The sequence below is a fragment of the Macaca fascicularis genome, chromosome 14 (assembly GCF_037993035.2).
Source record: "Macaca fascicularis isolate 582-1 chromosome 14, T2T-MFA8v1.1".
Lineage (NCBI taxonomy): Eukaryota > Metazoa > Chordata > Mammalia > Primates > Cercopithecidae > Macaca > Macaca fascicularis.
In genome coordinates, this window is record NC_088388.1 from 5,622,700 (window position 1) to 5,687,588 (window position 64,889).

A 64,889-nucleotide genomic window follows, 5' to 3' on the forward strand; every position below is an offset into this window, starting at 1 on the left:
CCCTCCCCACACTCCCCACACACCCAGCACCCGCGGTTTGAGGCTGCAGTGAGCTGTGGGCATGGCAGCTCCAGCCACGCGGCAGAGCGAGACTGTCTCTAAAAAAAGGTTTTTAGAGACAAAGGCAGTTAGGACTTTCACTCATCTTCTTTTCTGTTTATTTATTTATTTCCTTTGAGGCAAGGTCTAGCTCTGTCGCCCAGGCTGGGGTGCAGTGGCACAATCACAGCTCACTGCAGTCCTGACCTCCCCAGCTTAAGCCATCCTCCCACCTCAGTCCCAAGTAGCTGGGCCACAGGCGTGTGCCACCACATCCAGCTATTCTGTTTCTTGGTTGTAGAGACGGGGTCTTGCTATGTCGCCAAGGCTAGTCTTGAACTCCTGGGCTCAGTGATTCTCCCTCCTTGGCCTCCCAAAGTTTTGGGATTATAGGCATGAGCCACTGCACACGGCGAATTTTTTATATTATTATTAAAACAAAAATAAAAACAAGCACACAGATAAATAAAAAGTACAGGCCAGGCGCAGTGGCTCACACCTGTAATCCCAGCAATCTGGGAGGCCAAGACAGACGGATCACCTGACCTCAGGAGTTTGAGACCAGCCTGGCCAGCGTGGTGAAACCCCGTCTCTACTAAAAATACAAAAATTAGCCAGATGTGGTGGTGCTCACCTGTAATCCCAGCTACTAAGGAGGCTGAGGCAGGAGAGTTGCTTGAACCCAGGAGGCAGAGCTCGCAGTGAGTCAAGATCGTGCCACTGCACTCCAGCCTGGGAGACAGAGCGAGACTCCATCTCAAAAATAAAATAATATAAAATAAAATAAAAATAAAAGGTACAAACTGGACCTGTGCTACAAAGGGACTGATGAAAGGAACCAACGTAACCCACCCCCCAGACTGTGTGTTATTCGCCCACAGAAAGCAGTGAGGCACCAACACCGGCTTCAATGGGAGTGGATCTTGGAAACATGACATTGAGTGAAGGAAGCTCGAAAGGCCACATATTACGTGATTCCATTTATACAAAATGTCCAGAATAGGCAGGTCCCGAGAGGGAAAGCAGCTTTACGGTTGCCAGGGCCTGGGGGGAGGGAGGAAGAGGGAGAGACTGCTAACAGGGAAGGGGTTTCCTTTTGGGGTGATGAGAACATTCTGAAATTGGAAAGTGGTCATGGTTTTTCAACCTTGTGAATATACTAAAAACCATTGAAGGGTATCCTTTCAAAAGAGCCCATTTTATAGTAAGTGAATGATGGTGCAATTTTCAAAAGCGCACACGCAGCAGGGCCATCTTTAAATGAGATAAACGGGGAGAGCCTCTGGGGGGAGGCGCTGCTCCAGCTGAAGTCCAAAGGTTGATGAGGGTCCGCCACGCCTTGGGTACAGACAGGGAGGCAGGAGGAGCTTCAGTGGGCAGGGGAAGTGCTGGGAGCCGTGAGCTTGAGAGGAGACGACCCAGAGGAAGTGAGGGGCAGCTGCAGACCCCGTGGGGCCTGGTGTCCGTGTTGAGAGGTTTAGACCTCACTCCGTGAGCAAGGAGAAGGCCACCAGAGGGTCTTGAGCAAGGGAGAGAAACATGTGGGATTTGTGCTTTTAAGAGGCCCCTGGGGGAGGCCTGGGGAGATTAGAGAGGAAGGAGGCCGATGCTCCAGGGGGACCAGGTGCCTCTGGGACGCGATGGCTTGAGACTGGGCTGCGGTTACCTGGTGCAAGCAGCCATTCCCCGCTGGGCCTGAAGAGGAGCCACGGTGGGGGCAGCTTGCTCTGAGGTGGCCGAACCTCACGATGTCTTAAAGGTGGTAACCCTGCCCTCAGACAATGAGCCCCAGGCTGCGAGAGAAAAGTCTGGGGGGGTTCCGGCACAGGAAGGGGCTCCACAGGAGACCCACCTCAGGGCTTTGTGGTGAGCTGAGGGTGAGTGAGACCCGGTGGGGCGGGGCCAAGGCCAACGCCACAGCTGCCCTGGGACCAGACTCGGAGCCGGCCTTGCGGGCGTTTTACAGCAGGGGACCCAGAGCCCGGAGGTGGGAGAGGAGGCTCCGGGATAGACTTGAGGTCGGGCGGGGCTGGGGGTCACGCACTCAGGGAGGGCTCGTCCTTCCACGGCCTGCCAGGGGCGGATCTCATCTCGGCTAGGGGGCCCTGGCAGTTCATGGGCAAGGCCTACTCTGTCACTGCAGCTTGCCCTTGTGGAGCTGAGAAGCCCTCACCCATCTCCCGTGGCTAGTAATGTACGTGAGCAGCTTGGAGAGTGGGCAATGTCCCCCAGCCCAGCGGCCGGGACCAGGAAGCTACTCAGGGACTGATGCCAGAGACAGCCTCTGTTCCCCTGCTGCGCTGGCTGAGTCCTCCACGCCGAGGACATTCACCACGCACCAAACCCCCACTGAGCATCTCCTGCGTTCCAGCTCCTTGCTGGGCACTGGGGTCAGCAGCATATCTGCCATGGTGCCCATCCCTGGGGAGAGGCAAACAAGCTCACCACAGGGACAATCTCACCGCACACCCCCCGAGGCCAGGAGCCAGGTCAGTCTCATTTACCCCAGGGTAACACACAGAGACTCAAAACATAGTAGCTGCTCAGCAAACGTTGGTTGGCTGCACGATTGAACCCATGCGTGTTGAATGGAGTCAGGAGCAGCAGCGCTTACGGAAGCGACAAACTGAGCTTGGGGTAAGGAGCAAGGCTTCATGAGGAGGCTTCCTGGAGGAGGTGACATCTGAGCTGGGCCCTGAAGGATGCATGGAAGTTTTCCAAGAGACAGTGGTAAGGAAAATAGTGTGATCACAAACTAAGAGGCGGAAAAGGGCCTGCACCAACCAGGGACCCCAGCAGTCCATGGCGGGGCAGGGGCTGGAAAGTTGGGGAAAGTTCTCCAGGAGGACTGTGGCTCTCCGGTCCCTCTCTACCTGGAGCCCCTTTGGGCTGGGCCAAGCCAGCATAATTCATCCAGCTCCTGGCTTGGCTGAGGGTCCCCCTGCTCCTGTTCCCGGAAGCCTCTTTCCCAGATGAGGCTGAAGATCGCACGGGTCAGGACGGAGGTGAGGGAGCTCTGCATTTCTACCAGAAGCGACTTTGGTAAAGCTCAGACCTGGGAGGACACGCATGGAACGTGGCGGTGGCTCTCCCCATCTCAGGGAGAGAACTCGGGCTTTGCAGACCTCCCTGCAGGGACCGTCCCCACCGCCCACCTGCAGAAGGAAGCCTCAAAACCACGCAGCCACACCCTGCCCTATAGTCAGGAAAGCTGCTAGGGCCTTCGTGCATTATCAAGGTGGGAGGGGTGCATGCCAGGACCAGACCCAGGACTCAGCATGGTGGAGCACGGGCTGGCATTCAGCCCCACTTACCCTCTCAGCCAAGGGCACTTGAGGAGTACACAACCCAGCAACAGGACAGGGCAGCCCTGCCTACAGCTCTATCCGTAGGGTCTCTGCAGTCTCAAGACAGAGGCCAGGCCCTGAGACATGTCATGCTCTGCTCTTTGGAGCTCCTCATTTCCCCTGAAAAACACTGGGAGCTGCCATCCACACTGCGGCTTTTATAATGAATGTTTCTGCTACTTTTCGGTAAGTGGGTTTAAAAGCAATTTTGGGAAGATGGGACAGTGATGCCGTAGTTTTTTTACCTCCCCCAATTCCCCAACGATTGACAGAGCACCTAGGATAGCAAAACCAAAAACCTCTGGATAACAGCCACAGTGAGACTAGGTGGCAAGGTGTCCACAGCACACAAGCAGGTGGGTACAAGTCACTGACAGCCACAAGCCTTGCATGGTATCAGCAACCGCAGGAGAGGGAGAGGAGAGAAGTCAATGCAGAGGGGGATTCTGATGATCCTGAGATCTGGAGAGACCCCCAAATCACAAGCAGGTACTCCCTGGAAAGCCCATGGTCCAGTCAGAGAACAAGAGTCAAAGCAGGGAGACTCACAGCCTTCCTTCCACTCACAGGCGCCTGCAAGGAGAAAGCAGCAAGGCAGATGGTGCGGGAGCGACTGGGCCACGGACTCTTGAAATTAACCAAGTGCAACTCACTTGCAAGACAAAGCCCGGCGCCGAGAAGATGTTGCTGGGGGTAGTAGAATCCAAATTGACCAGGGCAGAAGCAGAAAGGAAAACAGGTCCCAATAAAAGGGAGAGAAGAGAGCAGAGGCAGCAGGTTGCAGAAAGCAAGGGGCTGTATTTACCATCTCTTCTCAGAACTATTAGGTTGGTGCATAAGTAATTGCAGTTTATTACTTTTGCACCAACCTAATAATAACAGAGGGCGCTCTCGAGGGAGCTATCCTGGCCCATCTTTCCCCCAGAGATATCAGAAAGAGGCGTCTCACTGTGGGGGACGAATGATCAACAGGAAGTGTTGTCCAAACCCATACAGAGGCGTTATACAAAAAGAGAGACAGGCCGGGCGCGGTGGCTCACGCCTGTCATCCCAGCACTTTGGGAGGCTGAAGCAGGCGGATCACCTGAGGTCAGGAGTTCAAGACCAGCTTGGCCAACATGGTGAAACCCCGTTTCTACTAAAAAAAAAAAATTCACAAGGCATGGTGGTGTGTGACTGTAATTCCAGCTACTCAGGAGGCTGAGGCAGGAGAATCACCTGAACCCAGGAGGTGGAGGTTGCAAGTGAGCCGAGATCGCACCACTGCACTCCAGCCTAGGAGACAGAGCAAGATCCGTCTCAAAAAGAAAGAGACAGGCTGGGCACAGTGGCTCACACCTGTAATCCCAGCACTTTGGGAGGCTGAGGCAGGCGGATCACCTGAGGTCAGACGTTCGAGACCAGCCTGACCAACGTGGTGATACCCTGCCTTTACTAAAAATACAAAAATTAGCCGAGCATGGTGGCACAGGCCTATAATCCCAGCTACTCAGAGGCTGAGGCAGAAGAATCGCTTGAACCCGGGAGGCGGAGGTTGCTGTGAGCCAATATCTTGCCATTGTACTCCAGCTTGGGCAAAAAGAGTGAAACTCCATCTCAAAAATAAAAATAAAAATAAAAGAGAGAGACTAAGGAGCAGAATGACAGCTCTACCCAGCCAACAATGGTGTGCCCAAAGGACACGTCCTCAAAACAGAGAGAAGCAGTCACTTTAACACAGATAATCATAGTATCTATGATTTTAGATATTAAGAAACTAATAGAAGTTATGGAAAATAGCATAAATCAGAACTAGAAAAACTCAGAAATGAAGCAATTGGTGAAAAGGAAAAGTTGTAAAGAGATGATGAAAGCAGAAAGACATCTAAATAAAAGAGAAAACTAATTAAGAAATGAATATTGAAACTGAAAGGAGTAGAAGGGCAAATGAGTACCACAAGTAAAGCCTTAAGAGAAACAGACTAGGAAAAGCAGGCTGCAGGGACTCCTGCCTGCGGTCACAACTACTCGGGCACTAAGGAGGGAGGATCGCTTGAGCCCAGGAGTTCAAGTCCAACCTGGGCAAAACAAGACTCTCATCTAGAAAGGAAGGAAGGAGGGAAGGAAGGAAGGGAGGGAGGTAGCTCATACCTGTAATCCCAGCACTTTGAAAGGCTGAAGCAGGCAGATCGCTTGAACCCAGCAGTTTGTGACCAACCTGGCCAACACTGCGAAACCCCATCTCTACAAAAAATACAACAAATTAGCCAGGTGTCGTGCGTGCCTGTAGTCCCAGCTACTTGGGAGGCTGAGACGGGAGGATCGCTTGAGCCCAGAGGTTGAGGCTGCAGAGAGCTGTGATCGTGCCACTGCACTGCACTCCAGCCTCGGTGACAGGGCGAAATCCTATCTCAAAAAGAAATTTTTTTAAAACTAAAAAATTAAACACCATATCCATCTGAGTTGGGAAAGGAAAGCAGGGCCACTCCATGCATTCCAGAGAAAAAGGGGCTTACTGTAGAAATCAGGGCTTCCACAAATGCAGGAGGAGCTGGAGGCGGGGGCTGGGGAAGGTGTGGGAAGCTTGCTGCAGTCTTCACCAGCGATCACATGGAGTCAAGGGCCTGCAGAAGGCAAATGGACGACGGTAGCTGTTGCAACAGAACGTGCTGGTAAAATAAAGAGTTTGCATCCTGTGAAGTTGGCGGCCACTTCCTATCGCACTGGAGAATTTGCTGGGGAAAAAAATAAGAGCTCAGGGCTTTAAATATCCAGTTCAAGACCTAAAGTACCAGAAAACCTCCACTGGTGCCTGAAAGGAAGCCCGTATCTCTTGTAGCCACTGAGTTGAGAGATCAAAAAAACCAACCCCAAACTCTGATCCCCTGGGTGGCAAAATAGAATCAAGTTCGACTACTCTGTGCTTGAACTCAGGGCCGCAAGCTTCTCTTCCGTGAAAGTCAGGGCACTGATGGGGAACGGATTCCATCTGGGAAGATTCTAATCCTAGGGCAGACTCTTCCTCAAAAGCCCCTACCACCTCCGGCTTCTAGATCTGTAACTAAACCGCAATCCCAGCAAGCTCCAGGAATGTGGCCACAAAATCTGACCCAGGAAGATGTGCTATACGTAACAAAATAATTAGGAGTCATTTCCACTTCATATTGGCAGAAACCTAGGAAATCTGTATGAGAACAAACCCTAAGGGTGTCAGACTGGGGGAAAGAAAGTAATGTCGGGTTGGGCTTAATTATTTTGATATGGTGCACTCGCCAGAGATTCTGAGCTCCATGTGTCCGCTCGGCAGCTGGGAGTGGCTGTCAGAGTTGGCCCATTCCAGCAACTGAAACCTGGAGCGGTGGTGACCCATGATTTTATTTATTTATTTATTTATGGAGACGGAGTTTCACTCTGTCACCCAGGCTGGAGTGCAATGGCGTGATCTCGGCTCACTGCAACCTCTGACTCCTGGGTTCAAGCGATTCTCCTGCCTCAGCCTCCCGAGTAGCTGGGACCTCGTGGTCCACCCGCCTTGGCCTCCCAAAGTGCTGGGATTACAGGTGCGAGCTACTGTGCCCAGCTGTTTCACCATTTTCAACAAGAAACACTACAATTTAACATCGTTCGGCCTAATATCTGGGCAATGTACTAAGATCTTACTTGACCTGATCAAGGGGATCTGTGAACAGGCAGCTGACTCAAGTCACTGTGGTGGAGGCTCGGCGCCCCGACCCAGTTCCCAGATTTTACCCAGAGCTCCTTGAATAAAGTGGGGCTGGGTCTCACTGAGGAAGGACGCTGCTCCAAGCATTTACAAGGTACACACATTTTCCTTGCTGTTCCCAAAGGGACCTGTGCCATTTATCTGGGAAGGGTGACTGTGGAAAGGCAAATACCCAGAGGGGAGGGGGGTCACAGGGCACTGAGTCTTAGCGGTACCCGTTCTGCCTGACACACACAGCCACTGCGGTCCCACAGTCACAGCACGGGCTTTTGGAGATCAAGCAATGAATGGGGTTTGTTCTGATCCGTCTCACGGGAGGCTCCGCAGGCCCTGAGACCCACCCTATAGTTATTTTCTGGCTCTGGAAAGTACAGTGGAAAAGGCACTCAGTCGTGCAGAAGCTATGGAGTGGCTCCTTGACTGGTAGGGTGAGGGCTACTATGGTAGAAAGGGCCACATGGACGCCACCAGCCCTGCCTCTCTCTCTCAACATGGAAAACCAAAAGTCATACTGTGAACTTAGTCAGGCAGTAACTGCAACTTCCTGTGCTCTTCTGGATGTAATGTTTTTATGGAGCAAGTCAACACAGCTCCCAACACTTAATACCAATTCTTTTATCTCTATACTCATTACTTAACAGAAACAGGCCAGGCGTGGTGGCTCATGCCTGTAATCCCGGCACTTTGGGAGGCCTAGGCGGAGGACCACTTGAGGTCAGGAGTTCAAGACCAGCCTGGCCAACATACCAAAACCCCATCTCTACTAAAAATACAAAAATTAGCTGGGCATGGTGGTGCATGCCTGGAATCCCAGCTACTCGGGAGGCTGAGACACAAGAATTGCTTGAACCTGGGAGGCAGAGGTTGCAATGAGACAAGATTGCACCTCTGCACTCCAGGCTGGGCGACAGGGCGAGACTGTCTCAGAACACACACACAAAAAGAAAAAGAAAAAGAAAAAAATAGAAACAAACAAGCAGCTTGTTCCATTGGGCAGTGACAGCAAAATACCTTTGCCCCATTACCTCAGGCCTACCAACTCCCCAGCCCTCTGTCCCAGCTAGTTCTGGAGTACTTCCGTTACCTCACCATTCCACAGGCTGACACACTGGTCCACCGTAGTGATAGCATGCATGCGTTGGACCTGACAAGAATCAGGAAATACCTGAGCCATCTTGGCAAGACACATGCATGTCAGCGAGTGGGAAATGAGCCCCACAAAATGCCTAACATCTCAGTGACGTTTCTAGGGGTACGATGGTGTGGGGCGTGTTGAGATAGCCCCTTGAAGAGGAAGACCAGGCACCTCCTCCTGTTAAAAAAGTGGTGTGACCTTTGGCGGGGCTCTGGGTTTTGGCGCAGCTTACGCCTCATCCAGGTGTGCTCTTCCGGCGGACTCACTGGTAACCTGCAAGGCTGCTGCCAGTTTCAGGACCCAGGATGAGAGGAGGCTCTGCAGTACATCCAGGCTGCTTTCAAGCTGTCGTGCTATTGAGGCCAAGTGACCCAACAGATCCAGTGGATCTGGAGGTGTCCGGGGCAGGTAGGGACTCTGTATGAGGCCTCTGGCAGGCTCCAACAGGTGTCACAGAAGAGACCATTGGGATTTTAGAGCAAAGACATGTCCTCTTCTGAAGATAACTATTCTCCTTTTGAAAAACAGCTTCTGGGCCGGGTGCCGTGGCTCACGCCTGTAATCCTAACACTTTGGGAGGCTAAGGCCAAGGCGGATCACCTGAGGTCACGTGTTCAAGACCAGCCTGGCCAACATAGTGAAACCCCGTCTCTACTAAAATACAAAAATTAGCCGGGCATGATGGCAGGTGCCTGTAATCCCAGCTACTCAGGAGGCTGTGGCAGGAGAATTGCTGGAACCCGGGAGGCGGAGGTTGCAGTGAGCCAAGATGGCGCCATTGCGCTCCAGCCTGGGTGACAAGAGTGAAACTCTGTCTCAAAAACAAAAAAGAGAAAAGGCCGGGTGTGGTGGCTCACGCATATAATCCCAGCACTTTGGGAGGCCAAGGAGGGCAGATCACAAGGTCAGAAGTTCAAGACCAGCCTGGCCAATATGGTAAAACCCTATCTCTACTAAAAATACAAAAATTAACCAGGCGTGGTAGCAGGCGCCTGTAGTCCCAGCTACTTGGAGGGCTGAGGCAGGAGAATAACTTGAACCCAGGAGGCGGGGGTTGCAGTGAGCCGAGATCAGGCCACTGCATTCCAGCCTGGATGACAGAGCAAGGCTCTGTCAAAAAAAAAAAAAAGAAAGAAAGGAAGAAAGGAAGAAGGAAGGAAGGAAGAAAGAAAGAAAAAGAAAGAGGGAGAGAAAGAAAGAAAGAAGGAAAGAAAGAGAGAGAGAAAGAAAGAAGGAAGGAAGGAAGGAAGGAAAGAAAGAAAAAGAAAGAAAGAGGAAAGAAAGAAAGAGAAAAAGAAAGAAAGAAAGAAAGAGAAAAAGAAAGAAAGAAAGAGAAAGAAAGAAAGAAAAAGAAAGAAAGAAAGAAAAAAAGAAAGAAAGAAAGAGAAAGAAAGGCAGGAAGAGAGAGAGAAAAAAAAAAAGGAAAACAGCCTCTGGCTTGCTGTTGGACCCTAGAAAAGACTAAATGTGTCACATTTTCCCACAGGATGTGAGTTGCCCATCTGAAACTAGACGGTAACCAACCCAACACAGGATACACGTGATGTGTGCCACAGCACCGTGATCAGGTGGAAGGGGGCCACATGAGCTCAGACTTGAGTGGCTCCTGAAGTCAGTTGCATAAGCAGATGGCCCAGACTCCTGTGGCACCCCCTTCGCTGCAGAGCTCCTCCCCCTCCATCCACACGAATGATCTCATAGGAGTCCCTTATGACCAGCTGACCAAGGAAGAAAAAACTCCAGGCCTGTTTTACGTATGGCTCTGCTGGCATCGCCTGAAAGTGGGCAGCCAGAGCTGTAGCCCCAGGAAGGGTGGCCTTGAAGTGTCTGGGGACAGACCTGCAAACAGTGTACCTGGTTGTTCACTTTATATAGAAGGAGAGATGGTGAGAGATGTGGCTCTACACTGACTCATTGGCAGGACCCAATGACCCGTCCGGAGCTTGGAAGGAACACTACCGGACGATTAATCCAAGGTCTTGGGAAGAGGCATGAAGGCGAATCCCTTTTAATGGGCACAAGGGAGGAGATAGTTCTCTGTATCCCATGTAAATACTGGCCGCCGGTCAGCCTCACAGAGAAGGCTCTCACTAAACAGGTGGACCGGATGACCTATTCCGTGGATGACGCTCAGCCTGTTTCTCTGGCCACCTGGTTTCCCGTGAGCTCAGCCATGTGAGCTTCCCCCGGCCAAGGCAGATCCATCTACAATCACTGTTGAGATCCTACAGGCCCATGATGGGACATCATTCCCCAGGGGACCGCCAGCCACCTCGTGCGTGGCAGGTTGATTTCCTTGGACTAATTCCACTGTGGAAGGGGCAGAAATTTGTTTTTTCTGGAATAATCACTTGTTTTGTTTTGTGTTTTTGAGATGAAGTCTCGCTGTGTCGCCCAGGCTGGTAGTTGGGATTACAGGAGCGCCCCACCACGCCCGGCTAATTTTTTTTTTGTATTTTTAGTAGAGACGGGGTTTCATCATGTTGGTCAGGCTGGTCTCGAACTCCTGACGTCGTGATCCGCCTGCCTTGGCCTCCCAAAGTGCTGGGATGACAGACGTGAGTGCTGGGATGACAGACATGAGCCACCGCACCCGGCCAATCACTCGTTTTGAATATGGATTTGTCTTCCTTGCCTGCAACGCTTCCTCCAGAACCCCCATCCGTGGGCGTATGGGACCTTACAGGTCATTACTGTGCTCCCCGCGCGTTGCTGCTGATCAAGAAACTTAGTTTTCCACAAATGCGATGGACCCATAGGTTTGTACCCACTGAATTCTGTCTTGCCAAGTTCCCCATCATCCTAAGCAAGGAACAATTTTTGGACACATCGCCGCCTTTCCGTGGCAGGCGATGACACGTTGTGGGACTACAGGATGAAGTGTAGGCTCTGAACCATCAAGCCCTGAGCCCACTGGCACAGAGGGGATCACGGCACTGGCTGAGGTGGCTGGCCCTGACTCCAGGAGAAAGTGGGTTGCTATGATGCAATGGGAGACCCGTGCCTAGAATCCAGGAGATTCTCTGACTCATCCCTTAGCACTCCGGTGTCCCATGGTAAAAATTCATAAGAAACTACAGCAATGCAAAAGAGGCAGCCCCACCCAGGGCACAGATCCTTCGAGAATGAAGGCCTACATCCTGGTTAGTAGTAACCCCATCTCTACTAAAAATACAAAAAATCAGCCTGGCGTGGTGGCACATGCCTGTAGTCCCAGCTACTCGGGAGGCTGAGGCAGGAGAATCACTTGAACCAGGGAGGCGGAGGTTACAGTGAGCTGAGATTGCCCCACTGCACTCCAGCCAGGGTGACAGAGCCAGACTCCGTCTCAAAAACAACAACAACAACAACAACAACAAAGAAGGCCTGGATCACCTCACCAGACCAAGAACAGTGACAAGCTGAGATGGCAGGAGGGCAAAGGCAATGGGAACGTGCCGGGGAAAGGAGGCCTTATCTGCCCAGCTGGAATCATAGGAACAAGGCTCGCGGCGGTTACGTGTGCTTTCACCCCTGCTTTGGTGTGAATACATGGTACATATTACTGAGTTATTTTTCCTTCCCTCTTCCCATTCCTAGTCTATCTGATGTGTGTTCGTAGCTGTCAGCCCTATACCTAGCATTTAAGGTACAGAATGTGCAAGGCAGGTGTGGCTTAGGAAGGAGAGAGATGGACATGACCCAGATGTGGATAAAGGGACAAATGGGAACGGGTGCAGTGGCTCATGCCTGTAATCCCAGCACTTTGGGAGGCCGAGGCGGGTGTATCACTTGAGGTCAGGAGTTTCAGACCAGCCTGGCCAATATGGTGAAATCCCCTGTCTCTACTAAAAATACAAAATTAGCTGGGTTCGGTGGGCGCCTGTAATCCCAGCTCCACAGGAGACTGAGGCAGGAGAAACACTTGAAACCGGGAGGCAGAAGTTGCAGTGAGCTGAGATCGTGCCACTGCACTCCAGCCTAGATGACAGAACTAGACTCCATCTAAAGAAAAAAATATATATAAACGGCTAAAGATAAATTTTATATTATGCACGTTTTATCACAATTTAAAAAATGATCCTGGAATTAAATATTTTTTAAAAAGCAAAAGTGACTTGAAATATACACACCAACACACCTACACCCACCCCCCAGCCAGTGTCATCTGTTCAGCCATCCCGTGGAATCAAGCGTTGGGGAAATTCCAGATTCAAGAGATGCATTCAAGGCTGAACAATAGGAAGTTTTGTCTGGAAGTAGCTGCTTCTGATAAAAAGTTTCGGAAACATGGTCTCCCCCAAACAGAAGACCCCAGATCTCTCAGACTTGAGAAAGCAAAGAGTTTTGTACCAGTTTTGCACCAGTCCCAGGGGAAACTGTGACGAAGTTGGATTGGATCTGAAGACATATTTGAGTTTGGTTTGCACAGGCGTGCCAGTGGCAGGCCCAGAGGAAAAGCCCGCACGTGACCTCAGTGTTCAGCGTGACTTCAACTCTGGTCTCCCTCTCTGGATGCCCCAGAGCAGGAGTGAGCTTCCCGCCAGGCCCCTGAGGGTCCGACAGTCATCCTGGCAGCTGTTCTCAGGCTGTCTCTGGCTGCCCAAGCCACCCTCGCTGAGGACCGACCTAGGGTTTGCAGGTGTCTGTTGCCACAATAATCCACAAAGAAGGCAAGGGCAGTGGTGAGCTGAAGACAAGACCCCTCAAAGCAAGGTGGGAGGGAATTCTCAAAATTCTTTCTCTTCCCTGTAATGTTTCTTGGGGTCACCCCCCAAATAAACTCCTTGCACCTCTCCACTAAAAGATTAAGTCTTGTTAAAAGAGCATCCGCATGGCAAACTGACAATTGCGTGAGCGGCCACCTCCTTCTCCTTCTCCTTCAGGTCTCAGTGCAAGCATCATCTCTGTAGAGGAGCCTCCAGCCCCACGCCAGCTAATCAGGCCTGGCCATCCCCCTGGATTAGTTTCTTGTGGCTGCTATGACAAATGACACACACTTAGTGGCTTAAACAACACAAGTAACTCTAGTAAGAGTTCCAGAAATCAGAGGCCTAAAGTCAAGGTGTTGGCAGGGCTGGTTCTTTCTGGAGGCTCTGTTCTGGAGGCTCTGTTTCTGGTTCTTTCTGGAGCTTGTTCCCTTGTCCTCTCCAGTTTCTAGAGGCAGCCTGCATTCTTTGGCTAGTGGCCCCTTCCTCACATCAACACATGGCCCACTACTCATTCTGATCTCCTGTCTCCTTCTTACAAGGACCCTTGTGATGACATGGGACCCACATGGATAATCCACGATGATGCTCTCATCTCAAGACTCTTCATCCCATTTGCAAAGTCCCTTTGGCCAGGGTAAAGTCACATGTTCTCAGGATCTGGAGATTAGGACATCAACATCTTTAGGGGCCACTATTCAGCCCACCTCCCATTCCTCCCTGCCTACCACCTAAGTTTTTGCCACTAAGCCTGTTTGGTTTTCTCAATGCACTAATCACAGGTTGGAGTTCTTGTGTTCAGTTGTTTCTATTTATCACCTGCTCCCCATGCCCTGTGTCTGGTTCTTCCACAATTCTTTTCCTAGCACCAACATTGCTGGTGTTCAGTAAAAATGTGTTGAATTAAGGTAAGAATGAATGGATGGGTGGATGGGTGAGTGGGTGGGTGGAAGGCTAGATGGATGAATGGATGGATTGATAGATACATGGATGGATTGATGATAGATAAATGGATGGATTGATGAGTGGATTGATGGGTGGATAGATGGATGGTTTGCTGGGTGGATGGATGGATGGGTCGATGGATGGATGGATGGATGCATGGATGGATGGATGGATGGATGGATGGATGGATGGATGGATGCATGGATGGATGGATGGATGGATGGATGGATGGATGGATGGATGGATAGATGGATGGTCTGGTGGATGGATGGATGGATGGATGGTCTGGTGGATGGATGGATGGATGGATGGATGGATGCATGGATGGATGAGTAGGTAGATGGGTAGTCGGGTGGGTAGATGAGTGGGTGGATAGATGGACAGATGGACAAATTAACAAATGAATGGTCTACCATATGCAGGACAGAGGATAATGTGGACTTTTCCTGAGATTCCCAAGATGCACCTTCCAGCACAGAAAGGCCCAGCCTAGTGGAGGAGGGGAACAGAGCGGAAGGAGAGGGATCCCTTTCACTATTAGGAAAGACAGCTAGGCCTTGGTTCAACCTTTATTTTTTAGACAAAGTCTCACTCTCTCACCCAGCCTGGAGTGCTGTAGTGGCGAGATCTCGGCTCACTGCAACCTCTACCTCCTAGGTTCAAGTGATTCTTATGCCTCAGTCTCCCAAGTAGCTGGGACTACAGGTGTGTGCAACCATGCCCGGCTCATTTTTTGTATTTTTAGTATAAAAAGGGTTTCATGATGTTGGCCAGGCTGGTCTTGAACTCCTGAATTCAGTCAATCCAACCGCCTCAGCCTCCCAAAGTGCTAGGATTACAGGTGTGAGCCACCACGCCAGCCAAATGGCCCTGCACACCTTCTTCATTGCAGGTGCGTTTTACTGTGTTTCCTTTGACCTGGTCTGCCTCTCTGTTGGACATCAGCTCCCGGAGGGCAGGGACCTCGCCTGTCCTGTTCATCAGCACGGACCACAGTGCCTGGCACCCAGCAGTGCTCAGGAAATAGCTGCAGTCTTTACTGAGGATGGTGCTGGCTGCAGAGGGCCACAAGGACTGGTTCACACCCGCCCCCTTGTCCAGGGAGCAGCAGGGCAACCGTAGGCAACAGAAGCACCTGGTAGGGAGACATCTCTGCGGTCTCCTTCCCCCAAGGACCCCCCAACAGAGGAGGGTCCAGGCCTGCAACCTCAGGAGGGGACATGGGGAGAGGCATAGGACCATGAGGCCCTTGGCAGAGGATGATTAAAAACAACGTTCTACTGGGAGGGCAGGGGAGGACTCCTGACGGCAAGTGGTGGCTGTTTAGAAAGTGAAGGCTGGACGAGCAGGGGCCATACCCCATTCTCAGCGTCAGCCAGAGCCCTGAGCCTCGCTGGGAGGGAATGGCACCAGCAGGACGCCTGGAGCAGGGAGCGGCGTTGCTGAGGTGCACGAAGAGCTCTTCCTCCAGGCGTCCGATCCCTCCTTGCTGTAACCCTGTGGGTCATTACCGTTTCCCATCTGACAGCTGAGGAAACCAAGGTCCCCGGTGGAAAGAAAACTGTCCAAGGTCACCCAAGCCTGGAGGCAGCACGGGAACTCCTTGCACTGGACCTCCGGGTACCCCCCCACACACCCCACCACTCCCCCGGAGGGCGGGGAGAGACCCCCAGGGTGGCTGCTGCAGACTGCACGTTTGTGGCCCCACCCCCTGCCCCTGCCCCGCTGCCCCACTGCCCTGAATTCATATGTTGACATCTAATCTCCGGTGTGAGGTGGGGCGTTTGGGAGAAGAGCAGGTTATGAGGGTGGGGCCTCATAATGGCATTAATGCCCCACTAAAAGAGACCCCATCGAGCTTCCTCGCCTGCCTGAAAGGGGTCACCACATGGGGACGCAGTGAGAGGCTGGGTCCTCACCAGACGCTGAATTTGTGGGTGCCTTGATCTTGGCCTTCCAGCCCCCGCAGCCATGGGAAGAAACGCCTGCACCGATAAGCCCCCAGTCTGCGGTACTGCGTCAGAGCAGCCGGACACACCAAGCCCACGGTAAGGGGACTCCACAAACCCAGGCCAGGACGACCTTCCCGTTTACAAGCGCCTCTCGCTTATTTTGAGAGAAACAAATTTCCATACCAAATAAGGTGGTGGACTTAAGAGCCTCTGCCCACTTCACACAATTCCTTTTAAGTGTCCAAATGCAATTACACTTGGAACTTGCCGGGATTCAGCCTCCCCCGGCCACCCCATGTAAACAAACGTTCCAGCTGGGCCCCAGCTGGCTGCCCTGGAGAAGAGGGGACGGGTCACCACCCTGCCTGCTGCCTCCAGCCTCTCTCTCAGCCTCAGGCATGGCCCGTGAGCCTCCAGGATCCCAGAGTCCCTCCTCAGCCCATCCCTGAAAAACAGACCCCAGGAGGCCAGCTGGGTCATGCGGGAAGCAGCGCGAGACTCCCTCTTCCACGGTGAGGTTTGCACGTGGGCAGGACGAGCAGGAGGCGGGCAGCTCCCAGCGCAGGTGCAAAGGCAGCTGTGTTTCTCGTTTCCCTTCAAGAAGCCCACAGAGGCACACCTCTCCCAGTCTGGGCACTACGCTCCTGCTGGGAAAGCTCAGAATTCCCTTGGGCTTCCTGGACCCTGAGGAAGTTGGCCCAGGGCAGGAGGGGAGCCCTCTCATCACCCCCTCCTCCTGGCCACCCTGCTGGCTCCTGCACCCCCCACTTTGCACCCCCACCCCTACCAATGCTCAGTGCCCCAGGCATGAACGCGTTCCAGGACTCCCCCCTCCAGGGGCTCAATGGGGAAGGGGGCCTGACTCATCCTCCTGCAGAGCAGCACAGGCACCAGGCACCACAGCCCGCCAATTTCCAGCTTGCTCGCCGAGCGCCGTGATTTTCCACTTGCGCCATCTGATTGCTATTAGGGCTGGGGAAAAGGGAATTCCTGGTTCCATAAGCCCCCAGGGGGCCCATGCCGAGTCCCGGGTGGGAGGGGGGAGGGGTGCCGCTTGGGCGGTGCTGCCCACCTCTGCCAATTCTGCGCTGCCCCTCCATGGAGCCCTCGCCCTGCTGCCCCCCACCGCTCTGTATCAGCCCTGAGTAAATTAAAACAACGGGGTGGGGCCTAGCCCCTCCTGGGCCAGCCTGCCCCGAAATGCCCACTGGGGGCAGACCAAAGGCGCCAGGCAAGTGTACAGCCGGTGCTCCCTCTCCTGGGCAGCCTTACCGAGCAGCAGAATGCGAGGGAGATGAACAGCTGGACTCGGGCAGCAGTGCTCGGGCCAACGTGACGTCACCAGGCGGAGAGATGAGTTCCCGGTGGGGCTCTGGGGGGGCTCCTGAGCGGGGCATTCCTTCCTGAAGCCTCATCCCTGCTCAGCCCCTCCTCCTACTCCCCTCCCCTCCCCCTCCTGCCGGGCCAGGAATTGGGTTTGGGGCGGGTTCTGCTTCCAAAGCCATCTCTTCCAGCAGGCGAGGGCTCTACTCTGAGCTCGCATTTTCCGAGGCTCCGGCCGTGCTCGGCGCTGGCCTGCTGCCCCGGCGGGTCGGTCGGCCGGAGGCGGGAGCCACAGGAAGAGCCCTCCACAAAAGGAGGCCTCTGCGGACCAGGACAGCTGCAGGTAGCTCCAGGGGCCCAGGGTCCAGGGGAGGGTGTTCCAGCAACCGGGGCTGCAGGGTGAGGGCCAGGCAGGGAAGGAAAATGACGCGGGCACCGTCGGGGCAGAGAGGTGGACGCTGTCAGGGCAGGCAGCTCCCAGAAATCCTAAGGCCCCAAGCAGAGAGCCCTGAGACCCCAGAGAGGCTGTCACCCACTGGAGAAGCTCCCCTGCAACTCCTGAGGCTCCAGGGTTCCTGGGCCATGGAGGAACTTTAAAAGTCTCCCTCCTGTGGCAGGACCTGACCCCTCCCAGCTGGCCTCACCCCCAGCCCCACTGTCCAGCTCCTGCTCTGTGCTGCTGGGGATGAGGACTCCCTCTTGGTCCCTCCCCCAACCTCACTGGCCATTCAAGCATGCATTCGAGAGGGGCTGGAAGGGAACACCCAGCAGGCAGTGTCCCAAACAGGGAGATGGCTCCCCCTGCTCTCAGCCCTGGGGTGCACACGGGGGGTTCGTGTGGGCAGCCACAGGATGTTGGAGCTGCAGTCCCACCTTCTCCCAGGCCAGCGGCCTGATGAAGCTGTTGGCCTTGGATGGAGGCAGTTCCTGGAATGATCTGCAAGGTCTCAGTCCCCCCAGACAAGCCTCTTCAATCCAAGCTGTTAAGCAGGGCACTCCAGGGCTGGAGTGAGGAAAACAGAGGCTCTGTGCCTCGGGAGCGGGAGCGAGACAGGCCCCTCTGATGGCAGCCCAAGCGGCTAAGGAAAGGGGCTGGGACAGCCCCAGGCACGTCGGGGCTGGGTCATGGTGGGGTAGGGGTGAAGGGAGAGGAGGAGCTTCCTGCGGGCAAGGCTGCAGGAGGCTGACAGGTAGCCAGGCCACCCTTGGGCTTGCTCCGAGGGGAGGGTCAGGTGTGAGCTGCACTGGCAGCTTTTTTGAGTCAGCTTCAGTAGACACTAGTTCTGTCATAGCCCAGATCCCACCCAGAGGAACACACGTACACATGCACTCACACGCTCGCCCCATACACGTTTCACACACATGTCCTTTAATATGGCCCATCTGGGGTCCACTGGCTTCTAGATCTTTCTGTGCATGAGTGAAATTGCTTTTCAGGTTGTCCCTGGCAGGACAAGGACAAACGCACAGGACACCCACATAATGGAGGGAAGCAGATGGTAGAGAGGGGAGCTGGGGGCCCCCACTGCATGCCCAGCTGCAGCGTGGGGGGGCCCCAGCCCACTGCCTTTGGGGTACTAGTTGGCTGTGGCTGGGGTCTAGCCTGGCCGGGGTGAACGGATGAGGCTCCTGTGAGTCAGGACATCCCTGGAAACAAGGCTGGGGGCCCAGACCTGGGGTGGTGGGTGTCGAGAAGGGCCACCAAAAAGAGTAAGGGCAGTGGAGAGAGCTTGGGGGCTCTTACCAGGCGCCCGGAAGGATGAGGGCAGGTGGTAGGTCTGGGGTTGCAGGGCAGGAAAGTTCGGACAGGCCCCAGAGTGTGGAGAAGGTACGGCCTGTCTGTGGCAATGGCACAGTGGCCCAACTGGAGTCCAAGGAGGGAGACTAAAGACACACAGGTCACAGCACCAGCTATCTGCAAGCCCAATGCACACACATCAGCAACGCACTGGCTCACTCCGGCACATGGGGCACCCCGAAGACCCCAGGCTGAGTCACCCGTAGGCCAGGCACAGGTGCCCGCAAATGCTCCTTGAAGGCCCAGAGCGGCGCGGTCCGGCTGCGCGGGGCCGAGGGGACCCAGGCCACTGGGTGGGACGGGTCCCGCGAGCGGCCCCTGGGGCTGCACTTGCGCCACCAGCTCCGGGAGGCCAAGGGTTAAAGAGGGGGCGGGCCACACGCGCAGACGGCCACCTCTTCCAGCCAATGGTGGGCGCGGAGGCAAGGGGCACGGCCCGCCCCCAGGCGGGAGGAGTGGGCGGCGGGCGGGGGCGCGTGGCTGGCTGAGGCCGGGCGGACCCGCGCGGCACAGAGGAAAGAATTTCCGGGGAGTTGAGCCGAGCGGGCTGCCTAGCTCTCCCCTTGGGAAAGGAGGGGCCCGGCAGCCTGCGACCCGAGCTGTGCCCAGCAAGTCCCTTCTCCGCTCATAGCCTCAGTTTCCCCCCAGTACAGCAGGGAGTAATAGATGCTTCTCTGCGGGGAAGGGGGACAGGGCTCCACGGAGAGAAGCTTCCTCCAAGGGGGAAGCTCAGGTTGGGGGACAGGGATCAATTCCAGAGGACCCAAGGCAGGCAGACCCATGAGATGTGGCCGGCCAAGGTGGACCAGCCTCCAGCAGGGTCGCCCCCCTCCCTAGGCCTCCATTGGCAACCCTAGGGTGGGTGCAGCTTCCCCTCCTTAGGCCAGCAGCCCCTCCCTACGGCAGCTGCTCGAGACACAAATTGCAAAGCTGCAGGGCATGGCATGGCTCTGGGTGTGCCTTTGGGCAGGTGACTTCACCTTCTAAGCTCAGGAGCGCCCATCAAAGGGGCATGAGGATACCTGGCCCCTAGCTGGTCATGAGGACCAAACCAGATGATGGGTGTAGGCCGGCTGGCAGGGTAAGTGGTGGTGACAGTGACGCTGATGACCGGGCTGTCTTGCCTCTCAGGCACTGTAGGGGAAAGGCCAGGTGCCTTAGCATGTTACAAACACCGGCTCAGCCAGAGCCCTCCTCCTCCAGCAGGTCCCCCCTGCCAGAAATGATCCCTCTTCCCTCTTCCCCTGCTCCTCCTTCTGGGACCGACTGCTGGGAAACCCGTGTCCCACACCAGGCAGGGCACAAAGGAAGTGCCCCAAAAATGTGTGTGGGTAAATAAATGTATGTCTCCAAAAGCAGCCTGGCCCCAGAACTCCCACAAGAAGAGGGAAAGGAGAGGGCTGCTTTTCCAGTGAGCTGCAGTGGGGCTGACGCGGAGTCCACAGGCAGGAGGGGGCCGTGCCGCAGGGGTGACCTCCAGAATCTCACCAGGACAGTCCCACAACGCCCCTGCCTCTGAGGGAGTGGGGTGACTGCCTTTCCTCTAAGGTGACAGCTGAGAACCGCAGGCCTTGGGGGCCTAGGCATGGGGGTCCAGGAAGGGGAGGGGTCCCTGCTGCCCTCGTCCACCCTCTCTCTGGGCTTCCGCCAGGTGGGTGTGCAGACTGGTGAGCTGCCAGCAGGGACCCAGACGCGCCAGGCCTGGAGATGGCTGGAAACTGCTCCTGGGAGGCCCATCCCGGCAACAGGGACAAGGCAAGTGCCACAGGTGAAGGGCCCCGGTCCTGCCCAGACGGGTGTGGGTGGGAGGGACAGACCCAGCCCAGGATCTCCTCCCCTATCCCCCAGTTCCTGGCCCCACTCTCCAGCTCTGGACCCACAGTGGGCAGTGGGCTCCTCTGGGCTATGTGGCTGGGCACCAGTTCCCTGGACCCTCCTACCCTCCTGTCCTCATCAGTGAGGCAAGCACCAGGACTGGACACCCTCAAGGTCCCTCGCTGTGCTGACCCTGGGGTCGCCTTGTAGCATCCTCGCAAGGTCTTGTTTCATCTCTTCCCAGCAGAGGTGGGGCAGTCAGCTACTTACTACATCCAGGCGGGCCAGGAAGCCTGGGACACTGACTCCAAGGTGGCCCTGATGTCATGTGTTCCGTGGAGCCCTGCGGGTCCGAGGGCCACCCTGAGAGTGTTGCCCCAGGCCAGGGTCCATTAGTCATGAGTCACCCACCCTGAGACTCTGACAACCCCTCCAGGCTGACCCTCTTCCTACCCTCAGCCAGCCTAGTCCCCTACTTCTCTGAGTCCCTTGAAAAGTCTGGGATTTCCTTCGCTCTCAACTTGGAAGGATCTCTTGAATCCCTGTCCATCCTCTTCTGCATTTGAGGAAACTGAGGCTTATACCCAGGTAGTAACTTGACTGGGATTAGCCCCTAGGTCAGGAGCAGAGTGGGGACTCCAGCCCAGCCCCCGGGATCTCGGCCCCACACCCTTGGGCCCTCTCCCTCCTCCCCGTAGTGACCGCTGTGGAGTGGCGGCTGCAGGAGGCAGAGGTTGGACTGGTGGGTGGGGTGGGTCCGTCTGCAGAAACTCCCAGCGCAAAGGCAGAGCTCGGGGTGGGGCCGGGCTCCAGAGCAGGCATTTTACAAGGCAGTATGTGGCTGGTCACGGCAGCTACACGCCCAGTGACTCACCCGGCCTCCCCCTCTGACTCCGAGGAGGGGATTGCAGACTTTTTCCAGCATGCATGCGTGCAAGAGGCACTGAGTTAGCTGACCGCCTCCATCCAGCCCCCTGAAGCCCAGCTCTTTCCCAGCGCCTGAGCTGGTCCTCTTGGGCCTGTTTGGGCACCAGATCCTATGGTCTAGTTCCCCAACCCAGAAGCGTGTCTAGGTCACCCACAGGAAAGAGAAGCTAAGGAGTGGGATTTGGGGCGAACAGACCGGCAGAGAGGTTGAGTCGATATTTAGAGAATGGCAGGGAGGGAGCAGGGCCCCCTTACGGTGCTTGCCCTGACCTCGAAGAGTCTCCCCAGAGGTTTGCTAACGCCTCCAGTCCTGTTTTCAGGCTCCCCTTGACCTGAGCAGGCTGGGAGGTTCCTCCCTTTACAACAGGGTGTCCAACCCCGAGAACAGTCTCTCAGGACCCAGCTTTCTGCCGGAGCTGGGAGTCACCTGAAGGCGGCAGAATGGATCCTGCCTTCATAACCTTGTCTTTTGTTTTGTTAGGGAGCCCCGAGCAGTGGGAACAGAAGCCAGGCTTGTGGGGGAGATGCTGGATATGGGAAGGGGAGTGACCGTTCTCCAGGCAGGCAGCCTTTGCCTCTGGGAGGAGAGGTCGGAGGGGACCGCCTGAGAACTGCAGCCGGCCTGTAGAGAGATGGGTTGTTTGGCCCGCACAGCGTGTTTAAATGTTAACATTTAAAGATCGGGTATTTCACATTCCAGTCTAGAGTTCAGGCTTCTCTTCAGGGAGCGGGGGAGGACCATCAGCCACTCCAGCCCACCCAACCCCTGGCCCCCACCGGCTGGAGCACAGCAGGCCGCCCCCTTCACTCTCGAGAGGGGCTCTCGGGTTTGCCACTGTGCCCCCCTCATCTACTCCTTGCACCTGGCCCACCTGCATGCATTTATACAGACGCCTAGACGCTGAGGGCAGGACGGATACTCCACTGGGATGCACTCTTACAGCCACACCAACGGTTAAAGTATCGAAATGCTTCCCTGCAGCTTGATAAACAGCTGCTGCCTCTCCCCCACCCCAGGGACCCCCTGGACTTTCCCACAATCTGGAAACCCCAAGGGCAACCCTGGCTCATCAGGGAGCCACCTCTCATCCCACTAAAGGACAGGGTCCGGCTTCGGGGAAGGCCGAGGTCCACTTGTTTTTTTTTTTTTTTCTTTAAATGTAACTTACAAGTGATTTTATTTCTTCAAATAGTTTCGTGTTTTTTGAAACCTTGCAAGATTTTGCAAGAATAGTACAATACCCACCAGTACTTCACCTCAGCTCAGCCATCATTAAACCTTCACCACAAGTGCTTTCTCTGTATCTCCTGACAGATAGACTTTTTCCCAGAATGATTTGAAAGTAAATTGCAAGACTGGGCCCAGTGGCTCACGCCTGCAATCCCAGCACTTTGGGAGGCCAAGGCAGGCAGATTACCTGAGGTCAAGAGATTGAGACCAGTCTGGCCAACATGATGAAACCCCGTGTCTACTAAAAATACAAAAATTAGCGGGGCATGGCGGCATGTGCCTGTAATCCCAGCTATCAGGAGCCTGAGGCAGGAGGGTTGCTTGAAGCTGGGAGGCGGAGGCTGCAGTGAGCCAAGATCGCGCCACTGCACTCCAGCCTGGGTGACAGAGCGAGACTCTGTCTCAAAAACAAACAAACAAACGAAAGGAAATTGCAGACACCAAGCCCTTGACGCCCAAATAGCCTGTATCTTCTAAGAACAAGGACGTTCCTGCAGTCACATAGTGAAAATGTGCGTATCCATGGTACATTGTCACATTCAAAAGCTGCAACAGTGATGCAATGCCACTATCTCTGCACCGTCCATACTCACATTTCCCCAGTGATCCCAACCATATCCTTTCCAGCAGTTGTTGAGATCCAGCGTATAATCCAGGATTCTGGATTTATTTTCAGATCTTTCTGGGAAAAAAGTCTATCTGTCAAGAGATAGAGAGAAAGCACTTGTGGTAAAGGGTTAAGGATGACTGAACTGAGGTGAAGTACTGGTGGGCGTTGTACTATTCTTGCAATCTAGGATTCTATCACTGTGTTTTGGAGTCATGTCTCTTTGATCTTCTTAAAAATGGAAAGGCTCGGCTGGGCGTGGTGGCTCACACCTATAAACCCAGCACTTTGGGAGGCTGAGGCAGGTGGATCTCCTGACGTCAAGAGATCGAGACCAGCCTGGCCAACATGGTGAAACCCCGTCTCTACTGAAAATATGAAAATTAGCCGGACGTGGTGGCATGCACCTGTAGTCCCAGCTACTCAGGAGGCTGAGGCAGGAGAATCGCTTGAACCTGAGAGGCAGAGGTTGCAGTGAGCCGAGATCACGCCACTGCACTCCAGCCTGGGCGACAGAGTGAGACTCCTAAAAAAAAAAAAAAAAGAAAGAAAGAAAGGCTCTGCAATTTTTTTCTTGTGTGACTTGGATGTTTTTTGGACAGTCTACTCTGACCGGTGGGCAGCCTGACACCCTTCCTGGGCACTGTCTGGTGCTACCCCCACTCCTATAGGCACCATTCTGTGCTGCTAGCTCGAGACTCTGGGACAGAGAGTTCACATGGGTTGGGGTCGGGATGTTTGAGAATAGAGTTGCAGCCAGTTACCTGCTCCACAGCCACTGCCCTACAGACCCCCTCCCTGCCCCAAGTCCCTAATCGGGAGCCCCCCACGCTAGGTCCCAGGTGCAGATCTGCGGGTGGGGACCAGCCGGCATCACAGGTGTCCCCCTCTGCACCTGTGCAGATGTGCCCTGGCACGAGCGAGGCCCCGGAACTCTACAGCCGGGGCTTCCTGACCATCGAGCAGATCACGATGCTGCCGCCTCCGGCCGTCATGAACTACATCTTCCTGCTCCTCTGCCTGTGTGGCCTGGTGGGCAACGGGCTGGTCCTCTGGTTTTTCGGCTTCTCCATCAAGAGGAACCCCTTCTCCATCTACTTCCTGCACCTGGCCAGTGCCGACGTGGGCTACCTCTTCAGCAAGGCGGTGTTCTCCATCCTGAACACGGGGGGCTTCCTGGGCGCGTTTGCCGACTATATCCGCAGCGTGTGCCGAGTCCTGGGGCTGTGCATGTTCCTCACCGGCGTGAGCCTCCTGCCGGCCGTCAGCACAGAGCGCTGCACGTCAGTCATCTTCCCCTCCTGGTACTGGCGTCGGCGGCCCAAGCGCCTGTCAGCCGTGGTGTGCGCCCTGCTGTGGGTCCTGTCCCTCCTGGTCACCTGCCTGCACAACTACTTCTGCGTGTTCCTGGGCCGCGGGGCCCCGGGCGCGGCCTGCAGGCACATGGACATCTTCCTGGGCATCCTCCTGTTCCTGCTCTGCTGCCCGCTCATGGTACTGCCCTGCCTGGCCCTCATCCTGCACGTGGAGTGCCGGGCCCGACGGCGTCAGCGCTCTGCCAAGCTCAACCATGTCATCCTGGCCATGGTCTCCGTCTTCCTGGTGTCCTCCATCTACTTAGGGATCGACTGGTTCCTCTTCTGGGTCTTCCAGATCCCGGCCCCCTTCCCCGAGTACGTCACCGACCTGTGCATCTGCATCAACAGCAGCGCCAAACCCGTCGTCTACTTCCTGGCCGGGAGGGACAAGTCGCAGCGGCTGTGGGAGCCGCTCAGGGTGGTCTTCCAGCGGGCCCTGCGGGACGGCGCTGAGCTGGGGGAGGCCGGGGGCAGCACGCCCAACACGGTCACCATGGAGATGCAGTGCCCCCCGGGGAACGCCTCCTGAGAGCCCAGCGCCTGGAGGAGGCAGGGGCAGGAAGCGGCCTCCAGGACCCTTTGCCTTGGGACAGAGATGGGCACCTGCCTCTGAGTCCACAAAGGAGAAGAAACGTGTTTCCTCTCCTCGGGCCTCCTTCTCCCTGGGCTGGGGACTCCATGGGTGGCTGGAAGACTGGGCAGCCACCTGCAAACAGACGCTGTGGTCCCTGCCCGGCTCCCCCAGCCATTCTGCTCCCCTAGAGACCCGTTGTACAGAAGTTGCCCCTAGGTGGTGGGGCCCCTCCTTGCCCCAGGCTGGTCGGTAAATGTGAGGAGGTGGTCACCCAGCCCAGCCACCTCTGCCTCTTGGGTCAGCCCTCCTTGACCGTGTCCCAGCCAGCGCCAAGCCAGCAGCTCGTCCCTGCCATTTGGGATTGTTCCCGAGGTTCGATCCTCTCAAGGCAGCATCGGTGAACAAATCCGAAGGAAATGGTGTCTGGAAGAAGGTTCTGGTTCACATGCCTTGTAGCTAAGTCTTTCTGCAGACCCTCGGTCAAGTCATTTGGTGACTTTGATGGGGGGGATTTCTGGTCACGTCAAGGTGCTGGAGACAGGAAGGACCTTTGGCCGCCTTGGGTCGTTGACCTGCCTTTTCTGACTCTGGGGCGGGCCAGTCCTGGGCTGCCTCCGGGAGCACTCAGGTATCCCGCAGGCCATGAGGACCCACTGGGCAGCTCCTGGACAGCCTCTTGGCTCCAGCCCCCACCTGAAAGTGGACACTGGTTCCGCCCTGGCCACCTGGGGACTGGCACTATGGTGCACAGTGGCCCAATGTAGCCAAAGGAAGTTTTATAAAAGACAGTAAAATGTATATCAATAAACATTTCATAACTTGCAGCCAAGAAGGCTTCATGCCCATGGTCATACCCCGGGTCTCCGTTTCCCACCGTGAGGACGCCCAAGGAAGGGCACAGAGTCCCGGGACAGGCGGCACCCCCTGCCAGCTCTCCCGCACACTGTGCTCTTTTCCTCCGCTCTCAGGCCTCCTCCTGGGGCTGGGGCTGCACACGCCCATGTTCCCGCTCCTGTGGCTTGTCCACTCCCTGCCAGAGGGAGCTGTGGTCAGCCAGGCTGTCCTCTGCCAGCGTATCCCACTGCCTCTTCTCAGCTCAGAGGCCCCCATGGCCTCTGGGAGCCTCCGCTCTCACCTCCTCCACACCAGGCCCTGATCCTGCCTGTGTCTACCGGAGGTTCCATGGAGTGGGTTGCTGCCTCTCCTCCTGTTGTCCCTGTTCGGGATGCCCCTGTCCGTCCTGGGATCCCTGAGCCAGCCTCCCAGTGCCCAGACACCTCTCTACAGCCCAGCGATAGGCTGGGCACCCTCCCAGATGACAGCCCAACCAGGGCCAGGCTAGAAGGTTACCTGTCTGGCCCTTTTGCCTCTGGTCAGCCCCCAGAAGGGCCCCGTCCTGGGTTCCTGGTGTGCAGCCTAGGACCTTGGCTCCTTTGAGACAAGCCTTAAGGCAAGCCTGCTCACCCCATGGTCCCATGGAGAGAGATCATGGCAGAGGTATTGGCGCCCCCAGTCAGGAGACGTGGCTGACAGAGCTGGGCTCTGCAGGGCAGAGCAGAGCAGAGCCGGGAGTGGGCAGGCAGGCAGCACTCCGAACTCCGAGCTCCAGGTGGGAATGGGTAGAGGCATGGGCAGTACCGCCAGGCTCAGCCACCCAACCGCCTGGAACCTGGCCTTTGATTGCAGACCCTGGAGCCTGCTCGGCCTGCCCCTGGTGAAGTGGTCCAGCCCTCGGTGGGCTGACTCCCCAAGTCTATGGCCCTGAAGGTTCACTGCCCAGCCAGCCTGACCTCCACTGCCCTCCTGTCCACTGCTCCTCCATGCTCCCCTTTCTAACAATCCTGGCCAGGTCCTCTCAGCAACGCCACCATTCTATGAAAAGAGGGGATCTCGCCGGGCGCGGTGGCTCAAGCCTGTAATCCCAGCACTTGGGGAGGCCGAGACGGGCGGATCACGAGGTCAGGAGATCGAGACCATCCTGGCTAACACGGTGAAACCCCGTCTCTACTAAAAAAAAAAAAATACAAAAAACTAGCCGGGCGAGGTGGCGGGCGCCTGTAGTCCCAGCTACTCAGGAGGCTGAGGCAGGAGAATGGCGTGAACCCGGTAGGCAGAGCTTGCAGTGAGCCGAGATCTGGCCACTGCACTCCAGCCTGGGTGGCAGAGCGAGACTCCGTCTCAAAAAAAAAAAAAAAAAAGAAAAGAGGGGATCTCGTGTGGCCCAGTTGTAGTGGTTCCAGGACCTCTAGGTGATGAAGGTCGCATGTCCCCACCTGCTCCTTCCCAGTGCCCGGAAAGAGCCCTGCCATCCTCCAAGTCCTGCCCTCCCCAGCACTGCTCAGAGGATGCCAGAAGAGTGGAGCTGGAGACCACCACATCCAACAGGTCATTTCCAGGGACTCAGAGAAGCCAGGTGGGACCCTGAGCAGACACACCAGGAGGCAGGGCTGGGTCCTCGTCCAGTGGCGAAAGCTCCCACCAGCTCAGGCATCCTAGCTACACAAGTGGGCAGCAGCACGTCCCTGTCCCGAAGGCGGCTGGGGGGCCATCTGGGGTCCTGGCTCCTCCTCAGGGCCCAGAGCATCCCAGTTCCTGGGAATTCACCTCTTCTTTAGGAGTCCCCACCCCAGGACTCCAGCCCTGAGCCCTCGTGGGGAGCTGCTGACCTAGAAGGAAGGGGTCTCCCTGCCTGGGTGCAGCTGCAACAGCTCAGAGCCTGGGCCGGTGAGCGGGTGGACAGCCTCACCCAGTAGTAGGGCCTGGAGGTCAGGAACAGGCTGGGTCCAACTCTAGGAGGAGGCATCTGCCCTGATGGATCCTAAGGCGGGAGGGACAGAGGTGAACCCCGGGAACTGGGCCTCCCCCAACCTCTGGCCCTTCTCAGGTGCAAGTCTTTGCAGTCTTGCTAGGGAACAAGCTTTCTTCCCCTCCATTCCCCCGCAAAGCCCCAGGAGGATTCCTGCACCTCCCTGGACCACCTCATTCTCTGTGCTAATGGAGGGAGACTGCACAGATGATTAGATGAGCGGGAACTGCCCGCTCTCCACCACTTGCCTCCTCCTTCCTTTGGTATTTAATTATTAAAGTGGACTTGGGAGGAGCCGGAGGCTGCGGGGGAGAGTTCCATCCCACAGCTCTGGGAAGAGGATCCACAGCAAGTCACAGAATGGAGAGTGGGGCGTGGGACCAGAGTGTCCGGGCTGCCCTGGGGTTGCAAAGCCGACTTCTAACAGCCATGTGGTATGTGGGAAGGGTGGGGTGAAGGGGCAGGGATGGGGGCACCAGGCAGGGCAGAACTCTCCACTTTTCCGTGCTTCCTGCCACCCACTATCTCTATAAAAATAAGCTGCTCTTTTAGACGATGCAAGGGATAAGCAAGGCCAAATTTGGAAAGTCAAGAGCAAGTCTCAGGAAGGCAGAGGGCTGCCACCTAGAAGCCATGGGACCTCAGTCTTGCTGTGCCTCAGTTTCCTTGGATAAGTCGGTTACAGCACCAACCTCCAGGAGCTGGTGCAGTGGCAGGGGGCGGCAGTCAGTATGCCCGATTGCCCTGGTCGGGCGTTCAGGGCAGGGAGCAGAGTGGCCAGTGCAGAAGGGATGTGCCTGTGAGTGGTTTGTTCCCAGCACCGATCCGCTGTTTGGGGACATACTATGGGCAGTGGCCACTGGCCAAGAGCTGCACGTAGGTTTTCTGTTGACTGTCCATGCAGGGCTACACGGCCCATACTGTCAGCCTCAGCTGAGGAAGTGGGGACTCATGGAGTTTCTCATCCAAGGTCAGTCGCACTGGTGGACGGCCCTGGCTGGAGGCCCACATCACCATCCAGGGACTCCCCACAGTGGCCTTCCTGTTGTCCTGGAGGCTCAGCTCTCTGACCTTCCATCTCCCATCTGCAAAGCACTGGAAGTTGGGGTTCTGGGGAGATGCATGGAGTGGCCTGGACATGCCCATCACAGCCCTAGGATAACCCAGATGGGCCATCGAGACCTATCCACACTCTGGAGACCCATGGAGGAAACAGCTCAGTTTCAGGCTGTAGGTGTCTGAATCAAAATGGGGACTGGGAACGAGGCGCTCAGGGGACACTCAGCAAACGGCCTGAACGCCGACGCCTCTCCCGTCTTTGTCTCCCATCTTCACAAAAGGAAACGGAACGCTTCTCCGGCATCCACCCAGCTCTCCCGGACCCCCTGCCAACTGTCGTTTTCAGATAACTTGAATTTTATATTTTATGCCAGGATTTTTAAGCCCCCAGGGTCTTTTCACATCCGCACAGCTTGACTTGGAATCCTCAGCCAGGACCATCCTTCCTCGGCAGGACCCAGGGCCTCATCTAGAAGGTAGGGCAGGGAAATGAGGGTCCATCTATGGCCCGGCCCCTCAGTATACAGGGAGATGACCAGTCCTGGGAAATGTACCCTTTGACGGGCTGGTGGCAAGGTCAAAAAGCTGGGCAAACACATTGCAGAGAACCTTCCCAAACCAAAACCACCGAGAGCGCAAGTGCAAAAACATTCCCTTTTAAGCCAGCAGGGGCTTGACAGTTGGAGAACTTGAAAACAACAGGGCACAGTTCACAAACTCAAAACTCACGGAAAACTCTGCGAGGGTGAGTCACAGTGCCAGCGCCAAGTTTCCTGGCATGGAAGAGGAGGCTCCCCCGCTCAGGCAGGTTTTTTTAAACGTCTTTTTAATTAAATGAATTCAGACCTAATTTACATAAAATAAAACTGACCCATTTAATATACAGTTTAATTATCTTGGACAAATGTTTATGTGCCCATGTCATCAGAATGTTTCCATCCCCGCCGCAGAAACGCTTCCATCATCCCCCCAAAGTTCCCTGGCACCACTGGGCCATCGGTCCAGCCTCAGGCACACCCCTGCCCCCACCTGGGTGGACCATCTCTGCTTTTCTGCCACTACAGATTGGTGTCCTAGGCAGACTTTTACAGTGTATCAGACAGAGTGCTGGGTGGAAAGTAACAGAAACTCCAGGCTAATCTACTTTGGCATGTGGGGTAGCTGGGAGGTATGTGTATATTTAAGGGAGTTTACTGACTCACATACCCAGAAAGTTCCAGAAGTGATTCTGGCTTCAGACACAGCTGGATCCAGGGCCACAAATGATGTTCACTAGGCCACTTCTCCTTTCCCTGTTTTCATCCCTGCTTGATCTGGGTTCCACTTATTCTCAATGGAAAAACTAAATAGCAGGTAAGCAGCAGTTCTCGGTTCATCTCCTACAAATTCTGCAATCCCAGCAGAAAGAGCACCCCCTTCCTGGGGATTCCAGCTGAAGTCCTGATATCAAGCACACTGGCCAGGCCAGGGGCACACACCCTTCTGGGAGCTGGAGGCAGGGATGGAGGACAGGGGGTGACAGTCGCCCCACCTAAGCTCAGTGGACTGAAAATGGGGAAGAGGTGCACCCGAGGTAAAACTGGCAGGCATGGCTGGGTGTGGTGGCTCACATCTGTAATCCCAGTATTCTGGGAGGCCAAGGTGGGTGGATTACTCAAGGTCAGGAGTTCGAGACCAGCCTGGCCAATATGGCAAAACCCCATCTCTACTAAAAATACAAAAATTAGCCAGGCATGGTGGCAGGCGCCTGTAATCCCAGCTACTCAGGAGGCTGAGGCAGGAGAATCCCTTGAACCTGGGAGACGGAGGTTGCAGTGAGCTGAGATCACACCACTGCACTCCAGCCTGGGCGACAGAGTGAGACTCTGTCTAAATAAATAAATAAATAAATAAACTGGCAGGCAAACAGCAGATGTTGACCACGTTCCTCCCCTCAGTCCACCCTCTATGTGTCCACTTCTTTCCTACCTATGATTTTTAAATGCTCCCACCCAAAATCTGTGGCTGTGTGATTTCCAACATAAAATGCCTTCCTTCCCCGCAGAAGAGAGACGACCAAAGTCAACTGCAGGGCCTGCCTCCCCAGCTCCGAGCCCAGGCCCTGGGTGTTACTCACGCCACCCTCCGCCAGAGCCACAAACACCTCCTCTTTGAATGGTACTTGTAGTACTTTCTGTGGACGCTGTCACCAATTCACCAATACCACAGACTGGCGGGGGCACTGAAACAACAGAAGTTTACTTTCTCTCAGTCCTGGAGTCCAGAAATCCAAAATCAAGGTGTGACAGGGCCGGTTCCTCTTGAGGCCTCTCTCCTTGGCTTGCAGATGGCCACCTTCTCCCTGTGTCCTCACAGGGTGGTCCCTCTGTGCCTGTTTGTGTCCTCACCTCCTCTTATCAGGACTGCAGTCAGATTGGATTCGGGCCCATCCTGGTGACCTCCTCTTAACATCATTAACCATTTCAAGACCCTTTCTCCAAATACGATTACATTCTAAGGTACAGGGGGGTGGGGGTTCAACATACAAACTTTGGGGAGACCCCCTTCAGGCCACAGCAGTGCCCTTTGGCCAAATGATGGTCACTTTCCAGACACACAACACACAGTGGAAAGGAAAAAGGAAATAACAGCATTTTTTTCCTTAAATTCCCACTTGGAAAGGAAAAGGAAAGAACAAAAACACACAATGTTTGTTGGTCTGCGGCATATTCTGTGCTGGACAGGAAACCAGCAGCGTAAGGGGGGTCTCGATCAGCCCACCGGTGTGGCAGCCAGAATCCAAGACGGCCCCCAGCGATGCCACCTCACCCTCGTGTCATCCCCTGCCTGTGCGTATGGGCTGTACTAAGTGGCTTGCTTCTAACCGATGGAACACAGCAAAGCTGATGACGCTGTCGGCACCGTGACTTCCATCTTGCAAGCAGACTCTCTCCCATGCTGGCTTCAATGAAGCCAGCTGCCGTGTTGTGAGCTGCCATATTGGAGAGGCCCCCACGGCAAGCCATTGAAGGCAGCTTTTGGCCAACAGCCAGCAACAAACAGAGGCTCCCAGCCTGGCAGCCAGCAAGGAACCGAACCCTGCCAACAACCACATGAGTTTGAAAGCAGATTCTTCCCCAAGAGAGCCTCAGATAAGACATCTGTGGGGACCACTCCTGATGTCACACATTCTTTAAAGGCCTGGGGAAGCAGAGCTGAGCTGCCTCCTGACACACGTGGCCCAACACAGAAAGCGGGACTTTACCAACCTCACGGTGTCATCCCACCAGGACCCAGTCAATTGCACATGTAAAGGCAGGTATTTGCAACAAGCCTCTTTGCCTCTTTTAGGTATTAGTTTCTCCACTGGTCAGGAATCTTTGTTGCAAATGACAGAAACCCCATTGAAACACACACACACACACACACAGAATGCACTGGCTCCTATTACTAAAAAGTCCAGGCAAAGATGGGCTTCAAGAACAGCTGGATCCAGGTGCCTGGATCTGGGGACTCTGTCAATCAGCTAGCAGTTAGTCAAAAAATATGAGCATCTCTACATGCCAGGCAATGTTCTAGGCACAGAAGGCACGAAAAATGTGAGAACTGCCACCTTCTGGAAGCTTATGTCTTTCTGAGCAGTCTGTCTCTGTCTCTTGGGTCTTGGCCCATTCTCAGGCAAGATCTCCCCTCCTGGAGAAGAGACAGGCACTGTAGCCCCAGCATAGCAAACATAGAATAAAGAGGCCAGGGAAGTCCTCACTGTCACTGCAGACTCAGCACAGCCCACGCCCCTAAGACTGTCCCCAAGTCAGTTGCCTAGAGTCACTTCTGTGACCAGCCTCAATGTCTGGGGTCCTCGCTTTTTCTTTCTTCATGCACATTTGTTCAAAGCAGATGCCCAGCATCTCCCACGCCTATACCTCTTTCCACTGCAGGGCGGGGCAGTGAGAATGAACACTATGCTAGCTCGAGGACCCTCCTAGAGACTCAGCCATCCGCTGCACTACCCAGCACCTACTCCAAGCCAGTACCCCCGCAGGCCAGGGGACACGGGTAAGACACCGGCCTCCATCCTGCCCTTGGGGGACTGACACATCAGAACTCTTCACTCGCGCGGCAGGAAGGGGGCCTCGGCTGGTGTGGGGAAAGGCCTGCCCTACCGTCGGCCTGTGTGGCATGTGTGTGAGCTCCCCTTCTTTCCAGGAATGGAGGGAGGCCCTGAGGGACGACAGGCATTTTGGTGAGGACTCTGAGGCTCAGAGAGGTCACCTGAATGGTGTGGTTCCCCAACTCATAAGCAGTGGAACTCAAACTGGAAGTAGGATCCTGGGCTCCAGGCCCAGCTCTCCTTCCTCCCCATCCCTCCGTAGGCAGCATCCTTAGTGAGTCCATTAGCCAGAGCGTCTCCCCAGGCAGGCAGTTGGGGGTGGCTGTAATAGCCTTTCCCAGCCCACAAGAACCCCCATGTCCTCAACAGCCTCACCTGGACCTCCCACGGCGGGTCTCACTAATGTTGTGAGGTCTCCTCGGCCATCCCCGGTGGCATTCAGGAAGGGAGGTATCGCCTTTCCTCAAAGGCCCCGGCCTCATCCTCCATTTCACTGCAGCCAGGCTGTCTCCTGTGGGGGCCGTGGGGCTGTGCTCAGGTCCATTAGCCTTGAGCCGGCTCTTCTGGGCCAGCACCGCGGCACCCACGTGCGGAGGCCCTGGCAGGCGGGGCAGGCACCCATCCTGCATTTATACCTCAGGCCCGAACCTGAGGGCCTTCTGCTCAGAGGGAACCCAGCGAAGACCAGCAGGGGATCCCGGGGACAGGCTCCTCTGAGCTTGGGGGCAGCCCTGCCCAGTGGGAGAGAAGCAGGCAGCTCGGGCCAGAGCCAGAACAGGGCGAGCGGCTCAGGGGCCTGGGCCTAGGTAGTTGCTGAAGCCTCCAGCTCTGCAGTGGGCAGGCACCTGCCACCTTCGCCGAGGGACCACACACTGCATCCAGGACAGGTGAGAGGCCTGTGTTTTGCAATCTGGGTGAAGGCAGGGGAGCATGGGGGACAGAGCGATGCTTTGCACCCGTGGGACCTGGGGGGGAGTTCCTGCTTGGCCAGGGTGGCCAGTAGCCCAGCAAGCACCTCAGCTTCTCTGAACCCAGATAAAGCAGAGATAATGAAACCCACCTCACAGACATTCAAAGCGCAGATGAGCTCACGTCACCAGCCCTGGGACCTGCCACCTCAGTGTGACAGCAGAGCAGGGAGAAGCGTCAGACAAGTTAAATTCAAGAAGACAGAGTTTGTTTTTGAGAAAACAAGCTTATGAGACAACCAGGCCCTGTGCTTTCATTTATGTTAAAAAACATACATTTAGAGGTAAATGCACAGAAAAAAATCTTCAAGGATTTATGGTGATACCCGGGGTGGGGGGAAGACAGGGGCAGACCTTCTTTCTTCTTTAGCATGGGAACCTTTCAAAATATGACTGTATTTGCATCTTATCTGTGTCATGGTTAAAGATGTTTATGGCCCAAGGAGAAAGGGACAATGTCATACTAGCCAAGGGAAAGAACCCGTTTCCGTGTTTTCAGTGGAATGGACAGGAATCCTAAAAGTTAACATGAGAGATTGTCTATCAGAAACCTCACCTGACATTGAATACGAGAGGACAGTTTCCAACCTAGTGCTTTCCCCAACACACACACACACACACACACACACAATCCTCAACACATTCTAAAAATCAGGCTCCGTTATTGGCCATAAGGCAGTGGAAATAGAAAATACTTTTAAAGACTGGGCGCGGTGGCTCACACCTGTAATCCCAGCACTTTGGGAGGCTGAGGCAGGCGGATCACCTGAGGTCAGGAGTTCGAGACCAGCCTGGCCAACAGGTGAAACCCCGGTCTCTCCTAAAAATACAAAAATTAGTCAGGTGGTGGCAGACGTTGGTAATCCCAGCTACTCAGGAGCCTGAGGCATGAGGATCGCTTGAACCCGGGAGGCGGAGGCTGCACTGAGCTGAGATTGCACCACTGCACTCCAGCCTGGGCAACAGGGTAAGATTCCATCTCAAAAAAGAAAAAAGGAAATACTTTAAAAATCTGAAATATTTTAAACCCAGCAACTGGGGAATGAAAGCATGCCACGCACAGACCCGAAGCGTGAAAGCTCACACACAGGAAACGCTTGGAGGAACCTCTTCCCAAATTAATTATCTCTGGTGGTGAGATTATGAGCAACTTTTCTTTCTCGGTGTTTTGAGTGTCTATCCAGCGTCTCCAATGTGCTCTATAGTAAACACGAAAAACTTTGGTCATAAGAACAAGACCCCCAAATTTCAGGAGGTGCTCCGTCTCAGGACTGTGCATGCTCACTTCCACGGGTCCTGACCCGGGGCCATCGCTGTTATTAACACCTCTCCTCCCAGGGGTCTCCACGGTCTCTGATGTGTCCAGTGGCCAAGCAAAGCAGCGCTGAGCCCACTAGAACGTCGTAAACACCCCTTGACGCCATGCGGCCGTTGACGGGCTGAGCAATGATCACTTACCCCCCACTGCAGTATCTCCTCGAGGTCTTGTTCATCATTGATTAGTGCTGGGGGGCAGGAGTTAGCATAAATCGGGGCTTCTCTTGGCTCTGATGGGGATCGGGAGCAAGCCTCAAGCTCAGAACCTCTAACAGAGCCCCAGAGCCACTCAGGGGAACCGTGTGACCCCGGATGAGGGTTGAGCAGTCTGGGGCCCCACCAGGGGTCCATCTGTCCGTCAGTCCATCAGGCACTCAGCCAATAAACTCTGAGTGCTCATGATGTGCTGGGCACGGTGCCCCCTGGCTGGCCCTGGATACCCCTGCACCCTTCCTAGGAAGAGAAGGCTGAGAGCAGAGCCACCTGGGGCTGGGTCCCAGCTGTTCCTGCTGTGCCGGGCTCAGCTGGGAAGGTGTCTTGTGGGTGGGCTTCAACTTGCCCTCTCCCAAGTCCAGGATCGACCCCCCAGTGAGCAGTGTGTGGCGATGGTGTGAGGCACTCTGCTCTCTACGGTGGTCACGCCCGTGTCAGGGGCCACAGGAGTTTCCTGTGGCTGCACAGACCAGGCAGCTTAAAGCACAAAGCTCCTCTCTCATGGTCGGGAGGCCAAAAACCCAGAAGCAGGGTCAGCAGGGCCGTGCGCCCCCTGAGGCTCTAGAGAACCCCTCCTTGCTTCTGGTTTCTAGTGGCTCCAGGCGTTCCTGGGATGTGGCCGCATAAACCCAGTCCCTGCTTGTGTCTTCATGAGGCCTCCTCTTCTCACTAGGCAACTCCTGTGTGTGTCTCTTATAAGGACTGGGATTAGGGGCCAACTGCATCATCCAGGATGGTCTCATCTCGAGATCCTTAACTCAATTACAACTGCAAAGACCCTACCTCCAAATAAGTCACATTCACGGGTTCTGGAACAGGGACGTATCTTTAGGGGCCACCTTTCAGCCCCCTACAGGAACCAGCCAAGAGTATAACCTGCTGGTCTGCACACTCATTCATCCGTCAGCAAGTCTTTGTTGAACATTTGCTACCTGCAGGCATGGTACTACGTGTTAGGTTTTGTTTTGTTTTGTTTTGTTTGAGATGGAGTCTCGGTCTCTTGCCCAGGCTGGAGTGCAATGGCGTGATCTGGGCTCACTGCAACCTCTGCCTCCTGGATTCAAGTGATTCTCCTGCCTCAGTTTCCCAAGTAGCTGGGATTACAGGCACACACCACCACGCCTGGCTAATTTTTATATTTTTTAGTAGAGACGGGGCTTCACCATATTGGCCAGGCTGGTGTCGAACTCCTGACCTCGTGATCCGCTCACCTCGGCCTCCCAAAGTGCTGGGATCACAGGTGTGGGCCACTGTGCCTGGACTCATGTTTGGTTTTTTAAAGGGAAGGTGAGGGTTAAAGAAAGACACACACAGAGAAAGAGAGAGAGAGAGAGAGAGAGAGAGAGAGAGAGAGAGAGGAGGCTCTACAGGAAATGCAGGTACACTGTAAAAACCTGCAGAGGTCGGCAACCAGCTTGATGCCAGAGCCCACCACCGTTTACAGGCTAGGGTACTTGCAGGCTGGGGTACTTACAGGCTGGGGTACTTACAGGCTGGGGTGCCTACAGGCTGGGGTACTTACAGGCTGGGGTACTTACAGGCTGGGGTGCTTACAGGCTGGGGTGCTTACAGGCTGGGGTACTTACAGGCTGGGGTGCTTACAGGCTGGGGTACTTACAGGCTGGGGTGCTTACAGGCTGGGGTACTTACAGGTATGGGCGTGAGGGGTCTGGGCAGTCAGGCTTGCTGCCTGGCAGGATATTGATAAGATCATGGGGGTGTTGCTTGCACTTTCTCCCAGCAGAATATAAAATTCGGGCTGTTTCTCACGGCCCGAATCCCTGTGGAATGTTTCACTTCCACCAAGGTCTGCGCAGTGGCGGGGGCCTTACAAAACGGTGCAGCTCACACTAGGGACCGGGTGGACAGACAGAGCGATCAAGTCAGACGCGGTGCCCACCCGTCCAGCCGACAGGCCGGCTGAACTCAATCCAGGGGCCAAGCCACAAACATGTATTGAGCACCACTGTGTGCCAGCCCCTGATTCAGGGGTGGCAGAGACACGTACTCTCCCCCACCCTCCACCTCCCCACTCACCCCTGCGCCCTGAAGCTCACATCACTGCAGAGAAGCCGGGCATCTCCACTGATGTGGCCAGTTTTCACGTATGTGTTGTCTTTTACTAGAAAATAGTCACAGCTCATTATTCTACTTCGGTTGGGATAAGGGCTCCTGTCCCTCAACCCCTCCACCCCAAATCCCTCTTCCTTTCCTCAGCCCCAGTGCTTGACACCCTCCTGCTATCAAGGAGTAAGAGGATGCCAGGGAGTGTCACCTTCCCCCCTCAGGTCCCTGGCTGACCCACGCCTGGTTCTGCGCCTCCTCCTGGTGACGTCCCAGCTCCTAGCTGGCCAAGCCCCCCACTGTAGGCCGGGTCCCCTCTCCTCTCGCCCCCTCCCCAGGAAATCATTCCTGCAGCTGTGGCCTCTCCCACGCATCAGGAGTCCCCTCTCCACTAACTCACTATCCTCGAATACAGCACACAATCACATCGTTCCAACAAATGGAGAGATCAGCCTCCCTGTCATTTCTCTGATCTCCTACCCCACCCATGACCACACATGCCTTTGAATGTCACCTGCACTCTCTCAGGGGTCCCTGCAGCTGAGCGTCTTCCCCGGGAGAGGTCCTCTGGGGCCATCTCCCTAATGCATGCCCCGCCCCCCCAACCCTCATCCCTTTGTGACCCATCAGGGTTCCACATAAAGGCCCCCCATCAAGGCCGGGCGCGGTGGCTCACGCCTGTAATCCCGGCACTTTGGGAGGCCGAGGCGGGTGGATCACCTGAGGTCAGGAGTTCAAGACCAGCCTGGCCAACATACTGAAACCCTGTCTCTACTAAAAATACAAAAATTAGCTGGGCATGTTGGCCTGTGCCTGTAATCCCAGTTACTCGGGAGGCTGAGGCAGGAGAATCACTTGAACCCAGGAAGCGGAGGTTGCAGTGAGCTGAGATCGCGTCACTGCACTTCAGCCTGGTGACAGAGCAAGACTCTGTGTCAAAAAAAAAAAAAAAAAAGGCCCCCATCGCAGCTCTCCCCAGCAGCTCTCGCCAGCACCCTCACAGGTGCCAGGCTGAAGCCACCTTGCTGTCCCTGCTCAGGGACAGTCTCTCCTGCAGGATGGTATCCACAGGTGCAAGGCGGGGCCTGTCTCTTTCTCTCCAGCACCCCAGTACCTGGAATAGCCCCTGATACACTGCTGGCCCTTGGGAAATGTCTGCAAGGGGCTCCCTGGTGACCCCCAAGAGGAAGCCAGGTGCCCTGAGGGCCTCTGAACCCCACTGGACATCACCACCCTGTCCAGGCACCCAGAGCAGAGTGGGGGACGGGGAAGGTAGCAGGTGGGGGACAATGGCCTGGGAAGACCCATCTGAAGTATAACCACAAGGACCGTGGGACAGCAGCATGAGTCTGCACCTTCCCCTCTCAGAGTTGCGGGGCCCCTGGTCTCCCTTCCCCACAGAGCACTGCACAAACACCCCTGAACCCGCACAGAGTAGATCCGCATCATCCTGCAGCAGCCATGTTGGTGCACAGGTGACCCACAGGCAGAGGCCAGGCTCCATGGCATTAGAAGGGGGGTTCCCCAACAAGCTGGAGAGGGATCAGGCAACAGGTCCCCAAGCCCCCTGGGAAGGGCCTGACCCTGGGGTCCAGCCACATACACACACAATTCTCCTGCAGTCAGCACCCTGCTCCCTCACCTGGCTTCCCCCAACTCCCTTCCCACCTGAGTCCCTCCCGGCCCCTACCCTCTGAGTCCCTCACCTTGTTAGTTACAGCCTGAGCTGTAGGGTGGGACTGCCTTTAACTGTGTGTTTCCTACACACAACTGTGAGCTCATGGCCGTCGTGGTCATCGTTGTATGTGCTCTGTGTGTCTGTGTACATGGGTATACATGTGTGTGTGTTTACTGTGTATATGTGTATGTGCTATGTATAGAGCTATGTGTTCTATGTGTATATATGTGTTACGTATGTATATATGAATATATGCTATGTGCAATATGTATATATGTCTGTGCATATGTGTGTGTGCACTATTATATATGTGTATGTGTTTTTATAAATATGTATGTATGTATCTGGCACATAGTATGAGTTTGGTAAATGTTTAAATCTGTTTTGAACCTGAGGGGACATTTCCAATGATAGTAGAATCTGAATTTACTACCACTTGCATGATGCCAAATCTCCCAGCCAAGAAATCCATCAAAAACCTGGTCCTGGACCTGTGAAATCCTTTGAATATCCACAGAGGCCAATGCCAAATGCCTGAGTAGCAAAACCTTTATGACAACATGGGGCTCCCAGAAGAAAAAGTAATGATATCCCTGTAGAAGGAAACATGACAACGTGGGGCTCCCACAAGAAAAAGTAATGATATCCTTGTAGAAGGAAACCAGTAATTGCAAACATAAAAATAAAAAAATAATAAAAATAATAATAAAAAAACAGCCAGTCGCGGTGGCTCACGCCTGTAATCCAGCACTTTGGGAGACTGAGGTGGGCAGATCACTTGAGGTCAGGAGTTCCAGACCAGCCTGGCCAACATGGCAAAACCCCATCTCTACTAAAAATACAAAGATTAGCCAAGCATGGGGGCACATGCTTGCAATCCCAGCTACTTGGGAGGCTGAGGCAGGAGAATCGCTTGAACCCAGAAGGCAAAGTTTGCAGTGAGCCAAGATCATGGCCACTGCACTGGAGCCTGGGCAACATAGTGGGACTCTGTCTCAAACACAAAAAAAATTAGTAAGGATGAAGAGGACCACTACATAAAGGACACAATTCCCCAGTGTTATCAAATAATCTTGGATTTGTAGTCACTTAACAAAGTTTCAAAATAGGTGGAAGACAAAATGACAAGACCTCAGTCATCACGGGTTGATATTTATAGCAGACAAATTAATAAAGCTACAGATAATGTAAATAGCATAATTTTTAAAACATAGTCAAACGGATATAGAAAGAAAATAGAAATTAACCATCTATTAGGCTTCAAAATGCATCTCAACAAATATCAAAAAACTGACCACATTATCTGACTTTCTTGCAATATTAACAACAAAAAGATAGCTAGACTCATGCATTACAAAATGTATTTCTAAATAACTTACAGACATTTAAAATTCGTATTTGCAATAGTTTTGAATTATAAGCTATTTAGACAACAATAAAAACACTCGATATCAAAATTTATGAAACATCTAAAGAAATACTTAGTGGTACATTTATAGCCCTAAATACCTGTTACCAAAAGGAGAAGATTTAAAAATTAATTACATAAGCATTCAACAAAGGAAGCTGAAAAAGAATCATAGCGTAAATTCAAAGAAAATGGGAAAAAAAAATAAAAGCATAAATTAAGGAAATGTGAAGCAAAGAAACAGTAGAGATGATTTTATTTTTAAATAGTTCTCATAAAACAACCCTCTGGCAAACTAATCAAGAAAAAACAGGAGTGAAGTCACAAATAAAGACTGGCAGATAGAAGTGAAGTTGTAAAAATTCTGAATGAATATAAGAAACTACTGTGCGTATTATACTGATAAATGTGAAACCAAAAAGCAAGAACAATTTTCTAGAAAAATAATACTGCCTACTGTAACTCAGTAAGAAATTAAATGCCTGAGTAGACTGAAAACATTAAATACATTGGATTTGTAGTTCTTTTTAAAGCCATGCACGTCCACTCACACTTAAATAAAAATTACCAGACCAGATGGTCTTACCTTCTGCCAAACCTTCAAAGAAAGATAATCCTTACATGACACAAATTGTTCTAGAAGACAGAGAAAAAGGGTAACCTCTCCAACTCATTTTATAAAGCCAGTGTCATCTTTTAGCTTTGAAATAAAAAACAGGCAAGGATAGTACCAGAAGGGGAAATTATGGGCCAATTGCAGATACAAACATGGATGAAAATGTTCTAAATAAAATCAAAGCAAAAAACCCTCAGAACTAACTAAATGGTTTATCTTAGAAATAGAAGGTTGAATAAATGCCAGAAAATCTATCAATATATATTCACCACATAAACAGACAGAAGGAGAAAAAAAGAAAATTTTTATCTTGGTAGATGCAGAAAAAAAGGTTTATGACAAATTCCATGCATTTATGATAAAAACTCTCAGAAAACTACAAGGAAACCTTCTCACTTTGATAAAAGATAGTACCAAAAACTGAGAGTAAACATCATATCTAATGGAGAAACTTTAGACACATGCTCTTTAAAATTAGACAGAAGATGGCCGGGCGCGGTGGCTCATGTCTGGAATCCCAGCACTTTGGGAGGCCAAGGCGAGTGGATCATGAGGTCAGAAGATTGAGACCATCCTGGCTAACACAGTGAAACCCCAGGTTGCTAAAAATACAAAAAATTAGCTGGGCGTGGTGGTGCGTGCTTGTAGTCCCAGCTACTCGGGAGGCTGAGGCAGGAGAACTGCTTGAACCTGGGAGTCAGAGGTTGCAGTGAGCTGAGATTGTGCCACTACACTCCAGCCTGGGCGACAGAGCAAGACTCCATTTCAAAAATAAATAAAAATAAAAATCATAAACCCTCAGATCCAAGAACCTCAATGAATATAATGAACAGCAAAATAAACTATACCAAAAAATATCATATCTACACTTTTGAAAACCAACGTTAAGAGAAGACCTTAAAACAGCCAGACAGGCCAGGTGCAGTGGCTCATGCCTGTAATCCCAGCACTTTGGGAGGCTGAGGTAGGTGGATTGCTTGAGCTCACGAGTTTGAGACCAGCCTCGGTAACATGGCGAAATCCCATCTCTACAAAAAATACAAAAATTAGCTGGGCATGGTGGTGTGCACCTGTAGTCCCAGCTACTTGGAAGGCTGAGGTGGGAGGATGGCTTGAGCCCAGGAGATGAAGATTGCAGTGAGTCGAAATTGTGCCACTGCATTCCAGCCTGGGTGACAGAGCCAGACCCCGTCTCAAAATAAATAAATAAATAAGAGGGAGAAAAGAATGGGGATTATTACAGAGCTCTTTTCAGAAGTTATGCAAGACAAGAGACCACATAATGACATCTTTAAAGTTTTAAAAGATAAATTTAAAAAACGGTCAACCTAGACTTCTTTATCTAGAGAAAATATCCTTCAAAAATGAAGGTGATATATTATCTACAAAAATTAACTTAAAATGAATCAATGACTTAAATATAAGAGCTAAAGCCACAAAATCCTTAGAAAAGAACACAGAGGTAAATCTCCAATCTCCATGAACTTGGATTTGGCAGTGGATTCTTAGATATGACACCAAAGACACAAGCAGCAAAAGAAAAAAATAGATAAACTCGACTTCATCAAAGTAAAAACTTTTGTGTCTCAAAGAACACCATCAGGAGAGTGAAAAGGCAACCTACAGAGTGGGAGAAAATATTTGTAAATCATATCTCATAAGAGTCTAATATATACAATTTTTATTTTTAAAAAACTTTCAGCGTGGTGGCTGACACCTATAATCCCAGCACTTTGGGAGGCCAAGGCAGGTGGATCACTTGAGGTCAGGAGTTCAAGAGCAGCCTGGCCAATACAGTGAAACCCTGCCTCTACAAAAGTACAAAAATTAGCCAGGCATGATGGCAGGTGCCTGTAATCCCAGATACTCGGGAGGCTGAGGCGGAAGAATCACTTGAATCTAGGAGGCGGAGGTTGCAGTGAGCCGAGATCGTGCCATTGCACTCCAGCCTGGGCAAGAGAGTGAGACTCTGTCTTAAAAATAAATAAGTAAGTAAATAAAACTTTAACAGTTCAACAATAAAAAGACAATCCAATTTTAAAGTAGAAAGGATCTGAATAGATATTTCCTCAAAGATATACAAATGACCAATAAGCACGTGAAAAAATTGTTCAACATCATTTGTCATTAGGGAAATGCAAATCAAAATCACAATGAGATACTAATTCACACACCGACTAGGATGGCTACAATAAAAAAGACAGTTAATAAAAAATCTTGGTGAAGGTGTAGAGAAGTCAGAACCCTCATACATTGTAGGTGCCTACTTTATTCACGGAAAGGGCCTGGACAACGGTAAGAACTCACTGGGGTGCACTGAATGAATGAACTACCGAATTAATAATTGAATGCATAAACTAATGGAATCCTCCCAATGTCCGATTCATCAGCAAGGCTTATGGACTCTACTTTTAAATTGTATTCCAAACCGAGTTGTTTCTCATGACCTACACTCCACAGCCACCACCCCAGTTCAGCTCCCACTAGCACCTGCATCAGACTCCTTACTTGCCTCCCAGCCTCTCCTCTTGTCCTTATCAGTCTATTCTCCATGCAGCAGCCTAAACAAACTTTGAAAAATTAACTAAGTTACTGTCAACATCACGGTTTTCATGTTGGATGGTGGGTACCTACATTAATATGCATACAAACATACATACACTAAAAAATAAAAGAGGGCAACCAATGTTAACAGGATGTCATGAAAAAAGAAGTATTATTATTAATCCAATTCCACGCATCAGCTGTCCAATAAAAATGTAAGTAGGCCGGGCGCAGTGGCTCATGCCTGTAATCCCAGCACTTTGGGAGGCTGAGGCGGGTGGATCACGAGGTCAGGAGATTGAGACCAACCTAGCATCACGAGGTCAGGAGATTGAGACCAGCCTAGCCAACATGGTAAAACCCTGTCTGTACTGAAAATACAAAAATTAGCTGGGCATGGTGGCACGTGCCTGTAATCCCAGCTACTTGGGAGGCTGAAGCAGGAGAATTGCTTGAACCACGGATTTGGAGGTTGCAGTAAGCCGAGATCACACCACTGCACTCCAGCCTGGTGACAGAGGGAGACTCCGTCTCAAAAAGAAAAAGTAAGTAAAACTTTTTAGATGTAATAAAATACCATTTACAATGCCGGTAAAACCACTACAACGATATCTAAAAATTAACACAATAAAGTGTACAGAACTTTCGTGAGTAAAATTTCAATGTTATGGCCAGACACAGTGGCTCACACCTGTAATCTCCACACTTTGAGAGCCCGAGGCAGGCCAGATCACCTGAGGTCAGGAGTTCGAGACCAGCCTGGCCAACATGGCAAAACCCCATCTCCACTAAAAATACAAAACTTAGCCAGGCGTGGTGGCAGGTGCCTGTAATCCCAGCTACTCTACTCAGGAAGCTGAAGCAGGAGAATCACTTAAAACCAGGAGGTGGAGGTTGCAGTGAGCCGAGATTGTGCCACTGCACTCCAGTGTGGGCAAAAAGAGTGAGACTCTACCTCAAAAAAAAAAAAAAATCCAATGCTGTTATTAATTATTTTAAAGGCTTTGAGAGCAGAGAGGCATTTCAGGCTATGGACACAATGACTTAACATTGTGAATGCGACAGTTCTCTAACACAATAATCTGCAAGTTCTATGAACTTCTACTGAAAACTTGAGGGTCTTGTTCTTTTAAGAATTCCAAAAATTTGCTCTAAAATTTTAAGGAAGAATAAAGATTCACAAATGGCTAATTCAATTTTGGCAAAGAAAGTTAAAGAGGGAGATACGTCTCTCAAAATAAAATGACATAGCACAAAGACAGATTTAAAAAAACAAAACACTATGTTAATGTTGTTGGAACGGAGAGATGAACCAATGACACAGAATGAAGAATGAAATTAACAACCTAGTCCCATGTGTAAATGGGAACTTAGTAAGTCAATAGGGAAAGGATAGACTGTTTAGGAGATACTGTTAGGAAAGCTGACCCATAATATGGAGGAAAAATCAAGCTCATAAAAAATAGATTCCAGTTGGATCCAAGAACCAAACTCTGAATGGGAAAAACTATAAAAGTAATAGAAGAAAATATACAAGACTATATTTTTTATCCAGAGAGACAGAATACTTTCAGATCTAGAAGGCACAAAATTTCAGAGGAAAAAATTCTGAGGAGTTAGCTGTACCAAAATTTAGGATGTCTTCCAACCAAAGTTCACAATAGATAGAGTTGCCATAAAAAAACCAGAGAGTTCTCTGAGAAAAGTATATGCGATGTCTAAATCCAGCAAGGCATTAATATCTAGAAATACAAGCAACTCCTGTAAATCAGGAAGGAAAAGAAAGGAAACCCAATTGAAAAATGGACAACAGGTGTGAACAGGCAATTTGAAGAAGGGGAACTCCAAATGGCTAACAGATATATGAATTGATGCTCAAACTCACTGTAATCAGAGAAATGCAGGTTAAAACATCTATAGTATATCACTTTGCAACCATCAGATTGGCAAAAGTTAGAAAAACAAATAACACCAAGTGTTGGTGAGAGAATGGGAAAATGTGAACATTCCTATTCTGCTGGTACAGGTGAAACCTGAAGCAGCCATTCAGAAAAAGAATTACCAGGCAACATTTAGTGAAACTAAATGTGTATATGTTCTATGACCGAGCAATCCTCCTCCAAGAATGTATCCCAGAAAAATCCTGAGTCAAGTCCAATGGGCACATGCATGAGGATGTTCAACACAGTGTTTTGGTGATAACGGGAATTTTGAAGCAAGCTGAGGATCCACAGTAAGGAATGGATAACAGATCAGTGTGCATGATGACATTTTAAACCACAACTTTTGCATACAGCCCCCTGGATATATCCTACAAACATATCGTCAAGTGAAAAATTAAAAAAAAACAAAACCCATCATTAATTCTAAATCACAACATTTATGTAAATTTAAAACACAATGGGCAACCACTCCATCTTGAAAGACATTGAGGTATCCAAGGACTTGTGTGAAACAGGTTGGAATGGATGCAAGTGGTGGGACGAAAAAGGCAGCTAAGATGGGATGGGGAAGGAAACTTGAATAAATGGAGGGTTTTTAACAGGCTGATGCTCATGGTGCATCTTAAATTAAGGAGTGTAGTTAATTCTACTCTTTGCCCCAGGCCTAATTTGTTTTTTAAGAGACAGGGTCTTGCTCTGTCTTCCAGGCTGGTGTGCAGTGGTGGGACCATGGCTTACTACAACCTCAATGTGCCCGGCTCAAGTGATCCTCACACCTCGGCCTTTCAGGTAGCTGACACAGGTGTGTGCCACCATGCCCGGCTAATTTAAAAAAAAAAATTGTAGAGATGGGATCTTGCTATGTTGCCCAGGCTGATCTCAAACTCCTGGCCTCAAGCAAGCCTCCCAAAGTGCTGGGGTTACAGGCATGCACCACCACACCCAGCCCAAGGTCATTTTTTTTTTAGTTAACTCAGAGGGTTTGACAATTACAGGAGGAAAAAAATGATATCAAATGCTTCTATCAAATATTTTTTCTACGTCTATTGATAATAATGACTTTTCTATAATAGATGTAGAAAAAGCATTTGATAAAAGTCAATTCATCTCCATGATTTAAAAAATAATTCATATCAAGATAGAGGAGAATTTTTTAAACTGGTAACGGACATCTATAACAGCTTTGTAGGTATAAAGGTGACCCTGGAGGCAGGTCTGGGCTGAGTGAGTCACAGGAGGGAGGGAAGGTTACGCCTCCCGGCCACGGTCTGTTGCATAAAGAATCTGGAGGGTAGAGCTCTGAAGCTGGAAATTCGAGGGGCTCCCAGGGGTTCCCCCATGGTCCCAGCAACACAGAATTTCACATTGGTGCATCTTCCTCTTGTAGGGATGAACCAGACTTTGAATAGCAGTGGGACCGCTGAGTTGGCCCTAAACCATTCCAGAGGGAGCGTGGTGCACGCGGCCTGCCTGGTGCTGAGCTCCCTGGCCATGTTCACCTGCCTGTGCGGGATGGCAGGCAACAGCATGGTGATCTGGCTGCTGGGATTTCGAATGCGCAGGACTCCCTTCTCCATCTATATCCTCAACCTGGCGGTAGCTGACCTCCTCTTTGTCTTCAGCATGGCTGCCATGCTCAGCCTGGAAACCCAGCCCCTGGTCAGTACCACTGACAAGGTCCACGAGCTGATGAAGAGACTGAAGTACTTTGCCTACACAGTGGGCCTGAGCCTGCTGACAGCCATCAGCACCCAGCGCTGTCTCTCCGTCCTCTTCCCTATCTGGTTCAAGTGTCACCGGCCCAGGCACCTGTCAGCCTGGGTGTGCGCCCTGCTCTGGATGCTGTGTCTCCTGACAAATGGGTTGACCTCTTGCTTCTGCAGCAAGTTCTTGAAATTCAATAAAGACCGGTGCTTCCAGGTGGACATGGTCCAGGCTGCCCTCATCATGGGGGTCTTAACCCCAGTGATGACTCTGTCCAGCCTGACCCTCTTTGTCCGGGTGCGGAGAAGCTCCCAGCAGTGGCGGCGGCAGCCCACTCGGCTGTTCGTGGTGGTCCTGGCCTCTGTCCTGGTGTTCCTCATCTGTTCCCTGCCCCTGGGCTTCTACTGGTTCGTGCTGTACTGGTTGAACCTGCCGCCTGACACGAAGGTCCTGTACTTCAACTTGTCACGCCTCTCCTCGTCCATGAGCAGCAGCGCTAACCCCCTCATCTACTTCCTGGTGGGCAGCCGGAGAAGTCGCAGGCTGCAAGGGTCGCTGGGGACTGTGCTCCAACGGGCGCTTCGTGAGGAGCCTGAGCTAGAAGGTGGGGAGACGCCCACCACGGGCACCAATGAGATGGGGGCTTGAGAGCCACCCACAGGTGCTTCCCATCTGTGCAAGCCTGTGTCCTGGAGATTCCCGAGCCGTGAGCTGCCTCCCGCCTCATCCTTGCCAAGTGCCTGGCCAGCCTTCTTGGGGGAGCCCCAAGGACTTTGCAACTGCGTGTGGGGGTCACTTCCCTGCATGTCAAAGCTCCCCACACCACCTGTGTCCTGAATCTCACAATGCAACCCTGCGGGAAGGTGCAATTTATTTGGTTGTAGCAGATCATCTGGTTGGGGGAAAATACTAGCTTTTAGCCCTCCCCTGCTTTAAGCTGGTTATCTATGGGTGGATAACAGGCATCTCATTTGAATATGAAAGTTTTCTCCCAACCACCTTCACTGCCTAAGACAGCATCTTTGTGCAGGGGCGGGTGACCCGGGGGATCTTTGGCCCTATGCTGGTCCTTGGGTGGCACCAAATGGCCACCAAGGCAGTACCCCCATGCACCTTTCCCCAGGTGTGCCTGCAGTCTGCAAGTAAACAGTGTTGCCATCGCTGACCCAGATCTCGCTGGCTGTGGGCCATGAGACTCTGCCCCACTGTCCCTCTGACCCCTGGCCAGCCCTTGACCCCTGGCATTTGCTGTTAAGTTGCCTTACCCTGTCACCCCTTGCACCCAGGGCAGGCCTGTTCGCTTTCCTCCAGGCTGCACTGGGAAGGGAAGAGCCTCTGCCTGGGTTCACTGGCAGTCACTCCAGCAGACGCTGATGGGACAGTGCCCCAGGCAGTGGAGGACAGCCTGCCAGGCACTGTCCCCCAGAGCCAGAGTCTCGTACCTGACTGACCGTCCCTCCCAGGGCCCCCTCACTTTGCCCAAAGGCCCAAAGAGGGAACATCTGGGACACACATCAGCCAGCTCCACTCTCCTCCCTCCCCTTTTCCTTCCCACAGTCCCCAGGGTCCAGAACAAGGCCGATGTTCCCTGTACTTTCCATACATCACAGCCCTTTCCTACCAGCCAGCATCCGGCCTCGAGGCTCAGGGCTTGCAGGGAGGGGCTGCAAGACAGGAGGTCCCTGCAGAGTCAGTCCCGGACTTAAAGAGGTGAGGGAGGAGGAAAGACAGGAAGTGGAAAGATCCTGTCTCCAGACCACAGCCTGGCCTGCAAGCCTGGCACCCGGCTGCCTCATCCTGTTTTTCAGGTCAGAAGGTGAAAATGATCTTGTTCTTTCTCTTGGCATCTTTCTGAAGCAAATCTCAGTCTCCTCCCAAAAGATGGAACCTTTGAACCAGCCAGGCCACAGGTCAGATCCTGAGACAGGAGAGGACGGCTCATCAGTAAGCTATAAAATACACCCTGGAATCAACTCTCACAGCCTACGGTTCTGTGCCGTGGCAGGCGATGCTGTCCTGGGGACTCGAAGACTATACACCTGGACAGGACTCCCCTTCCTGGGGTCTCCCTGGGTGTTCACTACCCTGGGCTGGGGGCTGTGCAGCCCTCGCAGGAGAAGTCACCTCTGAGTGCTTTCATTTCCTGGGCCATGTGCTTTCCCACCTAGAGCTCAGGCCCCCGGGTCTGCATGTCCCAGAGAGGTATGCAAGGCAGAGTGGCGGTTCTTTATCAGTCATTCCAGCATTTAGCAGAGCGCTTGGTGCCAGCACTGGCCTCGAATGCCACACACACTTAACAAGTGCTTATTTAGCCAGTAAGAGTCACTGATGCTTTACAGCCCATGTTTTCTCCAGGATCCAACCCACATCTTTTTTTTTTTTTTTTTTGAGACAGAGTCTTGCTCTGTCTCCAGGCTGGAGTGCAGTGGCGCAATGTCGGTTCACTGCAAGCTCCGCCTCCCGGGTTCACGCCATTCTCCTGCCTCAGCCTCCCATGTGGTTGGGACTACAGGCGCCCGCCACCACGCCCAGCTAATATTTTTGTATTTTCAGTAGAGACGGGGTTTCACCGTGTTCGCCAGGATGGTCTCGATCTCCTGACCTCGTGATCCATCCGCCTCGGCCTCCCAAAGTGCTGGGATTACAGGCTTGAGCCACCGTGACAACCCACATCTTCTGACTACAAACCCCATGCTTCACGATCCTTCTGCAACCTGGGCAGCCACAAGGTGGCCCAGTCTGAAGCCGACGGTTGGTAGGCGGACCATCTCGCTTCTTAGCAGTCAGTGGCTACCACAAGGCCCCTCATTTGCAAGGGGAGGAGCCCTAGGAATTGTTCACATGATGATGTTATGTTTCGATAAAACTTATAAAATGATATATTCATGAGACCTTCTACTCTGGTACCTCCATCACATTCCACTTTAGGTCAGATGGCACTGGTGTGCGCACAGGTATTTGGGGGGTGGGGTTGAGTGGAAGAGGAGTTGGGGGTCCGTGCAGTTTGGGCTTAGTGAGGTGTATTTATGTGGTTTCCGATCACCTCCATGTGTGGTTAGGCAATTGCTAGCGCCCCAGGGTAGGAAGTATGTGGAGTAGTGGGTAACAGAAGAAATAAGATTTGAAATGTACAGAATCAGAAGCTAGCTTATAGAAGAATCCTCCGATCCCCAGATGTACAATTCTAAGTGGGGGGTTCTGTTCTCACCGGTGCCTGCTCAGAGCAGGTCTCCCCTGTTAGCAAGATCCTTGCTAATACAGGGTGTGTAATCAGAACACATACCACATTTATCAATTTTGTTTCAGAGTCAAACCCTGAACTGAATTCCTTCTCAAAGTTACTTGGGCCTGTGCCCAGGAATGAACAAGGACAGCTTAAAGGTTCGAAGCAAGACAGAGTTGGTTAGGTAGGAACGGCTCCCAGGAACCACCTCCTCTGCCTGTTTTTGTAGCCTGGACGCTGATTGATTCGGGTAAAGCAGCTCACGGTGCCCCTCTGCAGTTTGCTAGATCAGACGCCCATGGAACTCACAGCTTCATGGGTCTGTTATTCATTCCACAAACACTTCTGAGCACTCACCAGGAGCCAGGCATTCCTTGTAAGAGGCTGCACATCCATCCACGGAAAAGGAGATATTCGGAAATTCCCGGAAGACACAGGACAGATCCTGACCCCAACCACCCAGGGGCTTCCTGTGCCTGAAGGACGTCGTCCTCCCTGATCTGAGGCGGCGGTCCCAGCCTTCCTAGAAGACCTGCTGCCCTCTCCAGGGAGCTGCGTTACAGGAAACAAGATTCCCCCCGCCCCACCCTCACAGTCATCCTTACCTTGGATCAGATCCCAGCCTGACCCAGGGTGGCTGGAGAGGAACGCAGGAATTTCATACTCTGTTGTTCAACATCTGGGTGATTTCTGTGGGAATGACATTTTGGGAGCGCTTAACAGGGGAGGGCGTCCGTTATTGAAGATTGAATGGAATGCGTCATATGTGTGCGTGTACAGAGCCCCTGCGTCCCACGGCCAGGCCCACAGGGTTGGATGTGGCCTAAGAATCTGGTTAGCACAGATCTGAAACTCACCCAGGCCAGGGAAGTCAGATGACGGAAAGCCCACCGCATAGAATGTAGAGAGAAGAACTCAAATACACCAGAAAAAAACAGGTGAATCTCCCACGGCAGGCACTCTCCCCCTCACCACATCCACAGAGGACCCAGAGGACGCTGTCCCCCAGCGACTGGGGACATACACGGCAAAGGATGCACCAGGATGTTCTCAGATGCTCCGGCCATGGCAAGAGGGATATTTTGGAAATGCATGCACTAGAGAAAGGACGTGTACAGATGGCCCTGTTGCCTGCGGTGGGTCCAACGTCCAATCCCCTTTCTAAAGCAACCAGAGCACCCTTGGTGGGAACGGCCACCCTGTCTTGATGAGCCGGTAAATCCAGTACCTTGTGCCCTGGAAGTGTAAGGAAGCCCTTGCTGAAAACCCTCATCATCTCATCCACCAGGGGATGGGCGTGGCCTGCACTGGGTGAAAGGGTGTATCCCAAAATGCCGCACTCACCAGAATCTCAGAATGTGGCCTGATTTGGACATAGGGTCTTTGCAGATGTACTTAGACAGGATGAGGTCATATGGAGTAGTGAAGGCCCCAATCCAACATGACAGGTGTCCTTATCAGAAAGCCAGGCGAACAGACACAGATAGAAAGGAGAACACTGCCTGATGAAGGAGGCAGAGGCTGGAGAGAAGCAGCTACAAGGCAAGGAATGCCAGGGTTGCAGGAGCCACCAGAAGCTGGGAGAGGGGCAAAGAGTGGATCCTCCCCTCGAGCATCCAGAGGGAGCCAGCCTGACCCTACTTTCATCTCAGACTTCTGGCCTCCAGCACTGTGACAGAATGAATTCCAGTTGTGTTAAGCCACCAAGTTTCTGGTATTTGTTATGGCAGCCACGGGGAACCAATACATGGCCTAGGGCTGCCCACTGACACCTACACTCCGAGAGAACTGAAGTCTGACACAAGCAACCCAACGAGGGAAGGCGCCTTGGCCACGTCTGGCCCTTGAGTAGCTCCTGTACTTCTCCAGCCTGTTCTCTAGGCACCAGTCAATCCAGCAGCTCCTTCACAGGTTTCCAATGAATGTCTATCTTTCTTTTTATTTTTTCCTTAAGTCAGACAGGGCTGATTATAGCTGTCTCAGCCAAGGAACCCAGATACACATTATTGTCATTTGGGGAACTGCATAAGTGGAGATGTTTTGGGCAGCAAGTGAATGAAACTGAGGTCAAACTGGATCAAAGGGAAAGGAATGTATTTGCTTTAGTAACTAAAAGCTCCAAAATATCATGGCTTCAGGCATGGGCCGATCCAGGTGATCTAACAGTGTCATCAGGAACCTATTTCTCTCTCTCCATCAGTTCTGCTCTCCACTGTGACCTTTTTCTCAGGCAGGCACTCCCCCTTTGTTGGCATAATGGGTTCCCACTGTGCAGACTTCTTTCCGTCCCACCAGCTCCGTGGCTCCAGAAGGAGGAGAGTTCCTTTTCCACAGTATTTCCCAGAAAACTCCTGCGACTGACTCTTGTTGGATACATTGCAATTGAGGCTTCTTGGCCTAGAAACTGATGTACTTTTCCCAAAATGAATTATGGAGCCAATGGGGTGGAATAGGGTGGTTGTCCAAGTCTGGAGCATGTTAAACTCATGTGAAGCCAGAAGTGAGGTCACAATCCCCGCCGAACAACATCGGGGCCATGGGCGTCATGACCATTGGCTGGCCAGGTTTGGGATTTGGCTGGCCTCCAGCTCTCTTTAAAGCATGGCTGTCTTGTGGAATATGTGTGTTCCATCAACTCCAACAATCAAAGCCAAGGCCTTGCAGAGTCACGGTCCTTCAATTGGCACCAGGGCCAAGATGTTCCTCCAGTTTTCCCCAGCTCTTCCTGGTCTGCAACCTGGCCCTGTGAGTCGTGCAATATTTGCGGGGTGGGGGGACACTGTAGGGAACTGAACTGAATTTAGTCCTCCTGAAGAATGTCAAAAAAATGTGACTATAGGGGCACTGCCAGGACAGCCACGGGAGGAACTGATAAAAGAGGTGGGAAAATCAGGACATCACACTGCGTCAGTGTAACTACCAACAGAAGCTGGAATAACAGCCAACTGTAGCTTTCATTCCATAGAAACAGATATCCACTCTAGCTTTGTAGCCATGTGGGGCTACCTCCCCACATTCTGGGCTGGGCTGTTGTTTGCTGTTGCTGCTCACTGATAAAATCTGCTACTTTTGTGTTTACGAGTCAGTGTGTTCCTTAGGGCTTAATTTCTATTTCCCCAACAGGGCTCATCTGCTGCCCCCATCCCCAGGTCACAGCTGAGGGGACAGATGGCTCTCACAGTTGGGATGACATCCAGCTTCTCAGGCAGGAAGCGTGCCCTGGAGGGACTTTCTCAGGTTGGCTGGCAGGACCCCTGCCTTTGCTGGGACTTTAGCGTGGAGTGGGGCATTCATCGATGCCTACAAGTTTAGGCCACTTGACTCTTGCTATAGTTTGAATGTATGTGTCCCTTCAAAATTCATACGTTGAAATTTAATCACCAGTGTGATAGTATTAAAAGGTGAGGACTTTAGGAGGTGATTGGTGCCCTTTTGAAAGGGATCGGGGAAACTGGCCAGCCCCTTTTGCCCTTCAGCCATGTGAGGACATAGGAAGAGGTGCCACTATGAAGGCAAGACTGGGCCTTCACCAGATACCAAGTCTGCTGGCACTTTGATCTTGGACTTCCCAGCCTCCAGAACCAAGAGAAATAAATTTCTTTTTTTTTTTCTTTCTTTCTTTCTTTCTTTTTTTTTTTTTGAGACAGAGTCTTACTCTGTTGCCCAAGCTGGAGTGCAGTGGCACAATCATAGCTCACAGCAGACTTGAACTCTTGGGCTCAAGTGATCCTCCTGCCTCAGCCTGAGTAGCCGGGACTACAGGTGCAAGCCACCACACCTAGCTATTTTTTTTTTTATTTTTTTGTAGAGATGGTGTCTTGGTACATTTCCCAGGCTGATCTTAAAGCCCTGGGCTCAAGCAATCCTCTTGCCTAGAAAGAAATTTCTACTCTTCATAAGTATAAGTACCAGGTGTAAGGTATTTTGTTATAGCAGCAGGAACTAACAACGACAACTCTCAACCTCCTTGAATTGCTAATCCCTGGTGGAAGGGACCTCTCTGCACAGATCAGTTATTCCCATTTTCAGGTACTTCAGCCCCCAGAATACTGATTTTGTTGGATGGGACCCCCTACATTATTTAAGAAGGTGATTAAGTTAACATGAGGTCATTAGGGTAGACCCTAATCTCCTATGACTGGTGTATTAGTCTGTTTTCATGTTGCTATGAATACATACCCCAGATTGGGTAATTTATAAAGAAAAGAGGTTTGATTGACTCACAGTTCTGCATGGCTAGGGAGGCCTCAGGAAACTTACAATCGTGGGAGGCAAAACAGGCACGTCTTACACGGTGGCAGGTGAGAGAAGTTTGTGCCAAGCAAAGGGGGAAGCCCCTTATAAAACCATCAGATCACACGAGTACTCACACACTATCATGAGAACAGCATGAGCGTAACCACCCCCATGATTCATTTACCTCCTACCGGGTTTCTCCTTATGGGAACTACAATTCAAAATGAGATTTGGTGGCTACACAGCCAAACGATATCAACTGGTGTCCTTATAAGAAGTGGAGATGAGGACACAGACACACACACAGAAGGACAACTTTGTGATGCAGGGAGAAGGTAGCAGAATCTGCCAGCCAAGGAGAGAGGCCTCAGGAGGAACCAGCCCTGCTGACTCCTTGATCTCAGACCTCCACGCTCCAGGACTGTGGGAAAATCAATGTCTGTTGTGTAAGCCTCCTGGCCTGTGGCTTTGTAATAGCAGTCCCAGCAAACGCATGTCAGGCCTTCCTCAGTAGACACACACAGTCTGAGCACAACATCAGAGTTTACACAAAGTAGAACTTGTACAACAACTCACCACCTTCCCGCTAGCATCACAAATGGCGCAGCTGGGCACTGAGAAGAAGCTCACTGTCCCCCTCCACACCCCATGCAGACCCCACCAATCCTACACATTAGTTTGCCGTATGCAACACCCCACTCCCAGGTCGCAGTTTCCCCATCAGCTAGGAATCAGTTTTGAGAGATGGAAATCATGTAACCTACATTAAGCACGCTCCTTCTCAGAGGTTATGGCACCAACAGTTAGAACATCCACGGCATGGTCTTGTGTCAGGCATGGCTGGATCCTGGTGTGATCTCACATCAGACATAGCTGGATCCTGGTGTGATCCTGCCTCAGGCATGGCTGGATCCTGTTGTGATCTTACATCAGGCATGGCTGGATCCTGGTGTGATCAGCAGCCTGGCTCTCCCCAGCTCCCAGCTTTGGCTTCCTTTGTTAAGTCCTTTTCAGGCTGGTTCCAGCCTGTGAGGGCAAGCATGCCACCAGCAAGACCTGGTGGTCCTTTCTTCTCCAGCTGAGAGCCCAACACTTCTTCAAAACCCCAGAAAAGGGTGGGTCAGGAGCGATGACAATCAGACCAGCTGGAGCCACGTGCCCATTCCTGAAACAATGACCTCGGTCAGGAGGTATACTATGCTGTGGCTGGCCTGGGCCAAATGTCAACCCACAGAACCCCACCTGGAACCCAAAGATAAGGGAAACCCAAGACGTCTCCACAGAGGAAGAGCAAATTGTTCTGTGCAGGAAACATAACCATATTTCCCTACAGTGTCTGGGGTTGACTGAAGCACGTCAGTCTCTGTATTAGTTCATCCTCACACTGCTATAAAGGAATACCCGGTGGGGCACAGTGGCTCACGCCTGTAATCCCAGCACTTTGGAAGGCCAAGGCAGGTGGATCACTTGAGCTCCAGAGTTCAACCCCAACCTGGACAATATGGTAAAACCTCATCTCTACCAAAAAAAAAAAAAAATTGTTTTAAATTAGCCAAGTGTGGTGGCGTGCACCTGTAGTCCCAGCTACTCAGGAGGCTGAGGCAGAAGGATGGCTTGAGCCTGGGAGGTGGAGGTTGCAGTGAACTGTGATCATGGCACCACCACACTCTACCCCGGGTAATAAGAGAGCCCAGGCAGTGTCTCAAAAAAAAAAAAAAAAAAAAAGAAAAGAAAGAAAGAAAGAAAAGAAAAAGGAAAAAAGAAAAAGAAACACCTGGGACTGGGTAATTGATAAAGAAGAAGGTTGAACTGGCTCACGGTTCTGCAGGCTGCACAGGAAGCGTGGCGGCGAGTCTCAGCCTCTGCGGAGGCCTCCAGAAACACAGTCAAGGTGGAAGGCGAAGGGGGAGCAGGTACATCTCATATGGTGGGAGCAGGAGGAAGAGAGAGACAGGGGCGGTGCCTCACACTGTCAACCCGATTCCATGAGAACCCTATCACGAGAACAGCACCACGGGGGAAATCCACCCCCAGGATCCAATCACCTTCCACCAGGCTGCACGTCCTACAGTGGGGATTACAGTTCAACATGAGATTTAGGCAGGGACACAGATCCAAATCATATCAGTCTCCAAACACCTGGACTGCCAGTATCTCAGTATCTAGAGTCCTGGCTCTTCCCTTTTACGCCACCTGGTGCCAGCATGCTCCCTGCTCTCCCGTGCCTGCCCTTCTCCAGCTGCGGGCCAGGGCCGTGAGAACTCACATTCACAGACTTCAAGATTCTCCACCACCAGCCAGCCCATGACATCAGGACTTCGAGCCCTTTATTCATTTCCTGTGGCTATTGGAACAAATTGATGACATGCTTAGTGGCTAAGAAAAACACAATTTCTTTTTTTTTTTTTTTGAGACAGTCTTGCACTGTTGCCCAGGCTGGAGTGCAGTAGTGCGATCTTGGCTCACTGCAACCTCTGCCTCCCGGGTTCAAGCGATTCTCCTCTCTCAGCCTCCTGAGTAGCTGGGATTACAAGTGCCCCCCCCGACCATGTCCGACTAATTTTTGTATATTTAGTAGAGATGGGGTTTCACCATGTTGGTCAGGCTGGTCTTGAACTTCTGACCTCAGGTGATCCACCCACCTCGGCCTCCCGAAGTGCTGGGATTACAGGCGTGAGTCACCGCACCCGACCAACACAATTTTTCATCTTACAGTTCTGGAGGTCAGAGGTCTCAAGTGGGTCTTTGGGGCTACAGTCAAAGGTCGTGCTCCTTCCAGAGGCTGTAGGAGGGAACCCACTTCCCTGTGTTTCCCAGCTTCTAGAGGCAGCCCCTGTTCCTTGGCTCAGGGCTCTGCATCCTTCCAACCTCCACTCTATCACCACTTCTCTGACATTGACCCTCCTGCTTCCCCTTATAAGGACGCTGTGATTACATGCAGGGCCCACCCAGATCACCTCCCAGCTCAGGATCCTTTACTCAATCACATCCGCAGAGAACCTTTTGCCACATAAGATTTTAGAAATCAGGGCACTGTATTCGTTGCCTGGGGTTGCCATAACAAAGTCCTACAGTCTCCTTGGTTTAAAGAGATAGACATTCTGACCGGGCGCGGTGGTTCACGCCTGTAATCCTAGCACTTTGGGAGGCCGAGGCAGGTGGATTGCTTGAGCTCAGGAGTTAAACCTGAGCAGTGCCTCTGAAACCCCAGCCCTGAGCCACCCACCCCTGCCTCCTCCCAGGCCTGAGGCTATGGCCAGCCATGTACAGCCCTGCCCCTGGCTCCCTGCTTTTCCTGACCCCAGCGTCCAGCGGTCACTTAACTGGCAGGTAGTTAGTGTAGACCAGGCACGGAGGTGGATGACAGCAGGACCCAGTGAGGAGAATGAGCTATGCAGGCCTGGCCATATGAAAATTCTAACCACCAGCAAGGCACAGGGACTGAGCAGCCGGCACAGACACCCACGGCCTCGGGCAGCTGCTGGGGCCCTGCTGTGCCAGGTGCTCACCCTTTAGTTTCCGAGTCACTGAAAGGGAGGCCCAGGGGTCCTGGGGAAGAGGCTGGGGCAACGAGGGCCATGGGAAGGGGATTCAGGGCGCTCGGGGAAGGGCTGGTTATCACCCAGTACAGAGATGGTCCCTATTCCAATGGTCTGCAGGGCCTTCCTGTACATGTAGCCACTGAATAGCAGTGTGGGTGAAGAGTCCAGAGCTGGCAGTGTGTGCTCAGCCATCTGAGCAGCACAGATGGCCCTGGACAGGGGGCATGTGGAGAGGCCTGTGGGGGGCTGCGGGCAACGAGCAAAGCTGTACCAGCTGCTTCTCCCGGCCTTGAATGGCAGCCGGGGAGACAGGTCCAGATCTAGGAGACCCGGCCAGGAGGTGGGGGAAGTTGATAGCGAAGGGACACTCAGGGGCCATGGGATCCATCGGCACCACAGGTCTCTGCCACCCCTGTTCACCCAGAGGCCTGCAGACCAGGAACAGGGCAGCTGTGGTGGGCACACCTCACCCAGGTTACCATCAGCCCACTGGCTCAGTGGCCCCCTCAGGAGACAGGAGACACACCCTAACCCCAGTGGGCCCCCAGCACCCTGCACAGAGCATGCGTACAGCAGGCCTTTAACACATGCTTGATGGAGTAGGAATGGCGCTCCCTCGTGTGGGGTCGGACGGCTCTCCACACACTTGGCACACGCAGTGGCTGTCAGGTCACCCTTGCCTTTGCGGCCCTTTGGCTTCCGCATGGATCTGGGACAGCAGTGGAGTGCCAGGGGCTCCAAAAGTGACTCAAGGCTGGCCCTCCACCAGGCAGGCAGCTCCTCCAGCTTGTAAACAAAATGGGCCATCCGGAAGAGGCAGCAAAGCAGGACCTCGGGATACGCCACCCCCACCTTCCCCTACCCCACCCCCAGTCCCCCCACCCTGCCCCCATCCCGCCCCAGCCCCCCCATCCGGCCCCACCCCACCCCATCCCAGGCCCCCATCCCGCCCCCAGACCCCCCACCATACCCCCGCCCTGCTTTCAGCCCCCACCCTGCCACAGCACCCCACCCTGCCGTCACCTTGCCCCAGCCCCCCATCTTGCCCCTACCCCGGCCCCAGCCCCCCACCCTGCCCCCACCCTGCCCCCCGACCCCTCACCCTACCCGCGCCCAGCCCCACTCCAGCACCCCCATCCTACCCCCGCCCTACCCCAGCTCCCCACACCCCTCACCACTTCCCAAACAATTGCTCCCCAGCGAGGCCCTGTGCAGAAGGGCTGTGCATGGCTGGGGAGGAGGGGGCCATGTACTGAGGGCCCTGGAGCTCAAAAGCCTCCCACGACACCCCCTGCCCCAATCTCAGGTCCCCCTCATACAAACTGCTTCCAGACATCATGTCCCCATCCAACCGACTCCCGCAGCCCCAGAGTGGCTTGAGACCGGAAGCCTCCGCCATCCAGCCTGGACAGGGAGGCCCGTGCTGGGTGAGGACCCCATTGCAGTAAGCAACTGGGGTGCAGTAAGCAACTGGGGTGCAGTAAGCAACTGGGGACCCCAGGCCGTTGAAAGTCGCAGAAGTGAGCTGGCACTGCCTATTCCCAGGAATTTCTCCCAGGGAAAGATTTCACTGAAACGACCCCACAGAGCTGCCATGCAGATGAAAGGACGCAGTGCAGGTGCAGGACTCGGCGTAACGCCCGGCACACAACACAGACTCGAACGTGACTTCACTAATAACGACTTGCATGTAGCCCTCACTCCGGGCCATGGCGGTTCCTGGCGTCGTAAGGAAGTTAATCACTCAGGCCCCCACAGCGCCGGACACTACTGTTCCTAGCACTATCCTCGTTTTACAGGCAAGGCCACAGAGGTCTGGAGGGGTTGAGTGGCTTGTCACAAAGCCAGGAGGCAGCAGAAGTGGACTCTGCAGCCAGATGTTGGGGCTCCAGAGCCGTGAGCGAGCATAATCAACAGGCTATTCTCGCTCTCAGGGGGGGAAAGTGCGTCTCCTCCACCGTCTCACGCTCTCCAGCCAACCCCGAGCCCAGCATGGAGCCTGCATCCAAAAACACGGGCGAATGCTTAGTATCCTCCATCTCCAACAAAGCTCGGGTCTGCATTCGGGGCACCAGGTGGGACCAGGACAGGGATGACGCTCATTCTGAACACTGAATGAAAAATCAAAGTGCACACTGGTCGGGGGAGACCCCAGCTCCCTGGGCAGAAAGTTAGAAGATTCTCCACTGGGTGCATTCATTACCTGGAGAGTAACTATGGCTGCTGGAACAAATGACTACTCAGGAGTGTGAGGTGCGAGGATCGCTTCAAGCCAGGAGGCGGAGGTTACATGCAGTGAGCTGTGATTGTGCCACCGCACTCCAGCCTGGGTGACAGAGTACAACCTTAAAAACAGAACCAGCATGGTGGCTCACACCTGTAACCCCAGCACTTTGGGAGGCCGAGGTAGACGAACTGCTTCAGCCCAGGAGTCTGAGCAGCCTGGACAACGGGTGAAACCCTATTTCTACAAAAAATACAAAAATTAGCCAGATGTTGGTGGCGCACGCCTGTAGTCTCAGCTGCAGGGGAGGATGAGGCAGGAAGATCGCTTGAGCCCAGGAGGTTGAGGCTGCAGTGAGCTGTGATTACACCACTGTACTCCAGCCTGGGCAACAGAGCGAGACCCTGCCTCAAAAAAAGAAAGAAAATGTAAATCAGATCTTTCCCAGAGGCCCCCAGCTGTCCTCCCCTCCTCTGTTCGTTAAACAGAACCAGGTTCTCAGGTTCCCCTGGAATCAGGCTCCCAGGACCACCTAGAATAGGCACAGGTCAAGGGGACAGGCTTGCCGTGACTGGCTGAGACCCCCATAACCCATCCCCTGGGGCCACGCACACCTGAAACCACAGCTGGTCTCTCCTGGCAGGGCTGATGTCAGATGTCTCCCCCAGCAACCAAGGTGCAGAACGTACCAAGGTGTCAAAACCTCTGTCAGAGAATCACACAGTTCTACCAGCAGACACGCAGGTACTGACACCTGCCATGCGACACAGCGGGCCTGTCACAGGAGGAGCTTGGCCCCTGTTCGGCTGACCCAAGTGACAGGAGGAGCTCGGACCCTGTCCGGCTGACTTGGAAAGGGCCAGACCCAGAGCTGCGTCCACCGCTGCTACAATGAGGACAAAGAGCTCTCAGCGGGGGAGGGGGGAAGCTGCAGCCTTCCCTGCTTCTGATCACGGCGAGGGGCCCCAGGGAGCTCTGTAGAATTGTCTGGCAGATGCCAATCAGCCTGACATCACTAGAAAACCCAGAATTCTGCATACACAAGCATTTCCAGGAGTGCAGGACTTCTGGGTAGCATATGTGCATTCAACAAGAAAGAAACACAATTATTATTATTAAGAACACTTGGACAGCGCTTCCTGAGCCATTAAGTCACTGGTCCCCCAAGCCAGAAGCGTGGGGATCTTCCCAGCCCCTCACCCCTGCAGAAGGCCTGTTTGCAAGTTCTGATGACTGAGCCCACGCATAGTCAGCAGATGCGCCCCTCTGTACCCCACCTGGCCTCTCCAGACTATAGCTGCTGGCAGGTGTTCTACCTCAGACACCTCCTCAGGGCAGCCACCAGAAGGATTTTTCTAAGACACAAACTGGGCCAATTTCCCTCTCCTCACTGCCCATCTGTGCCTCACCCCAGCCCACAGCCACCAAGACCACACAGGCCTGGGATGGAGAAAGAACGTGGAGGACCCCAGACGCACTGGAAATCTGGCCTTTCCTTGGCACTTGCTGAAAAATGGGAGCAGCTGCGACCCCATCAGCTGCCTAACTGGAAAATCAGCAGGAATTGTCCTGTTCTGATTATAGAACCGACATTCAACATTGGAGAAACTTTTTAAGTATAAACGAGAGACCAAGAATCACACCAAATCTCAAAGATCAGAGGTGTTTATAGTGGCCATACGCCTTTGTATCTTTTCTTTTTCATTTTTTAATTTTAGAGGTCTCACTATGTTGCCCAGGCTGGCCTGGGACTCCTGGGCTCAAGCGATCCTCCCGCCTTGGCTTTCTGAGGAGCTGGGACTACAGGCGTGCGCCACCACACCCGGCTCCATCTTTTCTATGCATATGTGTGTGTCTGGCGTAAGTGTGAGCATGCTGATTATGTAGTTTCATATCCAACTTTTGTCATTAAGCACTAACATTAAATGATTATGTAGTATAATGTGATTATAAAATGATTCTCCTGGTTGCTTACAAAGTATCTGCAAAGGGCCAGGCATGGTGACTCACGCCTGTAACCCCAACACTTTGGGAGGCTGAGGCAAGAGAATCACTTAGCCCAGCAGACCAGCCTGGGCAATATAGCAAGACCCTATCTCTACTAAAAAATTTTTTTTTAAAATTAGCTGGGCATGGTGGCGTGTGTCTGTAGTCCCAGCTACTCAGGAAGCTGAGGTGGGAGGATCCCTGGAGCCTGGGAGGTTGAGGCTACAATGAACCGTGATTGTGCCACTGCACTCCAGCCTGGCCAACAGAGCCAGACCCTGTCTCAAAAAACAAAGTCTCTGCAAAAGATAACTTAAATATTACAGAGCAACAGTCCCCAGCCCTTTTTGGCACCAGGGACCGTTTTCATGGAAGACAATTTCTGCACGGACCAGGCCGCGGGGCGGCAGGGGAAGTGATTTCAGGATGACCCAAGCGTGTGACATTTATTGCACACTTTATATCTATTATTGACATTGTAAAATATAATAAAATAACTCTACAATTCACCATAATGTAGAATCAGTGGGAGCCCTGAGCTTGTTTTCCTGCAACTAGACGATCCCATCTTAGGGTGATGGGAGACAGTGACAGATCATCAGGCATTAGAGACAGGAGAATCGCTTTGAACCTGGGAGGTGGACGTTGCAGTGAGACTCATAAAGGAGCGCGCAGCCTGGATCCCGCGCATGCGCAGTTCACAATAGGGCTCGCGCTCCTACGAGAATCTAAGGCCGCCGCTGATCTGACAGGAGGCGGAGCTCAGGCGGTGATGCGAGCAATGCGGAGTGGCCGTGAAGCTTCTTCACTCGTTCACCCACCGCTCACCTCCTGCTGTACGGCCCAATTCCTAACAGGTCATGGACCGGTACCCCTGGGACCCCCGATACAGAGAAACGTCCATGTAATGTTGGCGGATTGAACACACACATCTACACAAGGCCACTAAATAAACTGATGCCACGGAATCACCTAAAGGCTCAGGAACCGGGTGCCCTGGGAGGCCAAGAAGTGTGGGGGGTGGGGGGGAGGAACTAAAATAAGGTGGGTGAATGAAAATCTTTAAAAGAGGCGATCAGTCATGGAGACAGAAAATGAATAGAGATTCCAGCGGCTGGGGGCCGGGCTGGGGAGTTGGTATTTGATGGGGACGGAGTTTCCATGTGGGAAGATGAGAAAGTTCTGGAGACAGATGGTGGTGATGGTTGCACAATGCTGGGAAGGTAAGGGATGCCACTGAGTTGTATGCTTGGTTACACAATGGTTAAAATGTTAAATTTCATGTTATATAATATTTTACAATTTTTATAAAAGCAGCAGCAATCAGATCTTCTAATCCCATCTGCTACTCAGAGAAGCCTCCTCCTCTACTGTGAGAAAAGACCAAATACCCGACCAGGCTCTGCAGGGGGTAAAACAGAATGAGCGTGCTCGAGAGTCCCAAGGCATAGCTGGGCAGGGGGACCCCGTACTGCGTGGAGGGCGATTAAGTGGGTGTATGAACAGAGACTGGGATTGCAACCTGGCACTTGCGGGGGGAAGACTTCTGCCCCTGGCTCATCGGCCGGCAGCTGACACCTCAGCGAAGCCCACGGTCAGCGGGTCCTCCGCAGAGTCGGGGAGATTCAGTCCCTGGCTGATAGGAGGGGACACCTAGCAGAATCTGCAGAAAGCAGTGCGAAAGGCAGACGGAAGCCATTCGGAATCAAACCACTGCAGGAAAAAGAAAGCATCACACTCTACAAAACCACACCCGCAAAGAGAAAAGGAGACACAGCCATGCAGGGAGAGCGCTGCAAAAGTGGACACGAGGGAAGGGCTCTTGG

The 64,889-nt window shown here is 52.9% G+C and overlaps 2 protein-coding genes and 1 long non-coding RNA gene across 15 annotated transcripts; 2 read left to right on the forward strand and 1 right to left on the reverse strand.

The window, feature by feature from the left end:
* Positions 1–1,006: 1,006 nt before the first annotated feature.
* LOC123568812 (uncharacterized) lies at positions 1,007–18,213 on the reverse strand. 3 transcript variants are annotated; one of them, XR_012422959.1, is made up of 8 exons: positions 18,006–18,213; positions 17,082–17,524; positions 5,882–5,989; positions 5,517–5,609; positions 4,040–4,073; positions 3,354–3,959; positions 1,706–3,094; positions 1,007–1,558 (listed from the first exon to the last, which is right to left on the reverse strand). It is a non-coding gene; the product is annotated as an uncharacterized lncRNA (long non-coding RNA). The 3 variants fall into 3 exon arrangements; XR_012422961.1 differs by lacking the exons at positions 1,007–1,558; positions 1,706–3,094; positions 3,354–3,959; ... (1 more) ...; positions 5,517–5,609; positions 5,882–5,989 and adding an exon at positions 15,777–16,781; XR_012422960.1 differs by lacking the exons at positions 1,007–1,558; positions 1,706–3,094; positions 3,354–3,959; ... (2 more) ...; positions 5,882–5,989; positions 18,006–18,213 and adding an exon at positions 12,244–13,572 and having other exon boundaries at positions 17,082–17,250.
* MRGPRF (MAS related GPR family member F) lies at positions 16,069–26,271 on the forward strand. 11 transcript variants are annotated; one of them, XM_074012982.1, is made up of 4 exons: positions 16,069–16,321; positions 20,290–20,478; positions 20,582–20,698; positions 24,414–26,271. In XM_074012982.1, the coding sequence occupies exon 4, from the start codon at positions 24,414–24,416 to the stop codon at positions 25,395–25,397; it is 984 nt and encodes a 327-aa protein (XP_073869083.1). In that variant the 5' UTR covers positions 16,069–16,321; positions 20,290–20,478; positions 20,582–20,698; the 3' UTR covers positions 25,398–26,271. The 11 variants fall into 11 exon arrangements, with proteins under 11 accessions (XP_073869083.1, XP_045228221.2, XP_065383915.1 ...); XM_045372286.3 differs by having other exon boundaries at positions 20,582–20,685; XM_065527841.2 differs by lacking the exon at positions 16,069–16,321 and adding an exon at positions 17,313–17,475 and having other exon boundaries at positions 20,287–20,478; positions 20,582–20,685.
* A 17,898-nt stretch (positions 26,272–44,169) lies between these two features.
* MRGPRD (MAS related GPR family member D) lies at positions 44,170–57,183 on the forward strand. Its single transcript, XM_065527845.2, has one exon. It carries the CDS (start codon positions 47,487–47,489, stop codon positions 48,498–48,500), a length of 1,014 nt encoding a protein of 337 aa, XP_065383917.1. The 5' UTR covers positions 44,170–47,486; the 3' UTR covers positions 48,501–57,183.
* The last annotated feature ends 7,706 nt before the right edge of the window (positions 57,184–64,889 follow it).

What these genes read in the sequence shown, in the direction of transcription:
- MRGPRF (XM_045372284.3), top strand. Translation starts at nt 19,970, where the DNA reads ATGAGGACCAAACCAGATGATGGGTGTAGGCCGGCTGGCAGG. An exon ending in GGTGTAGGCCGGCTGGCAGG is followed by an intron (nt 20,012 to 20,581) that starts GTAAGTGGTGGT and finishes GGCTTCCGCCAG; the next exon opens with GTGGGTGTGCAGACTGGTGA. An exon ending in GGACAAGGCAAGTGCCACAG is followed by an intron (nt 20,699 to 24,413) that starts GTGAAGGGCCCC and finishes GCACCTGTGCAG; the next exon opens with ATGTGCCCTGGCACGAGCGA.
- MRGPRD (XM_065527845.2), top strand. Translation starts at nt 47,487, where the DNA reads ATGGTCCCAGCAACACAGAATTTCACATTGGTGCATCTTCCTCTTGTA.